The following is a 72,089-nucleotide window of genomic DNA, read 5'->3' as shown; positions in this document are numbered from 1 at the left end:
AGCTTTGCAGACCAGGCTAATCAGGCTTATAGTGTGATAGTTCCTGGGGTCCGTTGTGGCTCCACCTTTGTGGAGCGGGATAACTGTTGCTGTGCACCACTCTATGGGTACGTAGGCTGTAGAGAGGCTGAGTTTGAACAGTATGTTTAGGTGAGGGGTTAGTTCATTTTGGAGCTCATGTAAGACACAGCCTGGGACACCATCCGGTCCCATTGAAGCTGTGTTTTTGGCTTTGGATAGGGCTGTTTTAACCTGTGTGTCAGTGATTGTCGGGGCTCTACATTCTTCTGGTATGGTTATGGGCCCTAAATGACCTAGAAGTATATTTCAGCTTGGTGCTGTGAGAACCATACAGTGTACTTTCCAAACATGAAAGCTATGAAACTCTAAAGACTAGACTATATGAGGAAATAATTTCTGATTCCAGCTCTGGGATTTTAGGCAAGCAGCCCGACTGTCACACACACATACATAGCTATAGGGTCTGAGGTAATCGGTCTAGCTGTCAGACTGACACACACACACATACATACAGCTCAAGGATCTGAGGTAATCATCCTAGCTGTCACACATACACACACCCCTATAGGATCTGAGGTAATCAGCCCAACTGTCATACAGACACATGGCTCAGGGATCTGAGGTAATAGGCCCAACTGTCACCTACACTTAGCTGTGGGGTCTGAGGTATTCAGCCCATTTGTCTCACACACACAGCTTTGGTGTCTGAGATAAACAGTCCAGTTGTCTCACATACACGACTGAGATCTGAGCTAATCAGCCCAAGTGTCAAACACACAGCTCAGGGATCTGAGTAATCAGCCTAGCTCACACACACACACACACACACACACACACACACACACACACACACACACACACACACACACACACACACACACACACACACCATGGAATTTCAAAAAAAAAATGACAAGATTGCTGCCAACTTTCTTTGCCCCACCAAGTCACCAGGTCTCTCTGTGGGAGCTGTGAGCCTCTCTCCTCTCTTGCTGTGCAGATGACCAGCTTCTGTGTCATTTCCATCAGCTTTTCTAAAAATTAAAAGGAAGCACTGTACCATCTTCCTTATAGATTTACAGTGTCTCTGTCATTGGAAGGATTGAAACAAGCAGGTGGGAATGGTTTTCCTAGAATATTCTCTAATTGTTTTACTGCCAGGGTTGGAAGATTTTTTTTTCTAGCTATAGTTCTGGCAAGTGCAGTACCTTATTGCACCCAGTAGGCTCAAGCTGCAAAAGGCCAGCCCTGCACACAGTTGACTAAAACACAGAGTGCACTGCAATGTTGACTAAACCAAGAGTGTACTGATTGTAGTGTATATTTTTGGAGATTGTCAGTTCATTTTTATATAAAGTGTTTTTTTTTCTGTGACAAGTGCTCTGGAGTGCTGTGTTATTGTTGAACAACAGACCTATTTGTAAAGCCTATGGTGGTAATCATTAATATTCATAATTTCACAGCACAGTGCTAAATGTCAAAAATGTTGTAGCACAATGTGGCTCAGTGCTGCTAAAGTATGTAGCAGAACTGGCATTGCACCTGTAAACCAAGAAAAAGGCTGCATGGCAACTTGGGGCAGGCACATTTGCTCTATTGACCAGCATCAGAACAGTTTCAGCAGAAACATTTGCAAGACCAACATAACAAAAAACATTGAGGTGCCATGCCTGATGCTATGCACACTCACTTGCATAATGATATACCTCATAGAAGTAATTCTTGCACTGTAGGCATATCAGAGAGGGTCAGCACAACAAATTATCAACTAAGTTCATTACATAAGTAGGGAGGAAAGAGAAGAGATAGTAAAGGTAGAAGTAGGGGAACAGCAAGCTGAGGAACACAAACAAGGGGGGCATTGTTTGGGACAGGTGCCCATTTATATATTTTAAGAAGAACAGATAAAGTAACAGAGAACTTGTGTGAGAAGGAAAGAGAGGTAGAAAGGAATGCACTAAGGTGAGGCAAACATAAAACACTAAGGGGCAGCATGGGAACAAATGGGGGCAACAGCTGAAGCACTTAGACATACAAAAGGAAAACAGCTGGTGGTAGGGAGGTTTGAGTTGTGTCTTCAAACGGGTTATGAGGAATGAAAACCAAAGGCAGCACTAGTAATCAAGTACAAAAAATAAAAAAGAAACTCCACCATGAACTGTCATCACAAGTCTCGTAGTATAGGACTAAGCACTTCCGTTCCACATACCAGAACTTCATCACAGTAATTGTTTCCCAGTAAACCTTTTCCAATTTATTTGAGATCACACCAATGAAAATACCAAGGTCATAAATTAATAATGAGCTCACACAACTGGCAAAAACTAAAAGGTGAATCCATTTCATAACAAAAAATAGTCAAAATGAATTAAAGTTAATGTAAAAATGAAATGCATCAGTTAACAAATACATGTCATCTCACATAATGCTATGAGGAAAGACATACGGGAAGAGAACACCAGGATAGGGGATAGGTTACAGATGGTCTTTCTGACTGTCAAGTGAGGAGGTCACCCAGGTATCACTCACCTTCAAGGATATCATGGGCAGGTTTCGCCTATGGTGGCATGATGGCTGGGGCACACCAGTCATGCAGTGCTGTCAGCCAGACCTGGAGGTTTTCCATGAGCCAATTGAGGCCATTCAAACTACCAGCATACTTCCGACTTGACTAGCCACCACACCTGGTGTCACGTAACCAAGGGCGACCCATCCATGCCACTCTCCTGACAGGTAGCCACAGAATCCATCAGTGAACTCTGCAGGTTGCATTCAGGAATGATGCCTACATCCTCCTCCTGAGAGGCGGACCTTGTGACAGGTGTTGACCCAGAACCAGGTGCATCAACTTGCACAGGCCCAGATGCTCAATACTGCCATCCAGATACAGGCCTGCCTGTTAAATCCTCTCCTCTGCTGTCATAAAAGAAAGTGGAAAGAAGTTACTGTTCTGTGATACTGCTCATAGAAAGCAAGGAAACAAAGGGAGAATAACCAAAAGGAAAAATAAGTTATAGTTACTGAAAAATGTCAGCACACTCTTCTTAATCTCTGCCTCCCACTGGCAGAAGTGGGGATGATAACTCTGCAGATCGTACTAGTGACTCCTGTATGAGGCCAGTGGTGTTACCACCTGGCGAACTGGTGCCAAGCATCATGCTTATGCAGTGGGTCATAATGGCCAGCAAGTGGTCCTGATAGTTCCTGTGCAGCAGACAGAAAAAGAATCTTACTTTCCTAGCCACACCAGACAAGAGACCTGTTAGAAGTGCCTGCGAAGGCTCTATCCACTGTACAGTTCATGAAAAACAAACCGGTCGTCCCAGTCATGTGGCCACACATTCTGGATATTGCCTTATGTAAGTCATTGGGCAGCAGTGGTGAACTAGTGAAAGTACCATTTGCAAAAAGTTATAGGGCTATGGGCTTTGCCGTCTCAATGCACTGTCATATTCACAAACCCCATTAGTCTGGTGACTGGCAGGGATGAGCATGTTAGCACTTCCTGGGAGCAGTACACAGAGCATTATGGCAGTGATTCAGGGATGATTGCTCTAAGCTACTTCTGCATTATAACTGACTCACTATGAGGCACATTTAAATGTGATATAAGTTCTGTCCCCATACTGTTGAAGACAACATTGAGATCTACAGACCCTGGAAAATGCAGACCCATAAGTTTCACTACTCCTATATGCAAAGCCATGAAAAGAATTATCATGGAAATGATCAATAATTGTATAGTAAACCTCCAGACACTGGACCCAACCCAGTTTGCTTTTATCGAATGCAGATCATGCCTACTCAAACTGGTAGATGTCTGAGAAAGTCACCAAAGCAATGAATGAGGGCAAAATGGTTCACACTGCCTACCTTGTCCTGGCCAAGGCATTTGACACAATACCCAATGTGGGCATTGTTGACAAATTCAAGTGGTTATGTACAAACCCATATGTCAACCGGTGGATAGCCACTTGGACCCAGGAAGTTAGAAATGGAAGTCCACCTCTACAAAGAGGCCACTCACAAATGGAGTCCATCGGAGATCAGTCCCTGGACCACTTCTTTTTGGCAATTACTTTTATGAAGTCAAGGCCAATGTCAGTGGTCTCTGGCTGACTAAATTTGCAGATGATTGCAAATTAGGAGCTGTCATTTAATCCCACACCAATACAAATGTCCTCCAGGAAGGGCTTATACAGCAACTGGTGTCAGAGCCATGGACTAAAACTAAATGCCAAGAAATGCATAATAATATCCTTTGGGAAGTCATCCATCCCTGGTAACTGTCATATTGACACACCACTTAGAGATGACCCAGTAGTCAGGGACTTAAGGACACACAGTAATCTAGCCTTTGACCATCAAGTGTCTACAGTAGTGAGAAAATCATTCTGTGTTGCGGAACTTGTAAACAAAGGTATGGCATCTAGGTCAAAGGAAGTCATTGTTTCACTGTATTCGGCATTCATCAGACCTGTTATTGAGTACACTGACCTCCCTTGATATGTACCTAACCAGGCATATCCAACAATTGGAACATCCACAGAGGTTCCTCACTAAAAATAATATAGGGGGCCCCCCTGAATCTTGCATTTTGTTTTAAAATTAAAAGGCAGCACTGTACCATCTTCCTTATAGATTTACAGTGTCTCTGTCATTGGAAGGATTGAAACAAGCAGGTGGGAATGGTTTTCCTAGAATATTCTCTAATTGTTTTACTGCCAGGGTTGGAAGATTTTTTTTTCTAGCTATAGTTCTGGCAAGTGCAGTACCTTATTGCACCCAGTAGGCTCAAGCTGCAAAAGGCCAGCCCTGCACACAGTTGACTAAAACACAGAGTGCACTGCAATGTTGACTAAACCAAGAGTGTACTGATTGTAGTGTATATTTTTGGAGATTGTCAGTTCATTTTTATATAGAGTGTTTTTTTTTTTCTGTGACAAGTGCTCCGGAGTGCTGTATTATTGTTGAACAACAGACCTATTTGTAAAGCCTATGGTGGTAATCATTAATATTCATAATTTCACAGCACAGTGCTAAATGTCAAAAATGTTGTAGCACAATGTGGCTCAGTGCTGCTAAAGTATGTAGCAGAACTGGCATTGCACCTGTAAACCAAGAAAAAGGCTGCATGGCAACTTAGGGGCAGGCACATTTGCTCTATTGACCAGCATCAGAACAGTTTCAGCAGAAACATTTGCAAGACCAACCTAACAAAAAACATTGAGGTGCCATGCCTGAAGCTATGCACACCCACTTGCATAATGATATACCTCATAAAAGTAATTCTTGCACTGTAGGCATATCAGAAAGGGTCAGCACAACAAATTATCAACTAAGTTCATTACATAAGTAGGGAGGAAAGAGAAGAGATAGTAAAGGTAGAAGTAGGGGAACAGCAAGCTGAGGAACACAAACAAGGGGGGCATTGTTTGGGACAGGTGCCCATTTTATATATTTTAAGAAGAACAGATAAAGTAACAGAGAACTTGTGTGAGAAGGAAAGAGAGGTAGAAAGGAATGCACTAAGGTGAGGCAAACATAAAACACTAAGGGGCAGCATGGGAACAAATGTTGGGGGCAACAGCTGAAGCACTTAGACATACAAAAGGAAAACAGCTGGTGGTAGGGAGGTTTGAGTTGTGTCTTCAAACGGGTTATGAGGAATGAAAACCAAAGGCAGCACTAGTAATCAAGTACAAAAAAATAAAAAAGAAACTCCACCATGAACTGTCATCACAAGTCTCGTAGTGTAGGACTAAGCACTTCCGTTCCACATACCAGAACTTCATCACAGTAATTGTTTTCATCACAAGTCTCGTAGTGTAGGACTAAGCACTCCGTCCACATACCAGAACTTCATCACAGTAATTGTTTTCATCACAAGTCTCGTAGTGTAGGACTAAGCACTTCCGTTCCACATACCAGAACTTCATCACAGTAATTGTTTTCATCACAAGTCTCGTAGTGTAGGACTAAGCACTTCCGTTCCACATACCAGAACTTCATCACAGTAATTGTTTCCCAGTAAACCTTTTCCAATTTATTTGAGATCACACCAATGAAAATACCAAGGTCATAAACTAATAATGAGCTCACACAACTGGCAAAAACTAAAAGGTGAATCCATTTCTTAACAAAAAATAGTCAAAATGAATTAAATTAATGTAAAAATGAAATACATCAGTTAACAAATACATGTCATCTCACATAATGCTATGACCTCCCTTGATATGTACCTAACCAGGCATATCCAACAATTGGAACATCCACAGAGGTTCCTCACTAAAATAATATAGGGCATAAGTAAAATGCCCTTTTCAGACTGGTGCAAAGCCCTATGTCTATTCTGTCTCCTGCAGGCTGTTGAGGGGACATCTGTGCCTGGCATACAGAGCATTGTCAGACCCTACATTGATGGACCTCCTGCATATCCACAAAACAAACAGCACCAGAATTACTATAAAAGCAATAAGGTTATGGAAATTTATTTTACACAAAATTAGTTAAAAATGTTTAAAATACTATATAAAGTTCCAAAATATATATGTTCCTAAAAATATGCATGTCTAAGCATGTAAAATCACATTATTTAATTTATCTATTATAAGCCTTTAATGTAAGTAAACAAGAAATAAACACCATCTCATTCAGTCCTGGTATTGGTAAGCCTGTAAAAAAAATTGCCACCAAATCTCCCTTTTCTCTAATAATAGATCCCAGAGTCCCCCTGTTGGACAGTGTGTCATTTGTTCCACAAATAAAAAATGTAGAAGTGTGCCCTGGGTTAGTTTCAATGTGTTTGTATAAAGCATTTCTACTTCTTTTGTTTCTAATATCATATAAATACTCATAAATGGATGCAGTGATTCAGGGATGATTGCTCTAAGCTACTTCTGCATTATAACTGACTCACTATGAGGCACATTTAAATGTGATATAAGTTCTGTCCCCATACTGTTGAAGACAACATTGAGATCTACAGACCCTGGAAAATGCAGACCCATAAGTTTCACTACTCCTATATGCAAAGCCATGAAAAGAATTATCATGGAAATGATCAATAATTGTATAGTAAACCTCCAGACACTGGACCCAACCCAGTTTGCTTTTATCGAATGCAGATCATGCCTACTCAAACTGGTAGATGTCTGAGAAAGTCACCAAAGCAATGAATGAGGGCAAAATGGTTCACACTGCCTACCTTGTCCTGGCCAAGGCATTTGACACAATACCCAATGTGGGCATTGTTGACAAATTCAAGTGGTTATGTACAAACCCATATGTCAACCGGTGGATAGCCACTTGGACCCAGGAAGTTAGAAATGGGAAGTCCACCTCTACAAAGAGGCCACTCACAAATGGAGTCCATCGGAGATCAGTCCCTGGACCACTTCTTTTTGGCAATTACTTTTATGAAGTCAAGGCCAATGTCAGTGGTCTCTGGCTGACTAAATTTGCAGATGATTGCAAATTAGGAGCTGTCATTTAATCCCACACCAATACAAATGTCCTCCAGGAAGGGCTTATACAGCAACTGGTGTCAGAGCCATGGACTAAAACTAAATGCCAAGAAATGCATAATAATATCCTTTGGGAAGTCATCCATCCCTGGTAACTGTCATATTGACACACCACTTAGAGATGACCCAGTAGTCAGGGACTTAAGGACACACAGTAATCTAGCCTTTGACCATCAAGTGTCTACAGTAGTGAGAAAATCATTCTGTGTTGCGGAACTTGTAAACAAAGGTATGGCATCTAGGTCAAAGGAAGTCATTGTTTCACTGTATTCGGCATTCATCAGACCTGTTATTGAGTACACTGACCTCCCTTGATATGTACCTAACCAGGCATATCCAACAATTGGAACATCCACAGAGGTTCCTCACTAAAATAATATAGGGCATAAGTAAAATGCCCTTTTCAGACTGGTGCAAAGCCCTGTGTCTATTCTGTCTCCTGCAGGCTGTTGAGGGGAGATCTGTGCCTGGCATACAGAGCATTGTCAGACCCTACATTGATGGACCTCCTGCATATCCACAAAACAAACAGCACCAGAATTACTATAAAAGCAATAAGGTTATGGAAATTTATTTTACACAAAATGAGTTAAAAATGTTTAAAATAGTATATAAAGTTCCAAAATATATATGTTCCTAAAAATATGCATGTAAGCATGTAAAATCACATTATTTAATGTATCTAGTATAAGCCTTTAATTTAAGTAAACAGGAAATAGACACCATCTCATTCAGTCCTGGTACTTGGTAAGCATGCAAAAAAGTTGCCACCAAAGCTCCCTTTTCTCTAATAATAGATCCCAGAGTCCCCCTGTTGGACAATGTGTCATTTGTTCCACAAATAAAAAATGTAAAAGTGTGTCCTGGGTTAATTTCAACATGTTTAGATAAAGCATTTGCACCTCTTTTGTTTCTAATATCATATAAATGCTCAAAAATTCATTCCCTTAATTTCCTCTCCGTTTTCCTCACATAAAATGCAGAGCATAATTTACTAACAGCTATATAGATTACACCCGAGGTATTCCAATTATATTTTCCCCTAGTAATGCTTTTCTGTTGGATATTTATTGTGTTTCCTATAAGCATATGTTCACAATATTTGCAACAACCATAACTAGACATCATAGGAGAAATGTTAAAATGATATGGACATTCTCTTGCAAGTTCTTAAAGTTCATCCCCTTCTTATATACTACTCTTGGTCATTTGCATAGTATGTTTGAAATGTTAGCATTTATCAACAATAAGAGACCGTTTTTGTTTAATGCGTCTTCAACTAACTTGCTGTTAGAATAAGAAGTAACAAAAGTAGTGGTAAAATCAACATCCATATGATTATTCATGTTATATGCCACATGCTCTATCCATAAAGGATTTTACCTAATTGTTTTAGATGATCCCCAATATTTAGAATAATTTCCATTTCATTTGTGTGGTCAATTATATTTCCTTTCTGTTTTAACAAAGGTATATGTATTCCATTTAATCTCTTGACCACTACCTCGTCCATTATATCCTGGATGAAATAAGTGGGGTAACCCCTTTTTTTAAACATATCAGAAGTTGTTACATTCTGATGTAAAATCTTCAAAGGAAGAAACCATGCAGGCTGCTCTTACCATTTGCCCCTTAACCACTGCCTTCATCTGGTGGAAGGAATGGCAACTGGTAAAGTATAAAAAGGAGTTAGTGCAGTTTGTCTTGCAATATCAGCTCATCATGTGTATGGTCCTTTCTAATATGAACATCCAAATATGAAACATCTTCTGAAATAACAGTGCTGGAAAAAGATAAAAAGTTGGTAGTAGTACTGGTATATTCAGTAAATGGAATTTGTTATAGTCCTCCTTCAAAAAATGTATGTATCATCTAACAATCTTCTACATAATGTCCATGAATGAAAAAATGGACTATTAAAGAATTTTCTTCCCACTTTATCATAACTATATTGGCAAATAAAGGTCACCATGCTGCCCCCATAGCTACTCGGCTTGTCTCTGTAAAGTACTAGCCCTCAAAATAAATCAAGTTAAGCAAAAGTAACTCCATAAAATTAGCATATATGTTAATTTTATTTTGATAAAGATTCATTTTTTCATTGAAGAAATCAGTAAACCACTCCAGACCTACATCGTGTGGTATTACTGTAAATAAATTCTAATATTCTATCAGTTTATTCAATGTTGTTGTGTTTAAATAAAAATCTCAGGAACCCTTATGTAGATAAACTATCTGTGAAAGACTTGCAGGCAGATTAAAAAAAAAAACCTACACGGTCTGTTACAACTATGTGTGCGCAGTGGTGCACTGTTTTGTATGTATTAAGTGGCCCTATATTGTGTAGAGCCACACAACTATGGTAAACACTGTGGCATGCTAACTACAGCATAAGCAGCTGAATTGTTTGCTAATGAACCAATCCAAGGTGGAGGAGTTATTCAACAAGCTATAAAACAACCTTGTAGACTTGGTGCTGGTTTTCCCTGCAAATTCCAAAACCTATTAGGATACAGCCACAGAAAGGGGTCTACACAGAAAGAATGTTATGGACTTCTGCTGCTTTCATTCATATGTATGTACAACAGGCTGAAGTATATCTGTGTGTTGAAGTATATGCTGCTTGCTGCTGCTGCTAGTAGACTACGGCCAAGAAGAGTTTTCAGACCTGTTTTAACTTATCACAATATGCACGAGGTGGAAATTGTAGACCACTACAGGGCAGATAGACACATTCCAAAGGAGCTCTGCAACTTCTGTCATCCTCAACTCAGACCAAAGGCAAACCGAGGGGAACCCATACCAGTGGAGACAGAAGTATGTGCAACACTTTGAAATGTTCTGGTAGCTAAAATTCTGAGACCAATAGGGATATGCTGGGGGTGTCACAAGCATCAGCATCCGGGATCCTCCATCAATACCTGAATGCTGTGCTCCAACATGCCAGTGATCAGACACATTTTCCTTGTATTCCTGAGGATAGGGCCACAAATATGCAGGAGTTCTACTTTGTAACACACTACCCTGAAGTACTGGGTGTCACAGATTGTGCACATAAAGAAATTAGGGCACCACCTTGGGAACAGGGAAGGGCCTACATAAATAGAAAGGGCTTCCACTCTATTAACTACCAAGTCATATGTAATGCCAAGGGAATCCTCTTGAATGTGAATCTTGAATGTGTAGGCTGGCAACCCAGGCAGTTACCATGACTCACATATCTGGCACACCTCCCAACTGCATTAGATGTTCATTAGGGGTGATATCCCACAGTATCATTTACTGGAGGATGGAGGTTATGTACTGGAACTGTGGCTGATGACATCCATCAGAAATGCTTGCACACACCTGTTGAAGATAGCCATAATGAGATACATGCTCAAACCAGAAATATCATAGTGTGTGTGTTTGGGCTGCAGAAGTCATGGTTCCAGTCCCTAGATACATCTGGGAGCCCTGCAGTACAATCCACGTACATGTACTGAAACATTCACCATCTGTACCATGCTGCAAAACATCATGCTGACAAAGCAGCTTCAGCATGATCAACAAGGGGAAGGGTCAAACATCCCACACCACAGCCACATGCAGGTGAGGAGTTAGAGGGGGATCCAGCAGCTGCTGTTGGTGTAGGCAGATGTAGACATGCTCAATATAATATGCCCTTGCATTGGCTAAGAGGCAACACAAGCACACCCACTCTCCACCTAAGGGGCTAAAAACGTCATCCTGTTCACATACATATAGTAACACTGATGGCAGGCAATGCTCACAACTTTTACCTACCCATGTAATGGCGTGTACTGCTAGCATCAGACAGAGTCAGCCCTGAACTAAAACTGTTGCAACTGCTGTTGAATCTGAAGTGTATTGTGTAATAATATCTAAGAATCCTTGCATGTTGTTACTTGGTAATGTAAGCAAGTAAAAGATGGGTGATTTGTACAGAAATGACTAACGTGACAGCAGAGACTTGTTATGAATACATGTGTCCTTTATCAAGTACTAGGCCTCAGGCATCAAAGATTCACACATTTATACATCTTAAAACTAATGATAGTCACTGAATGTCCTCAGTTTGACATCATACTTTTGTACTGAAAAATCATTAGAGAGAGAGGTTGGAAAGTAATGAAACACATTTCAGTTTCAGACTTCACAACAGTTAGAAGATTATTAAAAATACTGATGCAAAAAAGGTTTGATTCTATTAACTAACTTTCTAAGACCAAAATATGTCAAAAATTCAATTAGCAAAACAACATCACAAATGCAGATATACTAAGCACTAAGTCAGCTATGCACCATGAGCATCCGACACAAATGTTATGTATCCCTGAATCCAAAATATAGAATACAAGTATTTGGCACAGTTATCATTTGTACAGGGTGTTGTGGGTGGGTGGGGGCAGGAAGCTTAATCTGATGCAAAAGGTCAGTGAGTGAGTGCAAGAAAGAAAACCATGCAGGCATTCATATAAAGAAAATCATACCCAACCATGAGAACTGGCTCTGCTAGGAGTTGCACTGGCATGTCCACACCCATGGTCAGATGCACTGCTACTACCTGAATGTGACTGATGTCTGCTGGATAAGCCCCCCTCACAAGGACACCCAGGATAATGACCCCATGGCCTGCCTCATCTGGGTGTGGACACCTCAATCACTCAAGCAATGGAAGTAGTGCCACTATGGGAGAATCATCGGGCATGGACACATCTGCCAACCGTTGACCTACACCCACAAGCATGCTGTCCCCCTCCCAGCAGACATTCCATCACAGACACTGCTTGTTCCAATGTGTCATTCATCTGATCCATTGAATTGGCAAAATAGTGGAGGCAATCATGCATGTTAGCCTATGCCACATCTACAACCCTAAGCATTTCTTGGGAGGACCTATAGCAACATGCCTGTACCACCTAGACAGCCCTAAACATATGTCGCGTGACACAGGAAGATGCACCTGGATCAGGTGGAAGATAGACAACAGGCCTCCACCAAGCACCCTTAACAACCCTCCTGCATGATACCTCAACCACACTTTGGCTATGGTTAGAGTCAACAGGCAGTGAAGCAATAGTAACCACACTTCCCTAAGCATGTGCCACGATGGCTGAATGTCAACCTCAGTATCAGATTCAAATTCTGCACCCCATGACTGTGCCTCTGTTTGGCCACCATCATCATCAGAGTCTGCAGATACTCTGACATTAGTGGTAAGAGCCCTACACTTCCACTGTCAGGATCACCTGTGATAATAAGCAACAAGCACAGAAAAGAAATCAGTAGCTACCCTACTATAGTCTAATGTATGCTAACAAACTAACAGTGGTGCCACTGTTACAGACAATAAGCAGTATACTCAACAGTCCTGACACCCACATCAGGCATATGGGTAATATAAATAGTTCTTTGAACTGCTCATCACTACTGACAAAATATGACTTACCATGTGCAGATGATGCTATGCTTCCCATGGATGACGGTCCAGGAAGAAGTTAGGCAAAAGGTAAGACCACTACCATCACAATTAACAGTAACACGGGGGGGGTAAAACTTTTTGTCCTTTATATGTCGATTAATGATACTTTTAACAAGAACTTGGATGACAAGTCCACATTAAGCCCATGTATAATCAAACAGAATGTGTTGTTAACTGTATCAATCTACAACTTTCCCCCAGAAACAAATTTAATGTTAAACAGAACTTAAGTACCATTGTCAATATTTTATTATAGAAGAAGTGTTTAACAACTGAGATAGATAAGCCTACCTGGAAGATCATCTTGGGATATACTTGTTCTCCCTGAAACAGTAGCACCAATGTCAATAACATGCTGTTGTACACTTTACAGTGAGCTGCCTAGAGCCCTGACAGTGGATGGGAACTCTTCATTTGCTGTTAGTGATGGCTGTGTGCCAGGTGCCGCCCCCAGTACCCATCTGTTCATGGGCCACTGCAGTTACTCTTCTCTGTGCAGTTGAAATCATGTCAGTGGCCCTATGATGCACCTGATCATATGTCCTGTGGCTACCTACTGCATTCACATTAGCAACTACCTGCTGCTAAATTTGCATTCTGCCTGACATATTTCTAGATCCACTCTCAGGCAGAAAAGAACCATGTTGCCTAAAAGCTTCCATAATGTCCTCGCTCTCAAGGTCACTGAAGGGGAGGGGGTTCGGGGATTGGGACTCCTCAGTGCCATAGTTCTAGGTGATATAAAGCACAGCAGAAGGATAATACACATAAGTATCACATAACTAAAAGTCCTGTTTTGATAAAACACATAAAGGTAGCATTTTGCCATTACCCACTGGAGAACATAAAACAGTCAAGATATTCAAACATTAAAAAAAAAGGAATTGTGTGGTTGTAACTTATTACAATCACACACAAAGCAAGACTGACTCCAAAACAAGGAGAGTAACAATAGCAAAAATCTTGATTATGTCAAAACAGAAATGCAACTTTGCTCCCCCACTCCCAAAAGAACAGGCAAATGACACATTTTGCTAGCAAACCATCAGTGAAGTGCTATCAAATAAACTGAAATGTACACAGATTTAACACAACATTCCATTTTATGCTATTGCCAGTTATGTCTACCTGGGGCCAGCACACCCCTATAGGTGTGCATGGTTCATCCTAGAAGGTTAAAACCCCTGCATTACTGACAATATAGGATATTTACATTTTACAGAAATAACAATAGAAGAGTGTACAGAGAAAAACAGTTGTAACATAAGCACTTGTGATGACAAATAATAAGGCTGTGCATTTGAGAAAGTGAAATGCTCTGACAAACATGCCCATGCCATCAATACACTTCTAAGAAATGCATACAGATAAAAAAGTACCATTCACTAATCTATATATAATATATATATATATATATATATATATATATATATATATATATATATATAAAATCTACAAACAGATTTTTCTTAATGACATTTCAGCATATGCAGTATATAGCTAAAAAATGCAAGCATACCTTATCAAGCTCAGTAGTCTTCTGTGCAGATATATTCCAAAGCAATATCCTCTTCTGTGATGTCCACATAAACAAGTCTCCTCACCTTCAGGTTCCTTAGCTACATGGTTCCCTTTTTATGAAGTAGATTCAGAGCTATGAGCATGGTGAATATGCAAATATGGTGTGAACTCATTAGAAAGGCTGAATCCCACTTACTTGGCTCCATGTATCAGATGTAAATATACTACAGGCACTCCCTCATTGTTTATGATAATGGATTCCAACTGTGAATGATCACTAGTAGGGAGAAGGAAAACACATCAATTCAGACTGCCATACCTCTAGTGGGTGTCCCAGCCAGGTCAGACTTATAATGTGTAGAAGTAATTGTATCAAGATTTTAAATGTAAGCAGCACACATTTCATAGTTTCTTTTCAGTAATTTCCAACCTCCCCTTCATTTGTTCATGGCTGTATATTATTACCATTTAGTATCCTCATACATTTTAAGGACAATGATACAGAATGCCTTACAAACTGGATATCTCACATTACTGGTCAGACAAGACAAGAATGAGCAACAAACACAGAGATAAGACAGAGCTGCATTTTTGCAAGCAACAGTCATAAAAGGTTGTGTGATCACTCAGTGCACTACATCTGAAATTAATACATGTACAAACAACTGTCATATGCTTTTAGTACCATGAATAATGATGCAGTTGGTTGTATGCACAATATCAGTTCTCTTCTGCAAAGTTGTTTGTGTGGCAAAGAGGGGTAAGACACCCTTACTGTGTTTTTAAGGCTCATTAGAGTGAGAGTTCAAATCCAGTGTAAAACTATTTCAACACCCTTACTGTGTTTTTATGGCTCGTTAGAGTGAAGGTTCAGTTCCAGTGTAAAAATATTTCACGCATACTAACATATTTTGTAGTGTTTATTTGGTGCAGTAGTACCGTTGTTGCCTCACAGCAAGAGGTTCTCCCATTTGATTCTCGGCTAGAGCGCCTGCTGTGTGGAGTCTGCATGTCCTCCCCGTGGTTGAGTGGCGTTCAAAAGACATGCATAGAATGTGCGTGCCTTTGTTGAAGGTTGGGTGTCGAGCTGGCACCTCAGCACCCATAAAAAAATCTACTGCCAATCATTAGCAGACCGGAGTTTTGCTGTGGCGACCCCTAAAAGGGAAAAGCCAAAAGAAGAAGAAGATTTTAGAGTTTTTTTCTTCATTTTAACTCATTTTCCCATTTTATTTACTTTTAAAAATACCAGTGCTTGTGTGGCGTGTGTTAACGTAAAGAAGGGAAATGGAGAAATGCAATGAATGTCAGGTTTAGCTGTGCTTATCTCATTTATGCAAGGCTTAGCAGTGCTCAGACCTGTACTAGTGGCCCACACAGGAAGTAGACAGAACATCTGCAAATAGGGCATAAACAATGTAAAGATCAAAAATGATGCATTCTTGCAGTTTTTGCTTTCCATCATTCAACACCGATAAGCAACATTATGTGGCACTAGCAAGCTTCCCCAACACCTACAGACAGGATGCAGGCAGTCAATAATTTTAAATTGATACATTCTGTTAATTCTTTTGGGCACTGCGCAAACACACTAAGTGGCATTGCTTGACGGTTAACACACACAACTTAAGAATGAATAGGGAATTACGCAACTGTCATTTAACTATACCTGTGGCAGTAGAAGTAAGTGTAAGGCTGTAATACAGATGGAAAAAAAAACCTCCTCCTACTCCTTGAAGGCTGAATAGCCGAGGTGCTAAGTAATAAATATTCTGTATATTGTCTGGGTTGTTATTGTCCATGACTGTATGTGCTTCTTCTACTGTTGTCCATGGTCCTGTAACTGTGTCCCACTTTTTAGAGACCTCTGCTGACATTACACTCTTATTCAGGCATATCAGTTTGCACAGCTTCACAATATGCACCCAACCCCAGTTGTATATTACATCCCTGGTAGATGCCCTCTCCATTGTTCATGTCAGGATGCTTATCTCGCAAAGGCATATCTTCTCCATTATGTCACCTTGTCCGAGAGTCACATAATATACATTTTTACTGGGAAGTCTGTACTGTACCATATTGATATGTTATTAGTGTTTTTGCTACAACTGTCTTTAATTGACATGCCCTTATCTGCTGTACATTACAATGTTTCACCTGTCCTATTTCCTTGTGTTCATTCCTACAATTCATCTATGTGTCCCTATGCAATATAAACACTTCCCAACTGTTTATTTTAAATGGCAGTACATGTACCCTTACAGATCATTTACCCAGCTTTTGTACAGAATGGCTTGAATGGGTTTTCACACTACTATGCACTGTATACACTGTCCTGTACTGTGTTTGGAACATATACATTACCATATGATAAACCCTGGTAATCAATGTGGCATTCTGCTCAATCCCACTAACCTAGATTGCAGTAAGGGTAACAAGTTCGCTAACCTTGTTACCCTTCATGGTTTACTGGCCACCAACACTTTTGCCTGCCATAAACACATGCACATTTGTTTGCATTTAAATGTGGTGTGCAGCATGAATATTTAAGTAGTGCTGGTGCTCACCCTGCAAACACAAACTCGCTACATGACGTTTATTGAATCCTGCTGTTATGTAAGTAGTTATATTGATCAGAGGTTAATTGACCCTGCATAAGCATATTATATATAGACATGTCGATCTTGTGGGGTGCTATTTGAACTTCACTAAGTGAAGTTTCTTCATAAGCTTCATCAAAGAACAAGTTAAACATTTTTTGAATATAATCAGTTTTTTCATAATGACCACCCTTTATCTGGTTTTATAATTCTTATGTTAGTACTAGACCTTATATTGTCAATTAATGCGTTTTGTTCTCTAGTGACATTGAAATCTCTCCCAGATAGCTGATTGAAAATGTATGTCTAAGACATAGTTCACAAACCTGTTTAAATCCATGTAATGCCGAATGTAATGGAGGGTTGAAGGTACTGGACTTCTTTCAACTATTAAGCCCCCTGGCTGTTACAGTAACATTTTCTTTGTCATTAAAAAATAGTTTGCAATTCAGTTTCTTGATAAATAATTTAAAATTGCTGAAAATATTGAGTATGTTCAGGCTTTTAGTCTGAACAAAGGTGAAGCCTTTGCTGAAAAAATCAGCATGTGCAGTAATAACATCATAACTGCTATAATTATACACAAAAAAGTAACGTAATTAGGAACTGTATTAAACAGTGTATTGCCCAATCCATTAAATTCTCAAAGGCTGCTCACCATCTCTTGTTGGTCCAGTGTTTGTTTTTCCGAAGTCAAGAGGAGTTGTAGGGTGACATAGTAATGTTCTCCCAATGCTGATCCACAGTCTGTGGAAAATGAAAATTGTTCTTCCTGGTTTTCAAACGTTCTGAATGTTGAAGCAGAGGAAATTCTAGAGAGTCCGCTTCTTTGTATTGAATAATGCCACCATTGTTCATATGTTCATAGGTAGGTACTAGGCCATCTGCCTTAGGGCATTTATAAGCCTAGCCAGAATGTGTTGGCTTTCGCCTCCCTTTTAGACTAGATTCCTGACCCTCTGTCCAGCAGGGCCATAGAAGTGATCCTAGGTGCAAATTTACGATTTCCCTTCCACTCATCAAGATTTCTCTTGAAAAGGGTCAGCGAGGGGCTCTGCCTAACATGGACTGGGATTCTATTCCAGAGCGCGGGAAGCCTTTGGGATATGAATCTATCCCTCCAGCATGTCCTATTTATTGTTGTGCTAAGGTTTAAATCCCTGGAGCGTGTAGCTCTAATGGATCTGGTTTTCTTGAGGTGGACCATGTCCAACAATTCCGGGTTAGACATGGCCTTGTACGTCAGGCAGAGATCGCCTCTGAGTAGGCAGTAAGCAACTGAGTAGAGCTGAAGTTTCTTTAGTCAAGCTGCATAGGGCATCTGTTTGAGGCCCACAATCCTCTTGGTGAAGTATATTTGAGGTCTCTCCAGCTGTTGCAGGTGTCTGGTAAGGTACATCCCAAATGGGGCATTGTACTCAATTATGGGCCTGATGAGCGATGAGTAGAGGGGCACAATGACTTCTCTTAATCTAGATGTGAACCCTTTTGTGATTAGGTGGGCTATATAGAAGGTTTTTCTAACCACTTTGGCAATGTGATTGTCAAAGGAGAGGTTACTATCTACTTGGGTCCCCAGATCCCTAATTACTTCTTCCGTAATTAGTGGATTACCTCCTATATGGTAGTTTGTGAGCACTTTATTTTTCCCAAAGGGGATGACTATGCATTTTTTTGCATTTAGCTTGAGGCCATGGTTCTGAAACCAGGTATTCATCTCTGTAAGGCCCTTCTGGAGGATACCTGTGTCAGCCGGAGAATCGATTATGGCTCCCAGTTTGCAATCATCTGTGAACTTGGTCAGCCACAGTCCTCCCATGTTTGCCTGTACCTCAGAGAAGTATATACCGAACAAGAGGGGTCCCAGGACCAATCCCTGTGGGACGCCACTTGTAACTGGTTTAGAGTCGGACATGGCACCCGCGACTCTGACCATGTGAGTTCTATCCCTGAGCCAGTTTGCAACCCATCTTGTGACATATGGGTTGATATTTAAGCTGGTAAGCTTATTTATGATGCCAGAGTGGGGTATTGTGTCGAAGGCCTTTGCGAGGTCTAGGTAGGCTGTGCGGACTACCTTTCCCTCATCTAAGGCTTTGGTAACTGTTTCGAAGAATTCAACTAGGTTTAAGAGGCAAGATCTGCCCTTAACAAAGCCGAATTGGGTGGGGACCAGTGTTTGGAGGTACCCAATGTCTTTGTTTATGAGATCCATGATGAATCGCTCCATAGCCTTGCAGACCAGGCTAGTCAGGCTTATAGGGCGATAGTTCCTGGCATCTGTTGTAGTACCACCTTTGTGGAGTGGGATCACTGTTGCTGTACGCCATTTTTTGGGTACATAACCTGTGGTAAGGCTGAGTTGGAACAGTGAATTTATGTGGGGGTTTAGTTCGTTTTGGAGCTCATGTAAGATGCAGCCTGTGATAACATCCGGTCCCATTGATGCTGTGTTTTTTCCTTTGGAGAGGGCTGCTTTCACCTGTGTGTCTGTGATGTCTGGGGGACTGCATTCTTCTGGAATAGACACAGGCCTTTTTGGGGAGGAAGGAGGGGGGTAAAGTTTGCACTGAACCTGTCCACCAGGATGTTGGCAATGTCAGTGGGTTCAGTGTATTTTGTGCCATTTTGCACCAGCTCAGAGCAGATCTGAGAGCTGCCACCCAGATTCTTGATGTAGCTAAAGAACGCCTTGTAATTATCTTTAGAGTCTTTGGCGATTTTTCTTTCGAAGCTAGCCTTTGATGATTTTATGAGGGATCGAAGTTTCTTGCTAGTACTGATCAAGTATGTCTTCCCTTTTTGGGAATTTGTTCTTGTCATGTAATAGTTTCCTCCTTCTGTTATATAGCTTATTTATGGCTGGGGTCCACCAGACTGGTCTCCTGTTTTTGGAGGAGTGAGTCTTGGTTTTACTTTGGATGGCACGATCCATGCATTCCTGTAGGTGCACATAGAGTGCATTTGTAAAGGAATGATTCTGCGGTTTGGGTAGCATTTTCCATTAGCCCAGGGGCTTTGAAACTTTCCACCTTGGTCTTGAGAAGTGTGAAGTTTGCTTTTGAGAAATTTTTCACAGTGGTTTCATTGGCTGGGGGTGGGGTCGGGATGTGGATGTCCATTGTTATAAGTTTATGGTCTGATCTTACCAACGAGGGATTTACCTCTGGTGTGGAACATTGAGCCCCCATGTTGGTGATGACCAAGTCCAATATGTTGTCCCCTTTTGTGGGAGTGGTGACCAGTTGTTCCATGGCATTTGAGTTTATAAACTCCCGGAACCATTGGACAAAAGAGTTGGGACTTGAGTAGTTTTCCCAGTCAATGTTTGGGTAGTTGAAATCCCCCAATATCATGGTGTTTGGTGAGACCTTCATATTCCCCAATGTTCTCAGGAATGCCGAGTGGGGGGTTCTGAGACAAGGTGGGTGATCTGTAGCAGGCTATGAACTGAAAAGCAGTTTTACCTACTGTTAGTTGCACATGGATGGTCTCCGCTGCCTCGTGTAGTGCCACTAACCTGGAGGTGTGGGTATTCTTGATGAAAATGGATACTCCCCCACCTTTAGTATTCCGGTCTGAGTTCTGGGGCCGAAAAGAATGGTATGAGTTGAGTCCTGGTAGTGCTGGGGTGCTCTCTGGAGCCTTGAACCAGGTTTCTGTTACTGCACAGATATCGATTTTCTCCATACTGTTGTTAATGACTAGTTCATTCTGGACCACATTATATCCATTTTTATGTACTTGTGATATGGGTGAACTTAGAGAAGCTTTATTGTTAGAATAGTCGACTCTATCCCACTCAAACTATTTTATTTTTTTATTCTTGATACTTTTGCATTCATTATCTGCCCTATTGAATACCTCCAAATATTGAGACTGGTATGTATTAAATAAGTCCTTGGTAATGGACTTATCCAGAGCCGCAATTTCAATCATTGATTGTTCTATAATGCTTACCAAATACCTCAACTGAATGATATGGTTTCCATTTCCTGTTTACTTAAGTTAAAGGCTTATAATAGATAAATAAACAATGTGATTTTACATGCTTAGATATGCATATTTTAGGAACATATTTATTATTTATTTATTTATTGATTGACATTTGTTAACCGGGTTTGCCCAGCTGAGCTTGTGGCCCATTTTCAGTGGAGACCCGAGGAGAAAAGCTCCAGTAGTACCTTTTTAAACTAGTACAATTTTAAACAATATTGATATAATAGCAGTCATAGCAAAAATATTCACATATGTTGGGTTACATGCATAAAGTTGCATTAAAAAGAAGCTTAGTAACATAATTTTACATTGATATAGTTCATTAGGTCAACAATAATTTTTTTTTGTTTGTATAAAATTATGCAAATGCATAGTAGACACATTGGAGAGAGAGGTGTAATGAGGTACTAAGTATGGACCTTTTGAGGGTACATAAAGGAAGGAAGACTAGGTGGGGTCATGGCAAGGGCAGGTTATGGAATTGAGAAAATAAGTTTTTAGTTAATTTTTAAAGTGTGAGGTATGGGAGATTGAACATAAGTCAAGGGGAAGTTTGTTTCAAGCATGGGCAAGGGAGTGTTTATAGAGTAGTTTGCCTACTGACCTTTTTGGGTGGTAGACATCAAGTAATTGTTGGTTAGAAGTACGGAGGGTCTGGGATGGGATGTAGATGGAGACTAAGGAAGATAGAGATGGACAGAAGGAGGTTTTATAAAGAATAGAGTGTAGCATATGAAATTGATAAGATAGCAGAAACTGGGGAAGTTCAAGCCATTGAAGAGAGTTTAAAGAAATACAGTGGTGTGAATTGTATGAGGAGTTAGTAATGAATCTGGCTATTTTATGGTAAGTCTGTTGGAGTTTGTTTAGGGTGGAAGCCTGGATATTGGAAAGAACTGGGGCGGTGTATAAGAGGGAGGGGAGAAGGAGTGCCTGGCCCAGGGTAAGTCTAGATTCAGGGGTTAGGAATTTTTTGTTCCGATATAGCAGACCTAGTTTCTGGTTTGTTTCTTTTTTTATGCACTGGAGTATGTGTAGCTTGAACTTTAGTTCGTCATCGATAATGACCCCTAGGAGTTTTGTGTGGGTGTCAGGTTGTATAGTTGCATTGTTAGAAGATGTAATAAAAAAAGGAGGTTTTGTGATGAGAAAGAGAATGGGGAAGGAAAAGTAGGAGTTTGGTCTTTTTGGGATGTAGGATCAGTAGATTGTGAGAGCGCCATTGTTCAGTGGATAGTAGGACTTGTTGGGTCAGGGAGTGTAGTTCAGGAATGTTATTTGAGATGGATGTAAGTGTAGAGTCGTCGGCATACTGAATAAGGGAGGATTTTTTGCATGATGTGTAAAGATCATTGATGAAGATGTTAAAGAAAAGGGGTCTCAAGATGGAGCCTTGGGGAACACCAGTGGAGATGGGAAGGAAAGGTCAGGAGGATGAGAGCCATTTGACAGATTGTTCCCTGCCAGATAGGTAACTATTAAACCAGGCAAGTAAGGAGGGGGATAGGTGGAGATTTGCGAGTTTGGATAGTAGTAGAGGATGAGGGACCATATTGAAGGCTTTGGAGAGATCTAGGAAGAGAATGGAAATGAGTTTATTGTTGTCTAGGGCCTCTGCAATGATATGAGTGAAGGAGAGGAGGGCAGTGGTGGTGCTGTGGTGAGGACGAAATCCATGTTGGGTAGAGGTAAGTAAGTGGTGCGTGAGGAGGTGATTGAGAAACTGCGAGTGAATACATTTTTCTAATATCTTGGAGAGGGGGGCAGAATGGCAATGGGTCGATAGTTTGAGGGGTCAGTGGAGTTTCCACCTTTATGAAGAGGGATAATAAAGAATGATTTCCAAAGGGTGGGGACAGTAGATTCCAGAATAGATGGATTAATTAGTATAGATATAGGATAGGCAATTGAGTCAGCAGCAAGTTTGAGGAATGTAGGAGATAGATTGTCAGTGTAAGGAGAGCAAGGTTTTAGCTTGAGTAGTAGAGATTTGATGTAAGTAATGGGAACTGGCTCAAGTGAAAGCAAAGTTGTGTTAGTGGGACTTGGAGGGGTGGGTGTCGAAGTAGAGTTTGGCTTAGAGGTTACCAGATTTTGGATGGAAGAGATAGGAGGATAGCTGTTTCCTGAGAGGAAGAGTTAGGGTATGGGGAGGGATTAAAGGGCTTTCTAGGATAGAGGATGATGTTGAAAGTTGACCAAAATTTTTCGAGGATTGGATTTGTTGTTAAGCTGAGCAGAGCTATAGTATAACTTTTTGTCATTAGTTGTATGTTTTTACAAGGTTCCTCACTTGCCTGTATTTTTGAAGAAGAGGTGGTTGTTTAGTTTTAATCCAGGTTTTCTAAGCACTATCTCTTCATTTCATAAGGGACCTAGTCTCCTTGGAGAGCCAGGGAGCATGATTTGATTTTATTCTGATCTTCCTAGATGGAGCTAAGGAGTTTAGAGTACTCATGAAGATGCTATTGAAAGTGCTTACAGCATCGTTTAGGGGGAGGTGTTTTAGGATGGACCAATCTATGTTGTGGAGAATGGAGTTAAATTGGGATGAATTGAAAGTCGATAGTTTTCGACAGTCTGTGATAAGGTGGGGTTTAGGAATATGGGAGTAGTATCTTAAGATGGTGGTAGGGAGATGACCACTGAGGGAGTCAGGTAAGGTGGTGGGATTGTGGTATTGGTGGGGGGAATTAGTAAAGATCCAGTCTATGATGGAGCTGGAGGTGGAATTGTTATGGAAGTGAGTGGGAGATTTTATAAGTTGGTGGAAGCCTTGTAGGTGAATACTGAGTTGGGGGGAGTCAGTTGTGAGTTTGGACCAGTCAATGTTGATATCACCAAGCATAAATGTCTCATATGGTATGTTGTGGGAGAACCAGGATTGGATGTTTTCAAGAATGGGCAGATTGTTACCAAGGGGAAGGTAGATAGAGGCAATTGCAATTTTTTTTGTTGGGATTCAGATGGCAGTTAAAGATGATGATTGGATTTCAACTGGGAGGAAGTCAGGAATTGGGGAAGGGTAAGGTGAGAGGTTAAGGTTGTTTGAGTAGAGGATAGCCACGCCACCCCTTTTTTTACAGGTCTATCAGATTGGAAGATGATATAACCCGATGGGAGTATTTCACTATTTAAGATTTGTGGCTTGAGCCAGGTTTCAGATAGGGAGAGGATGTGAGGGGTATTGAGAGCTATCCATGAGTGCAGCTCAGTAGCTTTATTTGCTAGACTCAGAATATTCAATGAGTAAATAGTTATGTATTTGGATGGAGATGATTGTTGTGACTGAGGTTGGTGACTGTTAGAGGAGTAAGATGGGGGCAGTGTAGAGGTAGTTTTGGGGAGAGTGAGGGTGGGGAGAGAGGAAGAGGAGCCAGAGTTGGGATGGATATCTCCAGAACAAAGTAGGTTTTTAGTGAGGAGAGAGAGTGTAGTAGATGCTAGATGGAGTTTGCATTGTTTTGACTTAACTTTGTGGGAAGGTTTAAAAACCTGTATTATGGATGGTTTATATAGACTTGAGGTAGAAGTAGTAAAGCGATTAGAGGAAATAGTAAAAGATGAAGTAGTTGGATGTATGTTGTATGAGAGAGAAGTTGGTGAACATAGGAGTGGGTCAGAGAGATTGCAGTGGTAAGAGGTGGGGATAGAGAGAATAAGGAGTAGTGTAGAAGATATTAGAAAATAATACATGTTGGAATAAAATATGGTCAGACAGAGTAGGTAGAGACAGTGGTATAGAGCAAGTGGTGTTGACAAGAGTGACAGATTAGTAAGGTGGTTGTAGCAATAGGCAGGAAGTGAAATTGTAGTGGCTAGTGGGGCAGGAAGGGGAGGGACAGTTAGGTATAAAGGTAATTGTAATGGGGTGGGTGGGAATGGGGGTATGTAGGGGAGCGAAGTGAGCCCAAGCGTAGCGAGGGCAAACGGAGCGGGGCTAGCACCCTAGTCAAGATGAAGTCAGAGAAACAATCAGAAAATGATAGTGAAAAACTAGCTTGAGAGACAAGGATATAAAGTTTCTAAAGGTATAGTCACCAGAAATAAATAAATAAGAAATAACGTATGAGAAGTATGCTTACAAAAGGACACCGGCCTCAAGCTACACAAGTAGATTTACTTGAAGCAAACCCAGTGCTGTATGGTTAAAATAAGCTACAATAGAGAGGCCCTTTGGAGGGGGGGAGAGGTCCTACTAGCAGCTAAAAGCAGGGCAAAAAATAAAAAAAAATAATATGTAAGAGTCTGAAGACAGTAAAATAGGGCAGATGCACTAACAAAGGCAGTTATGAGTGAGGCTAGAAATTAATTCAGGGAAGGGTAAAGTACAGAACTGGATAATATACACAGAAACCGTATGAGGATAGTGGGTAACCAAAGAGAGAGGATATGAGCTGCTGGCGTCTGTTTTTTGTGGTGACTAGCAAAAAAAACCCACTGTAAATTCCTGTTGTGCTTATAACTTCTAGCATTAATTAAAATATTAGCTTATGGGACACATACTTCAGTGGTATTATTTTAAGCTTTAATTTTATATATATATATATATATATATATATATATATATATATATTTTGGTAATTTCTATACTATTTTAAACATTTTAACTTATTTTGTGTAAAATCAATTTCTTATAATTTAAATGTACATGTGACCAATAGATGCTTATTTAAAGGCTTTTTTGCTTCTGTGTGAGGTATTCTGAAGAAGTCCCATGATACTGAGGGATGAAAGTGCTCAGTAAATTTTACATAATTGTAATAGCAGTTTGTAATTCATAACCTAGTTGTTTTCATATTTGTCTGTTCAAGTGTTTCTTGTTTAGCACCAGAACTACCCATTCAGAAGACTTAAACCTTGCCTGTGATATAAATAGGACATGCTACAGAGCAAGTTATGTATCCCAGAGACTACTCTGTCTCTGGAACAGGCTCCCCATCCATGTGAAGCAGAGTTTCTCCATAAACCAATTTGTGTTTAACTTGAACAATTGGATGGGGAACAGGAAACCCATCCCTTGGCATCTATGTCTCTAATGGACACAGACAACCAATATGTGGTTCATCTCCCAGGTCCCTGCTTGTAAATGTTTCATCTCCCAGTCCTCTGCTTACACTTATCAAGGGTACTAGAACTTATCCAAGATTTTGGATGCATAGCTAGGCTTAAAACGGTCCTTGTGGTCATTAGCCTAGTAACCTACTATGAACCTATGTGATCAAATCAGTAGTAGAAATTCATTGAAAAGAAATTTGTACAGTGATATATAGACATAGTAAAAGTAAGGAAGATGCCTGATACTGTACCTGTGCATTGCACTGAGCAGCCATGGTACATGGCAGCTTCAGGGATAGATAGGAAACATCAAATAGAGTGAGGTAATATAGCACAATGACAGGTTAATGACCAGCTAGGCGGTCTACATGACAGAGAATATAACACAAGGGTATGATAGGTTGATGCCTATCTGGAGGGAGGGGCTTACTTTGACAGACAGTACAGCACAGGGGCTTGAGAGGTTAATATCCCATGGGGGAACCACAATGTGAATTATGTATGCATACTTTAAGGAATGATACAGCAAGACACAGCTACACGTAGAGTCAGTGGTGAGAGGCAAAGGATGTACAATGCAGTACTGGCCATCAGTACAGTGGAGAGTGGCAATGATATCATGCCTATTGCTGAGGTCAGTATGAACAGGTTGGTAATGGTCACAGCACAGCATCACATGGATATTTGGCCACCAAATGGAGGAAAGGAGGCACTGCTAGGACTGCTGAAATACAGGGTTCAACAGAAGATCGTCATAGGTATGTGTGTACACAGATGCACACAAACTGACTCACATATGTTACTTAAAGATGTACATGCCATTGTCCCAAGAGAATGGGAATGGCTGGAAAAGTTCACTCACCCTGGAGATGGAGGTGTTACTACAGGCCCTAAACACATATGGCATATGCATTCCAGAAAGAGGTGAAACTAACAAGAATTTCTGGCATCAGGTGTAGCAAGTAGTAGTACAGGACATCAGTCTTCTGAATTTCCATAACAGAACATTAGTACAAGTGTGTCACAGTGTCACTGGTATGACACTGCATTCCCAAACCAAGGTACAAGACATTATGAGGGACAGCTTGATCAAAAGCACTTCACAGAAGTGGATGACTTCCTGGTAACAGTAGCTGAAGCATATGAGTAAACCGACATGTTGGCTGGTGGCTTAGATGTGTGAGATGGGCTGGTGACAACTGCCTGACTGTTCCTAGGTGATGCACCATGTACGTAATGGCATGTGTATTTCAAGTTGTACCCTGACCAGCATATGAGAAGGGTTTCTTCAGCAGTACACCCATACAGATTTTTTTTATCCAGGTACATCAGAGCTGCAATTGTGACAGCCCTGTACCACAAGATATCTGCCCATATGTTATTCACATAACTGGCCTATATAAGTATGAGTACTACATGTACCTTGGGTTGAAGAGAATGAAATGTATGTTCTAGCACTACCACAACTATATTATATGCTTTCATGGGTTCTACCAGTAGACTGTTCAGCACAGACAGACAGCATATGCCTGATGTCAGTAGGTCACCTCTGGCTGGCAATAATGGCAAAATGCACATGGCACAATCATATGGTATTAGCAGAAAAGCTAGCATGCGCATTTCCCTGTATATGAGGTCATGGTGGAGGGGCAGGCCAAACCTTCCCATCATCTGTGCTTAGCACTTAATGTCCTGTTAGTGGGAGCCTCCACCTGGCTGCACCAGAGCCAGCATCGTGGATGGCATCCATTCACTGCACTGCCTCTGATGTGTGAGTATCCACTATAGGAGAGATGGGTGTTGGACACTGCCACCCTGGCTCCAGGTGTTTTCCTGACCAGTGTACCTCACTTGGCATCAGTTAATAGATGTTGAGATCAGTGATCCAGTCACAGATAACCACTGCTGCAACAATGATGGAGATGGTGAGAGGTTTGCATGGTCATTGTGAGGAGGCACAGCACCTGCATTGGCTCTGTGATTACCTACCACACATGAAAAGTAACATAGGATATAGGGACTTGGAGCAAACACAACTGACCAGGTCATTGATAGAAATGTGTCAAATGCCATCTGTCATACCTCTGCACATCATACTGGTGATGTGCATGCAAAGGGCCTGATGTGTGGTTGATGGTCCCAGGCAGAGCTTACATAAATGGCAAACATGATTCTGAAGAGTGCATCTCCTTTCTCCCTGGCCATGGTATCCAACACAACTGAGCAAGGCCAGTTTGAGACATGGCTGATGGCAGTCCTCTGACTCCACATCTGGGATGCTTTTGCTACCCAAGAAAATTATTTTCCTGTGCCACTGTTGAGCAGAGCCACAGAAGTAATCCCCGGGGTGAATTTCCTATTTCCCATCCAATCATCAAGATTTTTCTTGAAGAGTACTAATGAGGAGCTTGGTTTGATATAGATAGGTTTATTCCAGAGTATGGGACATCTCTGGGACAGGAATCTATCCCTCTGGCATGTTCTATTTATTGTGGTGACAAGGTTTAGGTCCCTAGAGCATGTAGCTCGGAGGGATTGGGACTTCTTTAAGTGGAGCATGTCCAACAGCTCTGGGTTTGACATAGCTTTGTATGTTAGGCAGAGATCACCACTGAGTAGGCGATATGCGACGGAGTAAAGCTGGATTTTTTTGAGACGGTCTGCGTAGGGCATCTGTTTGAGGCCAGTAATTCTCTTTGTGAGGTATTTCTGCAGCCTTTCCAGTTGTTGTAGATGTCTTGTGAGGTACATACCAAAAGGAGCGTTGTACTCTATAATCGGTCTAATGAGTGATGAGTAGAGGGGAACAATGGCCTCTTTTTTTCTGGATGAGAAACCTTTTGTAATGAGGTCTGCCACATAGAAGGATTTCCTGACTACTGTGGTGAAGTGATTATCAAAGGAGAGACTACTGTCCACCTGTGTCCCAAGGTCTCTTATCACACTTTTGGTGTTAAGTATGCTACCGTCTATGCTGTAGTTCATGGGTACAGAGTTTTTACCAAAGGGAATGACAATGCATTTTTTGGCATTGAGTTTGAGGCCATGGCTTTGACACCAGGCATCTGTCTCAGTGAGGCCCTTTTGTAGGATGTCCACATCATTAGGAGTTTCGATTATGGCTCCTAGTTTGCAGTCATCTGCGAACTTCATTAGCCAAAGACCTTCTGTGTTAGCCTGTACTTCAGAGAAGTAGATACCAAACAGGAGAGGACCCAGGACTGAACCCTGTGGTACTCCACTTGTCACTGGTCTGAAGTCAGATTCGGAGTCTGTGGGTTCTGTCAGTGAGCCAGTTGGCAACCCATCTTATGACATAGGCATTTATACCTAGTTTAGTGAGTTTATCTATAACTCCAGAGTGGGGGATGGTGTTGAAAGCCTTGGCAAGATCTACATAGGCTGTGTGAACCACCTTACCCTCATCTACGGCTTTGGTGACTGCTTCAAAGAAGTCAATCAGGTTTAGGGGACATGATCTGCCTTTTAGAAACCCAAACTGGGTGGGGTCCAGAGTTTGGAGATTACCAATGTCTTTGTTTATAAGTTCCATGATGTTACGTTCCATGGCAGACCAGGCTCGTCAGGCTAATGGGGCAGTAGTTCCCAGGGTCTGTGATGGCTCCCCCCTTGTGGAGTGGGATAACCGTCACTGTGCACCATTCAGCGGGCACAAAGCCTAAGGTGAGGCTATGACTGAACATGGTACTTTGGTGGTGTGCCAGTTTGTGCTGTAGTTCATGTAGAAGGCAGCCTGGGATGTTGTCTGGTCCAATGGATGCTGTATTCTTGGCTTTGGAGAGGATGGTTTTTACCTGTGCAGCCATGATTACAGGAACTTTGCATTCTTCCAGTATAGAAATGGGCTCTTTAGGGGATGAAAGGGGGGTAAAGTTAGCACTGAACCTATCTGCCAGGATGTTGGCAATATCAGTTGAGTCTGTATATTTAGTGCCATTATGCTGTAACTCAGAGCAGATCTGAGTGTTACCATTGAGATTCTTGACATAGCTATAGAATGCTTTGTGGCTGTTTTTGTAACTAGCTTTGGAGGATTTTATCAGGGATTGCAGCTTCTTACTGAGGCTGACCAGGGAGCTCCTCCACTCATGGGCTATTACTCTCTTTTGCAACAGTTTCTTCCTTCTATTGTACAGTTTGTTTGACAGGGGACCACCAGATTGGCTTCCTTTTTTTGGAGGATAGTATCTTGGTTCTGTTTGGGATAGCACGATCCATGCACTCGTGTAAGTGCTTATAAAGTGCAATTGTGTAGGATTCAGTAGTTATAACTGTATTGTCCATCTGCATGGGTGTCATGAAGTTCACCACTTCTGTCTTAAGAAGCATGAAGTTGGCTTTGGAGAAATTTTTTATCGCGGTTTCCTTAATGGGGGGTGGGGGCAGGATGTGAATATCTAGGGTAATCAGCTTTTGGTCGGATCAGACCAATGTGGCATTGACTTCAGGTGTGGAACACCGGTCACTCATGTTGGTAATGACTAGATCTAGGATATTGTTGCCCCTGGTGGGGGTGTGGCTAAGTTGATCCAGGGCATTGGAGTTTATGAATTCCAGAAAGCGTTGAGTGAAGGAGTTGGTACTTTAGTTTTCCTAGTTAATGGTGGGGTAGTTGAAATTGCCCATTATTAGGATGTTTGGTTGAACCCTAATATTTTCCAGTACATCAAGAAAATAGGAGTGGGAATCCTGGGGCATGGTGGGGGATCTGTAGCAAGCTACAATTTGGATTGCAGTTTTGGCCAGAGTTAGTTGTACTTGGATAACCTCGGCTGCATTATGCTGAGCAACTAGCCTGGAGGTGTGGATATCCTTAATGAATATGGAGACATCTTCGCCTTTGGTATTCCAGTCCAGGTTACATGGCCGAAAAGTGTGGTATGAGTTATAGCCTGGTAGTGCAGGGGTGCTCTCTGGAGCCTTGAACCAGGTCTCAGTCACTGTACAGATGTCGATGTTCTCCATTTTAAGGAGTGCCTTGAGTGAGTGCATTTTGAGATTTAGACTTCTAGCGTTGAGTAGCATCACCCTCAGTTTTTGCTTGCCTGTTCTTGTTACGATGCCAGATAAATTCAAGCAATGGAAGGATGCCCTCAGGAGTCCAAACATACTTTAGATATATTCCATTTCAGTGAATGTGTGGCGGTGTAAACCATTTCATGCATAGTCTGGGGGAGTTTCATATGGGGACCATCATTCACAGTTTCAAGGCATATCTAACATCATCTGCAATACACAAGGTGGACAACAGTAGATCCCATTATAAGTGGCCTGCTATCTTCTTAAATGGGAATCATATTACATGTCCTATGTGCCTGGCAATATGTGTTTCTACAAACTAGATCACGTTGTGGGATGTTATCTCCCATGAAATCCTGACAGAGGCCAAACACACTATAATGTGGGAGTCATGGGTACTGCCTGGGTGGTAAAATGACATATTGTAAACAATATACCTTGTATAATACATAAAATCTGGTAGTTCATGAAGCAGAGGTTCTTCCAGTTGATATACTGGATGCCATGTAGAGCAGATGAGGCCTTGATGGCAATATAGCTGCAATCAGTGTCCCCCACTATTTCACAGGAAGCAGACTATTGTAGAATGCCTATATATAGTGTTGGTCCTCACCATGGAAACCATATATGTCCCTTCCACATGTTGCAGTATATAGGAAATGGTACAGGATCTGTGAGACTGATGCCTTTGACACTTCTAACATGTCCCCTGTTATATGTTGAAAACTTTCGCAGTGAGTATGTTTAATGTTACATGTAACTTTCATGGCCAGTGGTTAGGCAGTTTGTATATCCCATTTGATTTCATGTGTGGATGGCACATGCTCTTAATTCCTGTATGGTGTCACTGTCCACCAGCAGCTGGCGACATTGTAATGGTCATGTGGAGGTGATGGTATGTTAGCCACTGGCAGACCCATTTGCATTGCAGAGGGTGATAAGAGTGCATGATCATGAGCACCAACTACAAGAGCAGCCACTAAGATTTGCTGTAAAAACCAAGGCTGCTGCTGCTCCTCATAACATAGTAGCACAAGCAAAGCTCCTGTACACTGTGAAATACTGAAGTTCAGAATAGATTAGCTTTGCATCTCAGTGCTGGATATGAGCATTTCTGAATCGCTTCTCCAGGTCTGAGTTCATCATTTGCTTACAGGGTGACTCTCTTTAACATGAAGGCACTCATTTTCATGCCATTATGCCATCATTTACATACCACAAATACCGTGATTGTGGCACATGTCTTTGAATCCCCTCACGCATGTCCTCTCTCATAATGCTACTCTTAATTAAGTTTATAGACTAAATGTTTCTGAATCCTCCCATAATTTTTTACTTATTTTATAACTGATGTTTCTCGGTTGTGGGTCTTCAGAGCAATACGGTTAGATGAGGTATGGCTTAATAGCTACAGATGTTTTCAGCCTTCTGTGATGCCATCACAAAGCACAGGTAGTTTGTTAGCTGCATGCAAAGAGAGTTAATATAACACTGTGCCATGTTTGTATGTTTGTTAACATACAAACATACATTTAACATGTATGTTGCATTGTGATTTACTTGTGCTATGTTTGGTTTAATCAGTAGGATGAAGGCATGAGAAAATTAAGGTGTAGCAGACATCCAAGCATGGTATAGTACTAGCTTGCCATAAATTATGGATTGCTTTATTACAAAAAAGAAAATATATATATATATATATTATATATATATATATATATATATATATATATATATATATATATATATATATATATATATAGAGTTCCCCTTTATAATCTCAAAATACTGAAATCTCGAATTTCAGTATCTCAAAACTATAAAGTCGAATGGCCCACAATCATGAAACACACAATCATGGAAAATAAAATCCCGAACATACACAAACCATACACCACACAACACGCACACCATTCAAACCACAACACACAAATTACACAGTTCTACACATCTACATAGGAAGACTTGCCCCCCTGCACCCCCCATGTGGGGGACTGCACCCCCAAACACCCCTACTTATTTATACCAACTCAGAGATCGCACTAACAGTAAAGAAATGAATTACTCACACGCACCCATTCCACACTCCCTCGCGCGCGCGCACACACACACACACACACAAACACATCCAACACTCACACTCATACTTTCACCTCCCTACCCTAACTCACACGCACAACTTATAAAAACACTCACTCACACTCACTTACCTTCACGTCCGTAAAACATCCCGGCCAAACACTTCCCATCCCGTTGCTGCACTGCATAAGCACGGATTTGAGATATTCCAATTCACGCTTATGCACTTTCGACATTTTTGGTTTTCGCCTTTATGGTCCCGAGATACTAAAATTCGAGATTTCAGTATTTCGGGATTGTGAAGGGGAACTATATATATAGGAGATACATATATATATATATATATATATATATATATATATATATATATATATATATATATATATATATAATTCCTACTGATCCCCGATGGCACTTTCTGCCAAAGCAGAAATCAACGAACATACTTAACCAAAAGTGCTGTTCACCAAAGCAGTCCTTTCGGATAAGTATGCTCATTGTGCCGGTCGCACTACGGTGCAGATAAGGGAAAATTCCCATTACCTCGCTGTAGTGCGAACTCGGAGTAAGGATATTAAAGTAGGGTGTGTGTGTGTGTGTGTGGAGCACAGCCCCCCACATGGGGGGTGAATGGGAGGCTTGCCCCCCTGCATAAAAGATTTATTGTTTTTTTTTTTTTTTTTTTTTTTTGTAACACACTTTAACAAAAGCACTTTTTCAGTGAAAGCGCTTTCGTTAAAGTGTGTTCGGTTTTATATATATATATATATATATATATATATATATATATATATAGGTTTATACTTGGCTAACAACTGCCAAGATGTTTACAAACCTAACCATGCAACCCAGTTTTGTCCGCAAGTTCCTTCTGCAGATATATGGTTGGGTATGTTAGTAAAGAGGTTGCGAAGGGTTATGTTGGGGAGGGATATGTAAGTTGAGTATTAATTTAACATATGTTAGTGAATAGCATTAATTAATTTTAGTTAGGAACGTACAGTATAATAAGTGGTTGAAAATACACAATACATATATATATATGAGCATATGCTTGGAATATCTTCCGGTTTTTGTATTGCCGGGATGATTGCTAGGAATCTTAACGGGCTCGTTATAGTATATTTCATGATTTTTATTATTGGTCTGTAGATATTTGGCACTTGGGAATGAAGTGTTGTTGTTTGTATGTTTTGCTTGTGCTGCACTATAAATTGACTGGGCAGGTCAAATATATCTATACTAACGAATGGAATATTCCTAACTTTTTCTTAGTTTTAATATAGTTTAGTTTATGAGTTTAGGATATTCATATCTAGCTGATGTAATCTCTAACTAAATATTTTATATATGAAAGATAAATATGCCAGATTGCAATTCTTAATGCTGTACTAGCATACGTGGATCGACTTTAGCAGGTCTAGCCATTGACCGGCAATGAGATATAACGAGAAATATCTCTTACTGGATCTAAGAGTGACGAAACAGAGCAAACAGTAACTTCCTGGGCTGCTTTAGGAATTTTAAATTGTGTCGTTTTCATAAGTGTGTTCCTAGACATCGTCTAGGTTTTGTCCATTTATGCTTTGTAGCACATTATGTAACGGAAATTATATGTCCTAATATGGGCATTGGTATCATGAATACAATGTGGTTTTAGATATCGTTTTTAGGTTTTTGTTATTAATGATTTGTAGCACATTATATTACTGGAAGCTACATATTTTAATACTTCAATGTGAATATTAGGAGCGTTTTGCATTTATCTTGAAAAACTATAAAATGGCTGTTGCTTTAATTGTATGGATTATTGACTAATTAATTGCTTAATTGATACTGACTTTTGTATATAAGCAGTAAGCTTTTCTTGTGTAATTTGTAACCTGATGAAGCGCACTTGTGTGCGTGAAAGCGCTCGTTCTTTATTAAAATAAAATAGTTCTATACGTTGTTCGTGGTGGTTCCTAGCAGTTTTTCTTGTCTTGAGTATTAATTTACTTAATGTCTCAACCTTTGTCCATCAGAGACACAGGGGCCAGACCAGGGGTGAATTTGCAGTTTCCCATCCAATGATCAAGGTTTTTTTTTTTTTAAATGGGGATATACTCCACTTCACATAGATGGGGATCTTATTCCATAGTGCGAGGATCCTTTGAGACACATATCTGTCATCCCAACATGTTCTATTTATGATGCAGGCAAAGTTCAGGTCCTTGGATTTATTGTTTCTGGTGCTGTTTGTTTTGAGTAAGTGCAAAAGATCCATCAGGGCTAGAGCGGAGAATATCTTATACGCAAGACATGGATCACTTCTCAGTAAACGTTAGGAGACTGAGTACAGAGATAGGACCTTAAGGTGATCTGTGTAGCACAGGGTATTCATACCCTGGATTCTCCTGGTGAGGAACCTTTGAGGACATTCCTGGGTTAAAGTGGGACAATAACTTCCTCAGACTTGGATGCCGTACCCTTGCTTCCTGGTGGAAGTCTCACAGATCCTGACTTTGTGGTCCCGATCTGTGAGCCAGACAACAATGCAGTGAGTTAAGGAAGGATTTATGCCCAGTGCTGTGAGTTTGTTAGCAATACCTGAGTTTGGTATTGTATTAAATGACTTGGCCAGGTCAAGATAGGCAGTATGCACTATTTTCTCTTCGTCTATAACCCTCAAAAAGAGGTCTACCAGGTTGAGGAGGTAATACATTCCCTTAGCAAAGCCAGAGTGGGATGAGTCTAGTGTCTGTAGGTTGCCAATGTGCTTATTTTTCATTTCCATGATAATTTATTCCAAAGCTTTGCATATCTGACTTGTCAGACTGAGGGGAATGTAGTTCCCAGGGGCAGTTGATAGTACACGCTTATGAAGAGGGATGACCATTGTGTGGCCCTCTGTTCACTTGGCACATAACCTGTTTTGAGGCTGTAATTGAAGACTGTTTCAAGTGGTCTTGCTAGGTCATGTTTTAGGCTGTTTAGGAGGTAACTGGGGATATTGTCAGGGCCCACTGAAGTAATGTTTTTGGCCTTAGCAAGCACTTGCAGGACCTGCTCCCTGTTAGTTGGGAGAGGGGGATATGCCAGAATAGAATTCATAGGGAGTAGTGTGGGTAGTGGAGGTGAAGTTGAATCTAAATGTATCAGCCAATAGATTCACTGCATCACCCTGATCAGTGAAGGTTGTGCCATTTACCATCGATTCTACACACTGCTGAGTGTTCCCTTTTAAGGTTCCTGAAAAAGCCGAAGAAGGCCCTGTGACTGTCTTTAGCCTGTGAAGCTATCCCGACTTTGTAACTGGCCTTGTTAAAATTTATTAGAGCTTTTACTTTCTTGTTTAGTTGAATCAGAGAGCTGCTGTCTCTGAGCTGCCCTTTCTGATTTTCACCATTACTTTTCTATTTTGTTATATATCCTATTAAGGTAAGGATTCCACCAGTGGGACTTGTTTTTGGTATTAGATCTTGACTAGCTTCTGACAGGTACAGCAACCTAAATGCAGACATTTGTATTTTTGTACAGGGTTTCTGTAAATTCTGCATATGAATCTCTGTTTTTTGGGGTTTAATGGAACTGTTGCTTAACTGAAAGTAGTTTGCTTTAGAATAGTTCATAACTCTTAGGGCATCGTTTGAGTTTTCCAGGTTTATTTTCATTTTGAGAGAGAAAGCTTTGTGGTCTGATCTCACCAATGAGGATATGAGATGGAGGGGGAGGGGATTGCAACACTCTCCCATGTTGGTGAATATTAGGTCCAATATATTTGATCCTCAGGTTAGAGTGTGCACTATCTGGAATACTTTGATAAAGAGCAGGAAGCATTGTCCCTGTGAGTTAGAGGCAGTGCACATTTCCCAGTCTATAGAGGGGTTGTTGAAGTCTGCAATGAATAGGGTATTTGGTTGGATGGTGAGCACCTCTAGTAGGTGCAGGTAAGAGCTGTGAGCTTCATTGGTCTTAGAAGGTGACCTGTAGCTGGCCAGGACATGGTAAGAAATCTTGTCTATGGAGACTTGGACATGGATGCGCTCAAGGGAATCATGCTGTTTAACCAACCTGGAGTTGCTTTTGTTTGTAATGTAGATCAAGACACCTCCACCTTTAGCTCCTGTCTGTGCTGCTGTTGGTCTTAATGTGTCGAAGGCACTGTAGCCTTACACTGCTGGAGTGCTTTGTGTGGTAACAGCTCAGATGTCTGTATTCTCTAGAATGAGAAGAGACTGTAGGGTGTGGAGTTTTTGTTTAGGTTCTGAGCATTGGGCAGTAACACCTTAAGGTTGCTTTGAGTTTTCTTTTTTTTGCTATGTTGGTAGTTTGGTTATTTTGACATTGCCTATAAAAGGCTCTAAGGGGAGGATAAAGTTTTTTCCAATATCTAAAAGCTCAGAGTTACAGTTGCTGACCATCCTTGACAAAGCACTGTGGTCTGTTAACCATGTCCTTCCATGCTGATAGATATTGGATTCCCCTGGTGTAGCAAAAGAAACTAAACCAGCTGTTAAAGTCGACCATTTTTTGTTCATACTGTGATATCATCATTGGTGAGGGTAGAAAGGTGCTCAGTAGAAGGCACATATCTGTATGTGACACACGAGAGATCCATAATGTTTCATTTCATATAGTCCAGTGAGGTATGTTATAGGTCATTTACACCCACATGTACTATGAAGGAATCATAATGGGACCTGTGGTGCAGTGACCTGAGTGGGTACATGATCTTGCAGATCCTTGCTGCAGATATATACTCTCTCACTACATTGCTGACCCACTACATTGGCATAAACTACATCAACCACAAATGATTTTTACCTCATTAAAAAAAAATGCTAATTGTGTTTACCAACTCCAAAATCACAAAATGACGTTTAAAGACATGCAGGTAGGAGCGTGCGTGAATGGGTGTGCCTTCTTTGAAGGCTGGGCATCAGGCTGGCACCTCGGCACTGTAAAAATCCTCTGCCAATCATTAGTGGACTGGAGTTCCGCTGTGGCCACCCCTAACCGGGAAAAGCCGAAAGACAGTGGGGAAGGGGAAAAAATCCTACTTCCCACTTTATACAGATTTTACAAAGCAAATACCAGCTTCCTGCAATGAAGCAGCATAAACACAGTAAACACACGCACACATATACATTGTATGCACATGCACACATTTTATATATACATACATATATACAGAGATATATGCATATATAAATATATATGTGTGTGTGTGTGTGTATACACGCGCACACAAACACACATTCATTGACAAATCTGCAAGTACATCACTGCACCACATTGCAAAAAGCCAAATGCCTTCTCATTCTACACAGACTTACCCTACTTCTAGAGTACCCCATCTTTGTTAATTAATTTAACTTCCACCCTACAGCTTACACTATGACTTTCTACTTCAAACATGCAGATGGCTCAAACTGATTTGTTGTTCTTCTTTTGGCTTTTCCCAGTTAGGGGTTGCTACAGCGGAACTCCAGTCCGCTAATGATTGGCAGTAGATTTATTACGGGTGCTGAGGTGCCAGCTCGATGCCTAACCTTCAGCGAAGGCACGTCCATTCTACGCATGTCTTTCGAATGCCACTCAACCACGGGGAGGACATGGAGACTCCATACAGAAGGCACTCTAGCCAAGAATCGAACGGGAGAACCTCTTGCTGTGAGGCAACAACACTACCACTGCACCACCACGGCTTTTTATGGCTCAAACTGATTTAAATTGTATGAAACATACCTTCTCAGTTCTTGCTGCTAAAGTCTGGAATGTGGAGAACCAATTCAGAGCATATTGCAACTTTATCTTATCTGAAAGAATTCTGCCTTGAATTAAAAATAAACCTCTCTCCCAGCAAGCACAGTGCAGATGCTTCAAAAGCAAGGCAGTCACATAGGTAAGAAATGACTGCACTTTCATTGTCTCAGTGTAGTACCTCTTAGTACTTTCAAGATGATTCCACTCACATCATTGCTGCCAAGCTTAATATTTTCTTTGATTTCATCTGTTTACACTGTCATTTAAGTTCTTATAGTATATTTCTAAATTCTACACATATAGGGAGGGGTTCACTTCTAAATCATGATCAATCATCTCTGCATTATGTGTTGTTTGTTCTGTGTCTTGTCTTAGTTTTGATATATGAAACCTGTACAGGTATAACAGCAAGACATAAGCAGTGTACTGTCCTCTGAGCTCCATATCACAGAACTTTTGTCAGATTTTACTTGGAGCAAACTAAAAGATTGACCAAAAAGTGTATGTAAAAGGCTTGTAGGAGACACGATATACCAATATGTATGAATTTTTACATATGATTTCTCTTTTCTTTAGTAGTAGAGTAGATGCTGCTACTGCAGAATTACTTAAATATGTGCTTAGTGAAGTGTTTGTTTATTCATCACCTTTCTTTGTGATACTGGAATTTTTAATTAGTGCACAACTTGAATGTGTGTATGGATGGTTGAAAGTGGCCCATATTTTTAATGCAACTCAGAAAACTGAGTTACATTACTTTTACGTTACTGTCACTTAGTGAAAAAATACAAATAGAAAATATTTCTGTGTGTTCCTTTCCTAAGTTGTATTAATTATATAATATGTGGCTGCTAATCTTACACGAATGAATATCCTTAAAGTACTGATGCTAGGGAAGAATTGGAGCAACAGTGTTAGTGAGCTTTATTGCATTTATGGAATGGACTAATGTTTAAGCTCTTTTTTGTTACTTACCCCATGAGTATGTAGTTCTTGATGAACTCAATTGTGCGATAAGTCAAGGCTAGCAAAAACTTTTGTAAATGGTTATATTCCTACTAGAGAGTTTAATAGAACTTTACAATGGCAATGCATATTTCAAGTTGTTTTATATGGTGAGATAGAATATTTCAGTAGCTGGATAGATATTTTTATAATTTAGTATTTAAGGTATTAAACATTAAAATTATACAAGTAACTGTGACAAAAGCCAAAATGATGGTGTGCTGGTGAATAAAATTAATTGCACTAACTAGTACCATACTTAAATGTATTTCTTTGTAAAAATGGAATTAAGAAAAAGTTGCTGTAATTAATAATCCACAAGTTTTATCATCACTTATTCCCTAAAGTGCTACAATTCCTTGTCTCCATGACTAAAGACTGACTTCAGTCATTAAAAGTAATATGGCTGTTGCAAAATAATGACATTTCTTCTGTTGCCAGTGACATCAGAACCACATCGCCCATAATCATCAGCATTAACCAATTATACCCCCTGGGTGGTAGGCCCGCTAACAATGAAGTGGAAAAATTGTGTAATTAAAAGTAGGTAAAAATGTAGCAGACAATTCGCTCAGTTCCATTATAATTATCTGTATGTGAAATGATCATTAAATGCACTTAATTTTTTTAAAATGATATCAGAGTCTGTGATTCACACTTGCAGTTACGGGACTTTGACTTTCTATTTTGCTGTTATATTATAATAATCCATCTGTGAAATGTGCATTAAATGTACTTAATTCTTTAAACTGAAAATCATATTTCCCAAGTTACACATGTACAGTTATGGAGCTTTGAATTTCTATTAAAACATTAAGTTCATTTTAATGTTGATTTATTCCAGACTAGGAAAAGTTTAACATTTCTGTCTACTTTTCAGTTATGTGATAGCATTCTTCTAGGCTCATTGTAAATAGGGCTGCAGCCAAGTGAGGAACTGGATGGTAGTGTTGACTGTGGGATTTGCTGCCCTTAACCACAACAGCACCTAAACATATGCCTTTTGTCCTTAGTTCATTACTCTTCTGGCTATCCTGTATTATCTCACTGCTGTCTGCACTCCCATTGCTAACATGTGCATTAAAATTGACAGCTTTCTGTTTGTTTGACGTCTCACAGAACTGAATATAACATTTCAAATGAACATTGACAGTTTCATCACGGACTCCTGTGAGCTTGATGCCAGTGAGAATGTGGTCTAGTTTTTGTAGCTCTGCTAGTATCTCCTATTGCTATTGGCTGCTTTTATCGCTTGCATTCCTTCTACAAAGCTAGTTGTGATGAAGGAAGATTGGTTGCTTACTAAGCCCAGGTTTCTGATAAAATTAGAGCTGCTCTCGGGACCACTTGAAGTGCACTACTCACCCAAAAGACAGACAACACTACTGCAGTACCCTAGAGGCCATATAGTAGTGCTTCCAGGAGTTTCATTAGCTGTAAGCTGAGGCTTAGACGGAGACAATAATTTGGAAGCAGTGCTAGCTGGCAAACATCTGTCAGGTTTTGATTCAGCCAGGGTATCAAAGTTAAAAGTCCTGAGACTTTTTACATTGTAGTTGAGGATGAGTATACAAGTTTTGTTGGCTGATTAGGGATTGTAATAAGATTCTTTGCCTAAGCATGAAGAGCTCAGTTAAGATGAATATCTCTATGAATATCTTATTATTTATATCTGTTTAGTCATTCATAGAGGCTTGCACTTTTGTTTGAGATGATGATCACATCAGCTAAGCTATTAATGTTTGCTTCATTGAAGTGTGGCTCTTACAAGTTTGGCATTTTTTCTTTAGAGTGGTAATGAATAAGATTTAGAGAAAGCATACCTTTTAAAACAATGATATCTTCCTCGGTTACTGAATAGAATTTGACCTAAGTTATGATGTAAAGGTACAAAAATGAAATACATCCTGTTCTGAGCATGAAAAGTGTCATGTTTTCTTTTTCTTTCCTGCAAGATCCAGTTTTGGTCAGCTGGAATATAATATTGTCTCAGTTGTTTCTCTCTCAAATGGAAATACAAAATCCTGTAAAACATTTACAATGAAATAAGAAACTTCATCATCCTTTTCCAAAACAAGAACATCACCGACAATCAGCAAACTAAACAGCTATCTCCCACTAAACAAAAAAGATCTCTTACTAAGACTTCACTTACATACCATAAAACTCCCTCCTATAACCTAAGAGGGGTGGTGCAGTGGTATAGCAGTTAGAATTGTTCCTTACAGCAAGAAGTTCTCCAGTTTGAGTCTCAGCTGGGGTGCCTTCTGTGTGAAGTCTGCATGTCCTACCTGCATTCACTTGGGTTTCTGCTGGGTGCTCTGGTTTCCTCCCACATTCCAAAGACATGTAGTAGGTGGATTGGGCACTCTAAATTGGCCCTAGGTGTGTGTGTGTGTGTGTGTGTGTGTGTGTGTGTGTGTGTGTGTGTGTGTGTGTGTGTGTGTGTGTGTGTGTGTGTGTGTGCATTCGAATGTGTGTGTTTTACCCTCTGAGGAGGGTTGGGCCTTGAACTAGCAACCTGAGCCCATAAAACCCGCAATTGCTGCAGAAACAATGAACACTGAAAGGTGCTCATTGCCCGATGTACCACATGGTGCATAAATGGGAAAGAGAGAAAACCTAAGAGGGCAAACTCACTCAGGAACAATTCTACACCCCCCCCCATAACTAAACTACAGTGCACCAATCACAGGATTTAAGTTCTTGAACCCATGTTTTGGGAATCCTTACCGCCTCATCTCAAAGACTTTGACCTCTTATATTAAGTTTCAGTCCCAGCTAAAAGAACATATTCCTTAAGCTTAGAGAATGGCAAACTGTACATCAACACACTGATTGGAGAACCAGTGGTATTAATGTACAAGTAATGCCCTCTGACAAGCAGGTCTGCTGCTTCATGGCAGCATATCATGCTGCCATGGAGCTCGGACTGCAAAAACTACTAACAGACGCCATTCATTTTATGCTCGCTAAGCAGCGGTTCTGCTGTTTAGCATAAAATGTAAAACAAAAAAAAAAGAGAGACTGTGTGTGTGAAACAGAATAGACTGTTTAGGTGTGTATAGGAGAGAGAATGGGCTCTATGTAAAATTATTTGACTTGCTTATTTTTTAAGGACTATATTAGGTTTTTTATATGTTTGATTTAAAATGCTTCCTCCAACACCATTAACATATACTACAGCAAGTTTAAAACATTAGGCAGAGGAACTATTTTACATTAAAAATATATATGTATAAAAAATAATATAGTAAGTAAAAAAAAAAAAAAAGCACATAAAACACAACAGTTTTACAGACAGCCCATTCTCTAAGTGCAGTAATGCGCTCCGGGGTGTGTGTTGATGTGTGATTAATGCCCTTCCAGGGGTGTAGACACACACCGACTGCAGTGTCGGGCCTCATAACACCCCTGGGCAGGTGTTACTTACACACTAACACACACATCGTCAGGCATTATTGCTTGCTTAAAGAAAGTACTCCCCCTTAGGCCACACCCCATAAATACCTTGGACCAGACTTCTTTTCACTTAATTTACTACTATAGCTCGTAGCGGATAAACTACTTCAGTTTGATCTTTTGCTTAAAAAACACCCTGTGTACTATCTACATATTCTATAATGATGTTGTACCTTATTCTAAACTGTCTTGAAGGAAATTCTAAGCATATAGAAAGACATTTTAACAAATTATCATTTCTGATAAGACTCTTATATGTTTCATAAAGCATGTTGTGATATTTATGCACAAATGTACGACTGTAGTTTTTGTCAGACTATATATATATGTGAGATGTACATAAATCTAATAAAACATCCAAGTGCTTTTATTCATGGATGAAGTAGCTGGTCTGTAGAATGTGAACTGTACATTTGTAATTAAAGCAGTGTCTAGTACATGTGCTTGCTTATTTTTTCATTCATTGTATTAAAATATATTGGGTTCATAGGTACTTACTAGGCTATTGATCTTATTGATCTGCTGAGGATCCTTAGAAGTCTAGCCCTGCATTCCCATGAAGTTTTTAACGATTGTAATTTAAGTATGAATAACTCAAAGCCAGTTAAGCCATTTGCATGTTATCCCTAATCATAAAGGACAAGGGTGCTAAACCAGAGATGAATTTGACTTCACATCCATTTGTCCAGACTACATTTGTATAGGGTAAGGGAAGTACCTTGAGTTATATGAACAGGAAGACAATTCCAAAGACTGGTATTCGCTGTGATACCTATCTGTCCATTCAATATGATATATTTATGCTGCAGAAGAGATTATGATCTAAGTGGGTGTTTATTCCACCATTAGTCATACACATGTGCAGTAGATCCCAGAGGAAAGAGGCAGTTGAGGCTCTGTATGTGAGGCAGAGATTACCCTTCAGTAGCCTGTATGATACTGAAAAGAGAGTCAAGGCTTTGCAATGGTCACTGTAGTTTTTATGATTTAAGCCCTTAATTTCCTTGGTGAGAAAGCATTTTGGTCATTCATGTTAAGTGTTTGCACAAGGTACATACTGAAGGGGGCCTTATACTCCATGATGTGTAAATAAGTGCCAAATGCAGTGGAATCATCAAATACCTGTACATAGATGCCATACCCTTACTAATAAGTTGCACAATGAAAAAGTACTTTCTTACAATAGTGGATATGTGGTAATTAGAAGACTGTTGTCCACATAGGTTCTCAAATCAGTAACTACAGAATCCATTTTCAGGCGTGTCTGTTACGAAAGTTACAGGGGATGTCATGCTTGCCAAAGGGGACTATTGTACATGTTTTTGCATTTAATTTTAGCTCATGGTTATAACTGATATTTATTTGAGGAAGGTAATCTTGGTGAATCTTGGTGCCCTCTGCAGAATTTACAATGATATTGTTTGCAGTTATCCGCAAGTATGGTCAGCCAGATATACTTTAGATTAGCTTTGACCTTTGAGAAATAAATGCAGAAGAGGAGTGGCCCAAGATGTGACCCTGTTGTACACCATTACTGACTGGTATTTGAGAGGAGATAGAGCTGCCTGTGTTTCATTTGTGAGCCAATTTGCTATCCAACAAGTTGACATTTAGCTGGGACATTTTATCAATAGTACCTGAGAGTGTAATGGTGTCAAATGCCTTTGTGAGGTATAGATATGTGGTGTGTACTAATTTTCCCTCAGCCATTGCTTTAGTAACTTCCTTAAAAAAGTTGAGCAGGCTAAGCAGTCAGGCTGTACATTTGACAAAATCTAACAGGATTGTGTCAAATGTTTGTATGTTTCCTATGTCCTCATTTGTTAATTTCATAATGACCCTCTCTATAGCCTTACAGATGAGGCTGGTCAGACTGACATGTCTATAATTTCTTGGGTCCATTGATGCCCCACCTTTATGCAGGGCCATTATTGCTGTCCTCAATTTCTCCAGCACAAAGCCGGATTGGAGTCTGATATTGAAAAGGTCCTGTATTGGGTTTGATAGGTCCTGTTTCAGGTCAGTAGGTAGCCTGGTATGTTATCCCATCCTAATGAAGCGGTATCCTTGATCTTAGAAAGTGCTTTGAAGACATGTTCTTGTGATATTTGATGGGGGATATAGATGCAGTATGTGATCTTGCAATATAGGTGGGGGGTAAATTTAGAACTAAATGTATCTGCTAATAGACTGGTTATGTCTGCTGGGTCTGAGCATACAATATTATTTACTATTAGTTCTGTGAACTACTGGAGATTGTTTCTGAGATTTCTAACATAGTTAATAAATCAGGCTTTATGGTGGTCTTTTGCCTGGGTGGCAATTTTTACTTCATATCTAGTTTTGGTTGATTTGATCAGGGACTGAAGTTTCTTGTTACATTTATTGCGTGCAGTTTTTTTTTCTTTTATTGTAGAGCCTTTATACATTTGGGGTGCACCATAGACGTTTACTTCTACATTTGTCATAGTATTTGCTTCAGAAGGAGAAAAATGCATCTATTCCCTTGTGCATAGAATTTGGTGGTTAAGGATTCTGCACAAGCAGTTGGGTCATCAGGTTAGAGGATGCTGTTAAATTTACCTATGTCTTCTCTGAATACAAGGTATTATGATGAGTGTGACAGATTTATGGAACAATTTGATGAGAGGAAGTTAAAACTGGTGGGGAGCAGATTTGTCCCATATTAGTTAGGACCATGTCCAAGAATTTGTCTCCCCTAGTAGGGGTGTGGACAAAGTGTTCTAGACAGTTTGCATTTATGAATTTCAGAAATCTCTGGGCATACATATTAGGGGGATTGGTGCCTAAGGCCCTTTCAGTATTTATCTTGTACAAACACTTAGCACAACATGAATGACCAGTTGATGGACGAATAGTGGACGTCTCATGATAGTTGTGTCTGGCCTGTTCATAGGGATGCCATGCTAGTCAGGTAGGGTGTATGGTCCATAGAGGGGGTCCAATGTTTAGCTATGATTTTGTAAGGGGTTTTGTTAATGGTAAGTTGGATGTGGTGGAGCTACAGATCACTATCTTTCCTAATGAGCCTAGAGGTGATATTTTGTTTTACAAATAAATGGATACTGCTACCTATAGTGCCTTCATCTACTGCAGTGGGCTTGAACACATGGTATGTGTTGAAACCCTGCACTGATGGGGTGCTGACAGTGGTCTTGAACCATGTGTCTATGACAATGTATATATCAGTGCATTCCAGGGTTAGCAGCGCCTGAAGGGAGTGAAGTTTTTGTCGAGTCCCCTAGCATTGAGCAACAATACCTTTATGTTCAGGTTTTGCTTTAAGTAAGGTTTGCAACTGTGTTCCTCTGGAAAGTCCAGCAGCTACTGTATATAAACAATGTAAAATGCACAGCTGGTATGTAGAAATGCATGAAAGAAAATATCAGTATTTTGCGGTCATGTGACTTTAAATTTAGGAGAATGGCAACTACATTAAACAAGCAATTTCTTGTTCTGAATCTGTAATTGACTTCATCTTTTTCTTCCTGTGTGGCGATTGTTATCCAGAAGGAAAAAAAAAACAGTAAATAATACAGGACAAATCTGTTTTTTTCTATACATTATCTAATGGAAAGTTTCCAGAAAGTACCATGGACTGTGGATTACTGAGGGGTGAATAGTTTAAAAGAATATTGTCAATGGTATGCTTCCCATTGTGGAACCATTATAGGAAATCACTCTAGAGGTCACATGGAATGACCCTCTCTTCAGACACTGTTGAAATGATAGCCATCGGTTTACTGCATACAGTAAGAGTTACCAAGGACTTTGTTGAGAATGGACTGGCTTGCACTCAGAACCAATGAATTTATTTCAGCATTAGTGTGTTTGTCTGCTAGGTGCTGAAAATACATACACACACACACACACACATATATATATATATATATGTTCTGCTTCAGTTAAATACTTGACGTCTTTTTCTTGTATCGTGCCCTTTTTTATTTGGAAATTTCCCTTGTCATTATTCTTCATGGAGATATTTCTTACCTATTCCATTCTATCTTTTCTCTAATTGTTTGCACAGTTTATTTAAATACGCCTCCTTATCCCTTCTTGCTGTTCTCTTAAACTGCATTCAATTTGCGATATTTTCCAGATTATCATTTCCTTTTGTCCTCCTTTCCTTGGCAAATTTAAAGTCTTTACAGACAGACATTTTATCCTTAATGTTCTAATTCCAATATTTTTGTTGCTAACCCTTGGACAATATCATGAATATGTTTCTTTTTACAAACACTTTTATTGATTTATCACTTGTGACACAGGCAAGTTTACATTCATATAAAAGTAATTGAACTATATTAAAATAAACATTATACTTCACATATATTGTTATATATCGTGTAACCTAAGCAATGTTACATAAATTATTTATTTCCTCCTTTTTTTAAACATGAAACATCTTTATTTAACCTTCAATTACTACATAGGCAATGATAAATGTATATAAATGGGGAAAAAAGCATCAACACAATCCTAGTTACAAGCATTTTACATCACAAACCGTACTGACACACTCCCAGTTGCAAACATTATACACCACTTATAATCTACCAAATCTTTCCCACTCGCACATTACATAGCTCATTTAAGTTCTGCCACTTTATTTAATATGTTTCAGTCATTCTTAGATACTCTGTCCACTGGGTCAGACCTCTTACCATTTCATTTGGAATACTGTTAAGCTTGTATGTAGTCGGCTTGGAGACTTGTCTTATTTAATTTAAATCTACAGTTTTCAATAAGAAGCAGATGTCCTGAGCACAGTCAGATCATGGTCAAATGGAGGCCAAGGCAGGGTAATGGACCAGGACCCCCACCCCTGTGCACAGTCATTGCAGTGTGCCCATTACTTGGCTCTCTCATTGCAGTGTGCCCATTACTTGGCTCTCTCATTGCAGTGTGCCCATTACTTGGCTCTCTCATTGCAGTGTGCCCATTACATGGCTCTCTCATTGCAGTGTGCCCATTACTTGGCTCTCTCATTGCAGTGTGCCCATTACTTGGCTCTCTCATTGCAGTGTGCCCATTACTTGGCTCTCTCATTGCAGTGTGCCCATTACTTGGCTCTCTCATTGCAGTGTGCCCATTACTTGGCTCTCTCATTGCAGTGTGCCCATTACTTGGCTCTCTCATTGCAGTGTGCCCATTACTTGGCTGTCTCATTGCAGTGTGCCCGTTACTTGGCTCTCTCATTGCAGTGTGCCCATTACTTGGCTCTTTCCCCTCAGTTACTATAAACACTGCTCCAATCTCAGTGCGAATACTATTTTCTTTTACAGTGATTAAATATTTGGATTTAATGTAAAACTTTTACTTCAAATTTTATAGCACAAACGCTCAGTCATATACTAAACAAAACAGTCTCGTATTGCAAACAGACTTAGCAGGAGAGACACTACATTTCTCTGCCCATGCGACTCCCATTCATTGACAATGCATTGAAGCTCTCATTCCTTAAAGGAGAACCATGCCCAAGAACTGAAAAAATGTTTATCAGCGTATCTTAAACTTTTTGCATTATGAATTTCTCTGTAGCAAATTAGCTATTATTTTCTAATGTGTTATACCCCAAAATGGTCTGAAAGGGGGCTACCATGAGTAGCATGATTTTGTTTTACAGTCTGTGCCTTCACCTCCCTGATGTCATTTTAGAGGGGCTGAGAGAAATCCCTAGGGCGCGAGGTTCATTCACCGTGGTGTTTTGTCAGCCTGTGGCTGCCTACCTTTGACTGCCAACATGAACCCAGAATTTTAATTTCTTTGCTTCCTTTGATTTTCATTAGTGGCCATCTCTGATGCACCATTTTAAGGAATGTTTGAATTAGAATGTATTTGAGTTAACACTCCTTTTCAGAGTAACAACCTGTCCCCCTCCTAGTATCTCTAAGGAGCAGGTCTTAGACATCCTCTCCAGGGCCAAAAATACAGCGTCTCTAGAACCGGAACATCCCAGGCTGTGTTCTACATGGATTAAAACAGCAATTAGCAACACCACTGGGTGCTCTTTTCAATCACAGCCTAAGCACTGGTTTCATCCCAGCGGAATGGAAAACGGCTACTGATGGAATTTATACGGTCAAAATAAGGGACTCCACATCCTCCAGTCACCCGTAACCAGTGGTGCTTCACAGGGACTGGTTCTGGGACCCCTACTGTTTGGAATCTACTTCTCTGAAGTACAGGCAAAAGCTAAAGGTCTCTGACAAAGTATGCTGATGACTGTAAACTAGGGGTGGTAACTGACTCCCATAAAGATGTCAACATCCTGCAATATGGACTTGCAGACTAATGACTGCTGCCAATGTCATAGTCTTAAACTTAATGCAAAAAAGTGCATTATCATCACCTTCAGCAAGGGCAGTTTTCCTGCTAACTGTCACATCAATGGCAATATCCTAAGCATGCATTCAGTGATGAGAGATCTGGGCACACAGATTGACAACCTTACCTTTGATCACCATGTCTCCACAGTGGTAAGAAAGGCATTTTATACTGCTCATCTCATAAGTAAGGGCATTGCCTCCAGAAAAAGGAGGTCCCAACCCCCCTGTACTCTTCCCTCATCAGGCCGGTAATAGAGTACAATGCTCCCTTTGGTATGTACCTTTCCAGACATCTGCAGCAATTGGAGAGACCACAAAGGTTCCTTACTAAGAAAATTTAGAGTCTTCAGCATTTGTCATATGCGGATAGACTGAAATCAATGTCTCTTTACTCTGCATCATAAAGACTGCTCAGAGGCGAGCTGTGCCTTGCATATAGGGTGATCCTTGACCCTGCTTTAATGGAAATGCTGCACATATACAAGTCAAATGGCACACAGGTCACTCGCTCAAAGGATTTTAACCTGGTATGTGACATCAACAGAACTTGGGGGAGGGACACATTTGTCTCAGAGGTTACCTCACCTTTGGAACAAAATTCCAGTTCATGTTAAACCATGCCCCTCACTGACCCTTTTTAAGCATAATTTGGACGATTAGATGAGAATCTGGCAATTCACCCTGGGAGTTGCACCTCTGTCCCTCTTGGACAGGGGCAATAGGTACTGATTTTAGTGTCTGCTTGAAACAGACACACTAAGGAACTAGGGTTGAACTTGACTAGGCTTGTAAGGGCCCTAGGACTGTTAGCTTAGTAACCTCCTATGAGCAACAATAAGGCCATGTTCATGTGAGAAATCAGACACCTGTGTTTAATAAGTGTTACTTGGGATTAGATGGTTTATGCTGCAGTTACAGTTTTTAATACTGAAGCAAGAATTAGAGTCTTTGTTAATCTTCCTTCCCCAATTCACTGACTTGTCTCAACAAAACACTGTATGCAGTGCAAAAAAGAAATGCTGTAACAAAACACTAGAAGGGACGTGCAGTTTTACAGAAAAGAAATTGTAAGAAAAATGCCAAATCAAATGCTTTTAAAAAATAAAAAATGTAAGATGAAAATATGTTTTCCTTTTGTGGTACTTACAATTTGAATAAAGGGAAAAAAACAATTTGTAAAAAGAAAAAAAAAATATACAAGTATAACTTGTTTTGTCATTTTTGCAACTAAAATCTCTGCCTGAAAACTTTTCTTTTGTTCAGACTTGAGGCTAAACTATTTATCTGAGATGTGATGATGCTTGACAAGATGTAACTGATGAGGCACATTTGAATGCCATTGTTAGAGTTTGTAGTTGGAATAAGTGATCTAACCTAATTACTTTGCCATTCATAGTAGCCTTTGTAGTGTAATAGATAGAGACAAATGCAGGGAAGAAAGGCAAACAGAAATAAGTTCAAATGTAAAATAAATAGAATTATTATTAAATGATTTTTTCTGCATGTGGTGTGTTTAGTGTTGGATTACAGGGAAGGAAATCACTTTTTGGGAAGAAAAACTTGACATTTGGGTAGAGTTTCCTTTAAAAATGCATTTGGCTAATGCTGGATTAAGGTACCTTAATCCTGGGCAATGGGATCTCTGCACCCATTTTTAGGACTATGCATAAATATCACATTCACCTTTCTGATTGTAATAAATTATATTCCTTGTTTAATGCAGGAACATTTGTTAGAGTGAGTTTTAAATTTGTAGTTTTGAAAATTGTTTCCAGTAAGCTGTGAAAAAGTTGCATGAACCAACAAAATGACATGACAAAACTAACCATTTCAGAGCATTTCAACCATAAAAGACCTCTCAGACTGTGTCATTACAATCTAACAGTATACGTCAATATGCACAATCTCTGTAGAAGTTAGTCATGTGAATAATTGAACATTAAAGATACCTGTTGCTAATGCAGATGTTGCTGCAGGCAAACAACTTTGCATTTCACTGCTTCATTTAAAATGCCAGTTCCTGTTTCCCTTGAAGAATAAATTACCTATGTTAAATTTATAAAACAGTGTACTGATGATATTGCTATAACATTTCCAAACTAGATCAACTATGCAATAGGAAATGGCTGGTAAACAAAACAATGTGATGTTCTTCCTCTGGGCCAGTGATCAAGAAGCCTCAGTCCTCACCACTGACACCACTGGGGAAGGTTCACAGAGAAAAAAGTAGCCACACACAGTATTTTCAGATGCAACTCTCTGCAGCAAGTATGGTTTCCCTTAAGAGCACACAGGGAATGCACACTCCAAGCCTGGGCATTCTCTTTAGGCCCCAAATAAGAATCCTCACAGACACGGCTATAGAGTTGAGTCCATAGCCCGATGTTCCAAGCCAAGTCCTCCACCATCCTCTCTGTGAAATCAGTGCTTTCAGTGTCCCTGTTCAAAGTAGCTGACACACGCGGTCTCTTTGAGATTTGATTTTCACACACACACACACATACCTTTGAACGGCTGGCACAGCTTAAGCACTTTGCCACCTCCACCCAGACTATAAGGTAGATACAATGCCAGAACACCTAAAGCCAGCTATTCTAAGGCTCTTACAATGGTACCCAATTACACGTATTAAAAATTAATACTTGTACAAATGGTAGTGGTAACCAAGCAGCAAAACTTTTAGGAATGTGGAGCCACATTGACATAAATAAATGCAAGTACTCTCAAAAATTAAATATTTTCTAAAGGACCAGCCACAATGAAGGGTACAGATATTTTTAATAATAAATGATAAAAAAAAAAAAAATGAAATTATTGAACATCTATTTACAATAAACACCAGAGTTTCAATTCACGAGAAATATAAAAAACAACACAGATGGAAAGACTCGGACAAAAAAAAAACAAGATTTAGCTAATCTCACTATATCTTCTAACTGACTGAAGAATTGCTGTTCCAATAGTTTGTTACTAAAGCAAAGCAAGTTGAGTTAGATGAGTGTCTTTTGTCAGTCTTTTAACAAAGTGCATCTATCACATCTTACACTAGTATTCAAATATAATTTTGTTGCTGGCAACAGAATGACACCACATCTGGTCACCTGACTCTGTGGTTCCCGCACTACCCCCTCACTAGCAACCAAGCCAGGAACTGGTACAGAGATGTCACAATACACACATGCAGAACTTTGCTAAGGCTTTATACAACATCTGGAAGCTATAAAATGATTCCACCACTTCTACCCTTCCTGCAGAAGGGCCTTTCACAGACATTGTGTTTCTGGCTGCATTCAGACCTGTGAGATAAAATCTTTATGGCCTAAACCAAGTCATCTAGTTTCAGGCTACTTTTCTTAAGGTTAACTGTACTGAGCTTAACCGCTTCCCTTCTAGTATCTTCTGTTAAATTATATACATTTAATCGGTTACAACAATGCAGTCTGACATACATGTATATTTCTTTTCTGTTCAGCAGGACCTGCTGTTGATACATTTTTAACACAAGCAACTTTACAAATACATTTTTTAGCACAAGCATCAGTACAAATAAGCTTGATATTCAAATAACATATAATTCTTTACAAAACTCCAACTAGCTATGCTGGCATATGTTACACATGCGCTTCCCTACTCCCCCCTAGCACAGCTGGTACTACCTCACACCATCACAAACAGGTTCACAATTATTAAACCTGCAATCCTAGCCCAAATTCTCAATTGCTACAAAACACTGTCTGCTTAAGTGAGTTACTCAATGTCACATAAAAGGTAAAAGAAGGTGGAAAGATTCAAATCTTGCAGCTTTGTCACAAGATGCAGCTCAGTAGTAATTTGGAGCTTTAGTCCTCTGCACTTCTAGAGTAACAGTTTTAACAAAATGCTGAAATCTTTTACAATCCAATCTTGTAGAAAAGACTGTATCAAGGTAATATACAATAATGACATATAATGGATGCTGAAGATCAAGCAGGTCTAATCATCACTCCAAATAATGCAGACTATATAACCTGACAAATGTCAACTCCTCTGCAGTTGCTGGAGGCTGTAAAGATGGTACTGAGTGGCACTGGTAGAGTATGACAGAAGAATGCCAAAGAAGCTGAAAATTAAGGGGTACAAACCAGTGGCACTGAAATCTGGGCAGTGAAGGCCGAGCATTTGAGGAAGCTAGAGAGGATGGAGATGAAGTGCCTCAGTCGGGAGGTAGGATTGCACTATGGGACAGATTAAGAAATGTGGGCATCAGAGCAAAAGTCCAAGTAGCTCCAATTACAGAGAAGGCTAAAGAAAACAATCTAGTGAAGATGATTTGGGACTGACAGGAAGAAAGGAGGAAACAAGGGGGTCCAGGAAAGGGATGGATTGTGCGACAGAAAAACTGAGACATTCAAGCATGACTGTAATTGAGAGAGAGAGAGCAACGATTGATAAGACACCCTGAACCCATGTAGAAAATGGGGAAAAAGGGGGGGGGTTGATGATGATGATGTTACTTTGGTATATAGAAACTGGGCACCTGTCTTAAAAAATGACTACACATTTCCCACTCTCATCCTGTTCATTCCATAGTGGTTCCCCATACAGTATGTGGTCAAAAATAGGTATGCATACTGTGAGCCTTTTCATGATGATAGCTTTTTTCCCTGGTTTGCCACTTCTCTACATATGTGAATGCACTGAGCTGCCTTGCACACAATCAATGTGTGAACCACTTGCATACTTGTCATGTCCCTCAGTCACCACTAGGAGTTACATTCCTCACTGAGGACCTTGTTCAGGCATTGAATGCAATTCTTAATGGCATCCTGTTTATATAAAGCTTTTATCCTTTGTTAGTGGCCTTAGAAGAACCACATGAATTCCAAAAGATAAATAGCAGTTAACTCTGCACAGTCATAGATGCCATGTTTCAAAATCTCACAGATAGCGTCACAGTGAAGCACTGTTGCTGGACCAGTGATGCACAGATGAGATTGTGAAATGTTATTCTTCTAGTAACTCTTCAAAGACTAGGGAACCCACATTGCATTATGAGTGCTGTGGAATTCTCTGGTAGTATACTTGAGCAACTGGCTTTCAACAATACATCACCCTTCACTTTCAAATAATGCAAGTGAAAACATCATTTAGCAATTTAACATTTCTTTCACAAAAATAGATCCATGGAACAGGTCTCTAAACTTTTCAAAAGAAAACCAAATTATGTTTCTTCTTTTCTAAGGTGCAAGTCATAACCTATAAGGCATAATGTCCAAAATACTGAAAGTTGTAAGAGAAGACATATTTTAAGATTAACCATAGCATGTTATGATAAGGAGTGAAGAACAGCTCTTCACTTCTGTGAATGATCTAATAAGATGCATAGCAATCAGTTTAGACAATGTCTGAATTCAAGTTAATCAGAAAATACTCATCAAATGAATTCCACATGATTATGACATGCTTTTGTAGTGGGTCAAGAGTTTGCAGTTTTCATCAAGGTTGTAGAACACTTAGAGTTGGTATATTTAACTTAAGGTAACATGGGAGTACAAGAGTGTGTACAAAGATATTGGGCACTAGTGTGTACTAGTCATGATTTGGTAAAACTCTGAAATGATCAATTTGTGCAGATTAACTGGGATTCTTAGTTTAATGGTCTAGGCTTCAAAGACTTGGCATTAACCAGGTTTGTCAAATTATTTGCTCTTATTAGCTTCCATTAGATGTTCTTTTAATAGTTTCTTGTTTTTTTAGCACTAGTATTTTGTTGGGGAGATTTTTGCATATTGCTGGAGCTATTTAAATGAATGCTTTTTTTTCAGTAATAGTTATAGTTAATACAGCTCTTTGCAAAGAAGTAATTCTGGAATTCACAATAACTTGCTGTTATTTGCAGTTTGCAGTCGAGAAAATAGCTCCAATGCCTTTTTATAGAAGGTAAAACTATTATACTCGAGTTTCTCTTGTCTGTTTTGGGCCACATTCTTTTTTGTGTTTCAAATACCCTTTGAAAGTATTTGCCACACTTTATTCTGTCAAACAACTGTATGCATCAGTAAACATTATATAAGCTGAGATTTCAATTACCTTGTATTGAATTGCATGCTGAAATGTAATAGAATTTACCACAAAATATTAACCTTTTTTATCTGTTAAGACGAATTGGTGTGTAGAAATCAACTGTAGACCTAATCTCATGGTGGAATCCAAGGTGCTTGTAGCCTAACTTAAACTGTAGCTTACTAAACACAGTTATTAATTTATTTAGGACTTCTTCTGTTGATAACAGTAAGTTGATAAAATGGCATCTAGGAATGAAGCACACTTGTAGAATAGTGATCTGTACATGAGTTTAGGACTGCCATTCCTCCAATAACTTTCCAAGGACTCAGAAACTCTTGCAACAACCTGACAGATCTGGATTATTCTGTGAACACATACTTAAGTAAATGGCTTACAATACTACACACTGTGGCATGCATTATGTTAGTTTACCACACTGTTGTGTATGTGATGATCTGAGCCTTTGCCTTGTACTTCACACCAGCAAAGAGCTACAGCAGTTCATCATTGTTGTCAATGTCAGTGGCTCAGCAGGTAGCACACTTGCCTTTGGTGCTGGAAGATTAGAAGGCTGTGGGTTTTAGTCCCCCTACCAGCTTCTAGCCAGTACTGGTACTGCATTGCAGCGTAAGGGGAGTACCGGCCTGAATGGTCCCATCTACTTGAATTGGTGGTAGCTCTAAAAGATTCCATGGCACTTACTTAAAGAGAGTAAGGGGTGCATAATTTATACATCTTAATACTCTACACATTTTTTACATTGTTTACATTTTCACATTCACATAAATTACACTTTTTTTCATTGATAAAAGTTAGTTTTCATAATGGCAACATCACATTAACAACATTTCATTATTTCTTTTACATTCTATCCTTCTTTCTGTACCCCTTTCTTTACTTTCATAACCATCTTTTTATTTCAGTTAGCATCTCTTCATCATCTCTATTTTTATCACACTATAATCTATCACATTTTCTTTTCCACAATACCCATATTGCTGCAAACAATATTTTCTCATTTTTCAATTTAATATGTTTCTTTCTCACACTTTTAATACAGTATCATATCCATATTTATATTTCTCAATCCTTCCCATTTATACTCATTTTAAACTTTCCTCAAGGCATTTATTTTTTGCATTCCAAAAGAATAATTGCTGTTTTGTCCTCATTGCATTCATTGCAATTCCTTCCTTCATTCCTGTTTCTTCTCTCATCCTGTAGTGCATGTTAGTATTATTGCATTCATCACAGTACAAGAAAGACACATGCTCAAGGGACATCCATATTTAACTCTACTAGTAATTTTTATTTTTCTTCCCATCCACCGATTTACCATCACTTTCACGCTGGATGGTGGTAAGATGTGATATCTCTCTCTCCAACATATCTTATTTATTTTGCAAGTACATTTTAGGTCTTTTAATCTAGTAGTTCTGATTATGTTTGTTTAGCAAATGTGTGAAATTCATCAAAACAGGGTCCAAGAATGCTTTTTATGCCAGGCAGAGATCACCTCTTAGATGTCTGTATGATACTGAGTAAAGACAGAGGATTTTGAGGTGATCAGCTTAGTACATTGTGTTTATTCCCTGGATTCTTTAGTAAGGAACCTGTGTGCATATTTTAGTTGCTACATGAGTCTGTTCAGGTACATACCAAAAGAGGCATTATACTCTATGATATGTCTGATGAGGGCAGAATAGAGTGGTATGATCACCTCTCTGGATGTAGATACCATGCCCTTGCTTATAAAATGTGCAGCATAAAAGGATTTTCTTATTACTTTGGACACATGTTAATTGAAGCCTAGGCTACTGTCTGCATGATTTCCCAGATCCCTGATTAGTGAATTAAGTTTTAAGGGTGTTTTATTGATGACATAGTTACCTGGGGTGGCAAACTTCTCAAAATGTACTATAATTCATTGCTTGGTATTGAGTTTTAAGCCATAGCTCTGGGAGCATGCATTTATCTGTATTAGGCCATCCTGAAGGGTGTTCTCATCTCTGGGGGATTCAATGACTGTTCCCAGTTTGCACTCATCTGTGAGCTTAGCCAGAAGCCTTTGATATTGACTTTGACATTCAAGAAGTAAATGCCAACCAGGAGTGAGCCCAGCACCAAGCCCTGGGGGACTCTACTGGTAACTTACCTCTTTGTGGAGGTAACCTCACTGATTCTAACCTCCTGGGTCATATCAATAAGACAGCTAGCTATCCAGCATGTTGTAAAGTGGTTTATTCCTAGTTCTGTAAGTTTGTTGACAATGCCCAAGTGAGGTATTGAATTAAATAATTTAGCCAGATCTAAATAGGCAATATTCACCATTTTCCCCTTCATACATTGCCTTTCATGTTGTGGAAAAATAATGGAGGCTATATAGGTAATATTGGAAAAGTTATTGTCAGAACTGGATAGGTTGGGACTTTAAACCATATATCAGCATCCATATGTTGAAAATAGAGCTATTACCACCTGTAACATGATGTTCTGTAACAATATAATAGCAGCTGTGAATGAAAAATTGTGCTGTGATGTAATTTATGTAGATTTAACTTCAGCATTTGATATGATCATGCACAAAACACTTATTACTAAATTAATACAAATAGTTATTGATGTACGCTTGATAAGATGGATAGCTGCATGGCTTACTGATAGGACATAGCAAGTATACAGCAACTGGACCAATTACTTAGTTACAGTCAAGGTGTCCCACAGGGCTCTGTGCTAGTTCCTTACTTGTTTAGATTGTATCTTTCAGACCTAATTTTTTCATCTGAGGTGTTCTACAGTCTATATGCAGGCGATCTAAAATTGAGTGAAATGATTACATGTGTTGCAGATAAGGCACGTCTGCAAAATAACTTGACAAAACTGACCATTTGGGCATAGGAGAATAATATGCTGATAAATACGTCAAAAATAAGTATATGAGATTTGGGAGATATAAATTGAAAGATAAATATTTACTACAGCACGCATTGATTGAAACTGTAGACCTGGGTATATGGGTAGATTCAGCTATGAGTTTTTCTAATCATATCAACTAATTGGTTAATGATAGTTATAAAACTATAGGTTGTAAAAAAAGATTTATAAAGTCTACTGATGATGATTGATTGTTGGTTACATTAGACCCAAACTTGAGTATGGAATAACAATATGGAAACCCTATAAGAAAACAAGTATGAGTAAACTGGAAAGAGTACAGTAGAAATATAACAAGGGCACCCATGGATGTGAACATTTAAGTTATTATGAAAGACTAAAATATCTGAACTTTTACAGCATCTCTTACAGATATTTAAGAGATTTTATTCAGATATATGGGCATTTAGAGACAACCATCTCTGGGAATGTTTAGAGTTATCAAAAAGTTGTAGAGAATCATCAGACAATCTATGTAAAAGATTCTGTAGGAATGAGAAGTGTACTAATTGATTCTCTGACAGAATGCATAAAACAGACTACCAAATTACATTAAAGCAAGAACTAGTTTAGATATTTTTAAGAACAGCCTGTACACTTATTGGAACATGTATTTTGGTATATTGGCAAGCTAGAAGAGCATTAATGCCCGTGTGTGAAATATTTGTATGTATGTTAGTGACGTTTTCAAAGAAGTCCAGCAGATTCAGTAAACATGACCTTCCTTTGACAAAGCCACATTGAGATGGCTACAGTGTCTGGAGGTCTCCTATGTCCTTGATGATAATTTCCATGATAATTATTTCTATCCCTTTGCAAACAAGTCTAGCCAGAATAATGGGTCTGCAATTTCCAGGATATTTCCTTATGAAGGGGCATGACTGTTGCAGTCCTCAATTCAAATGGCACAAAGGCTGTTTTAAGACTGTAGTTAAATAATGACTCCAGGGGTCCTGATAAGTTACATTTTAGACTATTCACGAGGCATCCTGGGATGTTATCAGGGCCCATTGAGACCATGTTCTTGGCTTTAGTGAGTGCAGCCAGTACATGGCCCCTAGTTATAGCTGGACGGGTTAAGTTTGAGGGTATGTTTGGGGGGATGGTTTGGGGTGAAGTTGGAACTGAATTTGTCCACTAACAGGTTCTCTGTATTGCTAGGCTCAGTGAAATGTAAACCTTTAACTACCAGTTCATTGCTGTATGCTGCCTTTGAGTTTTCTGACATAGCTGTAGAAGGCCTTATGGTTATCTTTCACCTGGGAGGCTATCTGAACCTCAAAATTTACTTTGATTCAGCTAACTAGCCAACTAGTTACCTTGAAGAGAGAATTTTAATTTTTATGGGAATTATCCTTCCTGACTTTTTTCCATAGTTTTTTTTCCTTTTATTGTATATCCTGTTAAATTTGGATTACACCAGGGTGGTTCATTTATTGGGCGAGTCCTGAGTTTACTTCTGGTAGGTACAGCAGCCTCTGTGCAGCCATTGACATGGCTGTACAGAGATTCTGAGAGCAATTCAGCATAGGCTGCTGTGTCTCTGGGTTTAGAGGGGCATTGAATTATGTCAAAATATCACTTAATAAAAGGTAATTTGCCTTGGAATAGTTCCTCTTATTGGTAGTAATGGGATTATGGAGTTGATTTGAATTATGAAGGAGGCAACATTATGGTCATACCATATCAGGGAGGATGAGACATGGGGGGGTGCAGTGTTCTCCCATATTTGTAAGCATGAGTTCCAGTATATTGGAGCCTGTTGTGAGTGTGTTCACTATTTGGTCAAGAGTGTTTGCATTTATGAAGTACAGGAATCTCTGTGCCTGGAGATTTCAGGCCAGGAAGAATTTCCAGTCTATAGAGTGGAAATTAAAGTCTCTCATGAGTAGGGTGTTAGTTGGGATGGTAAGTGTCTCCAGTAGATTCAAATATGAGCTCTGAGCTTCTTGGGACATGGAGGGTGACCTATAGCTGGCTAGGATATGGTATGGAATTTTGTCTATGGCGACCTGCATATGCAGAGCTCCAGCACATCATCTTGTTTGACCACACTAGAGGTATGCTTATTACTTATGTATATTGAGACACCTCCAGCTTTAGGCCTCATCTGTGCAGCTACTGGTCTAAATGTGTGGAAGGCGCTGAAACTGTGCACCGCTGGGTTACTGTCTGCTTCTTTAATGTCTCAGTAACTGCACAGAGTGTGAGGAAGGCTTGAAGAGAGTGTAGTTTATTTACACTCCTGGCATTGAGCAGTAACACCATGAATTTCAGTTCAGCAGATTTTGTTGTCATTGGGTTTGCCAGTTTGGCATTGCCTAAAAAAAGACAGTGTGTGTGTGGGGGGGGTGGATTAAGTTTTTGCCAGTATTTGAAAGCCTAGAGGGAAAAGTTGTGGAGCAGACCATCCTTGGAAAAGGGAAGTAGTCTGTTAATCATGCCCTCAGAAGCTGACAAATGTTGGGTCCCCTTAGACTGACACCAGAAAGACAGCCAGATGTTATGTGATCCTATCTCGCCTACATTCTGTACTGATGGGTTCGGAGCCGATCCTCGGCTCCAACTCGGCACGCTATACTATAGAGCGAAGTCTCTAATTGGCTGAGCTATCCTGCATCCCAGGATGCACCACTACTACTTCCCCAGATCTCGTTTGCCGCTTGATAGCAATAGACGTGGTCTCGACTTGGCTGGGCTAAGTACTATTTACTGACTAATTTTCTGTCAGAAAATTTCTAATTTTTCACCCAAAAGCTGTTTTAACAGCTACTTGTCGTTTCTAGTGGTTTTTTGTGGAAAGTTTGTGTGAATTTTGTTAGCGCTAGGTTCCCGCTTTATTTAGTAGGGGTATCCTCGCGCTCTACTTCAAACTGTGTTATACCCTTGTGTTGCTTAATATTTGTCTAGTTATTATTTTTTCTAATGTCAAGGTTCCATTTTAGTTAGAGGGGCCTTGCCCTCGCGCTCTGCCAGAGCTGTGTTATAGTTTCTGCCTGTGGGCCTATCCTGTTTAAATTAGAGGGATTTGGTACCTCTGTGGTAGTTTTTGTCAAGTCTGTTTTTGGTAGTGTGTCTTTGTAGAGATGTCGAAGGAGCATAGGCCATCGGGTTTTAAAAAATGTACCAAGTGTGGGTACAAGATGTCAATCACGGATGACCACTCTCTATGTGTTTATTGCCTAGGTCCTAAACACCTTCAAGAGTCGGGTAGTGTATGCCATGCCTTTTCTTCTCGTGTCCTCCAAGAGAGGAAAAACAAATTGATATTGAAGGGGCTCATCACCCCTTCTTTTGAGGAGGATTTATCTTCTTCCCCCTCCCCTTCCAGGAAGAAGAAGTCTTCGGCTCTGACCAGTCCGTCGGAGCCGACAGCAAAGAAATCAAGGCAGGCTTCTCCGTCAGCTCCACGGACTTCGGAGCCGAGGTCGGAACGGTCTGCCTCGATGCCTCCAGCCTCGACTCCTCTGTCTTTGGAGCCGAGCGCTCGAGCATCGAGAGGCGGGTCACCTTCTCTGGCTCCATTGGTTTCGGAGATGAGAAAGGTCGCTCGCTCAGACTCTTCTACCTCGGCGCCGAAGTCCTCGTCGGCTCTGAGGGAAATTGCTGTGCTGGTGGAATCTCCCTCGGCGCCGATACTGCTTGAGACTATTCGGAGCTGGTCCCCCAGTCTTTCAGAACCGGCGAAGAAGTCAACTCGGGCCCGATCGGTCTCTTCTCGGTCTTCAAGGATGTCCGATTCAGATATAGACAGGGTGCTTCAAAGGCTGTTTCAGTCTCCAGTCTTCCAAAAGTTAGTCTCGGCTCCAGCCCAGTCGGCTCCGGAGCCAATTGTTCACCCTGTTGTCTTGGTTCCTCCTCCAACAGCCTCGGCACCGTTGGAGTCGGTGCTGGTGGAGCCGGTGGAGGTTTCCGGGTCGGCTCCGACCCTTACTCCAACCCTGACCTTTGGGTCGGAGTTCGGTACACGGACCTCCTCGGTCGGCCCCGGGGGTGACGCTTCGGGTCCGATGGTTTCGGTTCCGAGCCTCCCTCTCAGTGTGTCGGCTGCGGGAGTGCCATCTACTGTTGTGGCCTCGGGGGTCGGACCTTCCCAGGACTCGGGGGGTCCAGCCTTCAGGGCCATGAGGAGTGCTTTGGCCAAATCTTCCTTGGCTACCTCCACCATCTCTCCGGCACCTTCCCTTGGCATGGAGACTAGTTCCTTTGTTGTTCCCCTGTCTCAAGACAGCGGAGCCCTGGGGCCTGAGGTCACCCCCATTGGGGATTCCTCCCTTCCTGGGGGTCCTTCCGAGGCTTCTTCGGAAGAACCTCCCAGGAAGAGACAGTGCAAGAGGAAGCACGTTGACTCGCTTGATGAGTCTCTCACCTCGGACACCGACCTCGATGATGCGGAGGGGTCCCCCAAGTCGTCCTCGGATGATGTCTCCTTCGTGGACATCTTGGAAATCCTCAAGCAACGAGGCGACTGGCAGTCCAAACCCCCTTCCGCTGAGGAGTCGGTATTCCTCAAGGCCTTCAAAGCTCAGCCTTCCGCCTCCTGGGTGTCACCACCCTTCGATGAGCTCCTGGATTTGATCTCTCGAAGGGTGTGGGAGCACCCGGATTCTGTGGAACCGGTGCCAGCTTGCCTGAATAAATTTCTGTCAGCCCCCCCTGAAAAGGATTTCTTATCTAATGGTGTGGCCGTAGATGCCCTGGTGGTGGCATCTGCTACCCAGCAAGATGTGGCAGAGGCTTCGACATCCGTCCATCCTCCTAATAAAGAGTCCAGGAGTATGGATCGGTACGGGAAGCGCACCCTTACTTCAGCAGCCTTTACTTTAAGGTCTCTGAATTATCTGACGTACTTCACCAGACTTCAGAGGGATCTGGTCAAGGAACTTTCAGATACCCTCTCTGGTAACCTACCTGAGCAGTTGGCCCAGACGGTTAGCTCTCAGTTGGCTACTCTATCATCTATATCGAACTCGTCCATGAGGCTCATTTCATATGCGGCCAAAGGGGAGAGTAGAGCAGCGGGTACAGGTGTTGCTCTATGGAGACAAGCCTGGCTCCGCCTGTGTCATTTTGCGGAGGCCTTCAAGTCTTCCTTTGCCGACGCTCCCTTTGATGGGTCCTCCTTGTTTGGACCCAAGGTAAAGGACACCTTGATCCGCTGTGAACAAGAGGGTAAGACTTTGACTGCCGTAGGGGCATGGTTTTCCACTCCCTTCCGGCCTTATCCCAAGGCTAGAAGAGGGGGGAAAATGTGGTTCCGCAAATCTCAGAAGACTTACCCCTCACAGCAGGATGATCCCCCTTCTAGAGGCAGAGGAGAGGGAAATTTTCCAGGAAGATGCCGTCCCAGAGGCGGCAGAGGCCCCCGCAACACTGGAGACCGCGAGTCCATTCGTGGCTCCTCAACCTTCCAGCATCCCTCAAGGATTGCCCGACTGCGCCGCTCCGGAGCCAGTCGGGGGTCGTTTTTCGAGGCACCTAAAGGCCTGGGAGAATATCACTCAGGACCGATGGGTGCCCCGGATCATTGCCGGAGGTTACAACATCCCCTTTTCTCAGCCCCCCCACCATCCCGGAAAATCCCGGACCCACCACCCAGTCAACGGGATCTCGCAGCCATCGAAATTTCAAAGCTGCTTCAAAAAGGAGTCATCCAACCGGTCCCCAAAGACCAGACCGGATTAGGGACTTACTCAAGATTCTTTTTGGTGCCAAAAAAGACCAGGGACATGAGGCCCATCTTGGATCTCTGCAAACTCAACCATTCTGTCAAGAAGTCCAAGTTCCGGATGGTCACCTTACAATCCATTCTCCCGGACGCCTATTATCATATCCTGATAGATCAGGCATCCAGGAGACACTTGTGCTTCAGCCTGGGAGACAGTCATTTCCAGTTCCGTGCACTGCCCTTTGGTCTCACCACAGCCCCCAGGGTGTTCACCAAATGTTTGGCGGTGGTGACTGCTCACCTGAGAAGTCTAGGATTCCAGGTGTTTCCATACCTAGACGACTGGCTCCTAACTGTGCCACTTCCAGGCGTCTACTCTTACAGAACCTAGCAGCCACTATATCTCTAGGCAACTCCCTAGGAATCACCTTCAATTGGGAAAAGTCTGTGTTGCTGCCATCTCAGCGCATACGGTTTATCGGAGTAGAGATAGACTCAAAGCAAATGTGGGTCTATCTTCCTACAGAGAGGATAGAAATATTACAATCTCAAGTCCGAGCGTTGCTCCTCAAATGCCGAGCCCCAGCCAGGATGGTCCTACAACTGTTGGGTTCCATGTTGGCTACCGTTCTCCTAGTTCCCTTAGCAAGATTGCATATGAGGATTCTCCAGTGGCTCCTGTCAGTCCAGTGGTCTTATCAGGATCTCCCTCTCAGTCACCTCATTATGATCATGGAGACGTGCAAACAGGACCACCGTTGGTGGCTTCTTTCCTCCAACCTGGATCAGGGGCGACCCTTCGTTCCCCCTCCTCCAGTGGCCACTTTGACTACGGACACCTCCCAGACGGGGTGGGGGGGACATTACCTGGGCAGGTCAGTCCAAGGCAAGTGGCACTCCGACGAGAGTTCCCTCCATATCTACATACTGGAAATGAGGGCGGTGCTTCTATCGCTACAAGCACTACACAGTTACCTCCCCCAGGGCATGATTGCCATTCAGTCCGACAACATGTCAGTAGTCTGGTACCTGAACAAGCAGGGAGGGACCAGGTCCTACCCCCTTTGCAGAGAGGCCATGAAAGTATGGGATTGGGTGATTGCAACCAACCGTTTCTTGGTAGTGACACACATTCCGGGGAGATCCAATGTAATAGCCGACAGACTGAGCAGAACTATTCTCTCCCCGCATGAGTGGTCTCTGAACGACAGAGTGGCAACTCAGATTTTCAGAAGATGGGGAAATCCTTGTTGCGTCCTCTTTGCAACTCCTTTCAACACAAAATGTCAACAGTTCTTCTCTCTCACCCCAGTTCCGGGGGAGTTTCCCAAGGACGCCCTAGTCCAAGCTTGGCCCACCGGCCTTCTGTACGCCTTTCCACCGGTTCCCCTTCTTCCCAGGGTGATCCAGAAGGCGATTCACTTGCAGAGCAAGATGATTTTAGTTGCCCCATACTGGCCTCGTCAAGTCTGGCTACCCTTTCTTCGGAAATATGCACTGAACGGTCCATGGTTCCTGGACCAGATTCCAGACCTCTTGATCCACCAGTTGGGACAGCTTCATCAGTCCCTTCACTCGTTGAGGTTAACAGCTTGGCTCCTCCACTTCCGACCATAGTCAGGAACCATGTTTTGGATTCGGAAGTCATACATATCTTGTCCTCGGCCCACAAGACTTCGACTAAAAAAATGTATAACAACAAATGGAAGAGATTCGCTATTTGGGCCCAACTCCGGGGATTAGATCCCATTACTGCCCCGGTGTCAGAAGTTTTGAACTTTTTAGCTTCTTTATTCAATCAAGGTTCTTTGGTCTCTACCATCAAGGTTCAATTGGCAGCTATTTCTAATTTTCATGAAAGTATAGACCCACCTTTGATGAGCAATAAGTTGTGTAAAGCCTTCATGAAAGGTGCTGGGCTGCTACGACCTCTGATTTCTCATCCCGCTCCACCGTGGGATCTTAATTTCGTATTAGGTGCTTTGACCTCTTCCCCCTTCGAACCGGCAGCAACTTGTGACTTGAAATTTCTTTCTTGGAAGACTGCTTTTTTGGTGGCAATTACATCAGCCAGAAGAGTTTCAGAACTTCAAGCCCTATGTGTCAAACCACCGTACCTGGTTTTTCACAAGGATAGAGTATCCCTCAGGCCTAATCCATCCTTTGTTCCCAAAGTTTGTTCTAGTTTTTGTCTTCAACAGTCATTGGAACTCCCAGTTTTCTTCCCAAACTACTCAGACAGAGCGGAATACATCTTCCACTCATTGGATATTCACAGGTAATTGCATTTCTATTTAGATAGGATGCACCAAACACGGAAAACAGATCAGTTGTTTGTGTCCTTTTTGGACAATAAATTGGGCAAAGCCATCACGAAGGTCACTATTGCCAAGTGGATCAGAGACTGTATCAGTCATACTTACCTTCTTTCTAATAGAGAGCTTACAACCACTGTGAAAGCTCATTCTACAAGGGCTATGGCTACTTCGACAGCCTATCATTCCAAGCTTGCCATTGGTGACATTTGTGCTGCGGCTACCTGGTCTTCTCCTCACACCTTCATTTCTCATTACAAATTGGATGTGGCATCTCGGGGGCAAGCTTCCTTCGGTTCCACAGTTCTCAGGAGTGTTTTCCAGTGAGCCACCCAGGAATCAGGTGCTAGGGACGCTGTCCCATCAGTACAGAATGTAGGCGAGATAGGATGACATAACATCTTTTAGTTATGTACTTACCATAACTTTAGATGTTTGGGATCCATCTCACCTACATTCATAATAACCCACCCTCCTTCCCCCTGCCTTGGAGATCAGAAGAGACCGGACGGTTCAGTTTAGCCGTTTCATCTTGAAACAACTGGCAATGTTATATCAACTGTCTGTGTGTGTGTGCATGTGTGCGGACAAACAAGATCTGGGGAAGTACTAGTGGTGCATCCTGGGATGCAGGATAGCTCAGCCAATTAGAGACTTCGCTCTATAGTATAGCGTGCCGAGTCGGAGCCAAGGATCGGCTCCGAACCCATCAGTACAGAATGTAGGCGAGATGGATCCCAAACATCTAAAGTTATGGTAAGTACATAACTAAAAGTTTTTGAAATCAGTAACTTTTTGCTCATATCGTGATATTGTCCTCTGTGATGGTAATATGCTGCTCAATGCTAGGCTCATACCAGCCTAAAAAAATATAGTCTGAAAGTTCCATAATGTCTGTCTCCATACAGTCCAGGGAGGTACATCTCCGGTCATGCACACTTACATGGACTATGATGGAACCATACTGGTATGTGTGGTGTAATGACTTGAGTGCAGGTTGATTTGTCAGATCCAAGCTTCAGATAAACAACCAACCGTTATCTTTTCCTTGTTCAGCCTGGTTAGAGGGGCATCAGTATATCTTACAATGGAGTCTCGTATGACAAAAGTCCTGTAAAGTGTGTTTTGCTTTCCTTAGGGACTCCACTGAGATTGACAGTGTGTGTGGTGTTAGGTGTTTTTTTTTCGGATTACCTCCTCAGAAGCTTTTACAGACTCCACACTTACCTAATTTGCTGTTACCACATCGAGGGTGACAAACATATCATAATCAGACTTCTCAGACCAGTCATATAGCTGCTTAAGAACATCTGCATTATCTTTTGCAAAACTAACTGAACTGAATAACATCACCTTTAATTTCCTTTCTAGGTATTTAGATAGAAGCTCTGTACTTCATCCTATGCCCGAGACTATAGGTCTCATGGACGCTATTAGTAAAGTGGTGTGATTGAGTAGAATATGTGAAAAAAATTATACTTTTTTTTGTAAGTTATTTCCATGTTTTGGTAGTATGATTGGTCTGTGTTTTTTTTTTAAATTTGTATGAGTTGCACAAATATTCTCTCATACTTGGTATCATATGATGAGTGAATATGTAACCAAAGTAGTTAATGTATTTAAATGAGCTGTGCTCATTATGTTTTATGCTTTGACATGAAGAAGCATATGCAAAAGCTTTTCAGCTAGTCTTGCTTTTATTAAAGTACTGTTTGTGGTTGCATGGTCCTATTTTGCTGTTTTCACATCCATACTTAATTTCTTACACAATTCAGTCACTAACAAACTCTTGATATAATTGTGTGTACTACTTATATTTAATGCTAATATTTCTGTATCATCCATTCTTTTTGTTGCATCCTTCTTATTTCCAGATTTATTTTTTCCTTTCTTCTCCTAACCATCCCCGATTGAGTGTTCATGATTTTGTTTGTTCGTCCCGTCTCCAGTTCCTCCACCTCTCATTTATAACTTTTTAATATTGCATACTTACTTCAGCTGAGACCTCTCTTTCTACAGACAGCTGTCCATCTTCTCTGCTGTTTTCTTCTTCAGTTACTCTTTGTTGTCCAGAAACATACTGGCTTGCAGAAATACTGGTGTGACCCTCTCTTCACATTTTCTTTTGTTATAATTGTGCACCAAATGTGTAAAACAAGCTTTAGGTTTTCTCCCAATATTCAGTAGTGTCCTTTCCACAGTTAGCTATTTAATGTTGTTGTGTTTGGCACATACTCTGTTTTTATATCTCTCTGTTACCCATACTTTCCACTCCCTAGACCAAATTTTTCTTTCCTTATACACTTTCTTATACATTTTTATACTTTGCACGTATTTTACTGTATCTGTCTTTTGCTCTGATTTGTGCATTTCATTTTTTTTTAATTGTATGCTTAAATCCAGAAAAAGAAAGTTTTTTCATGGTGGCTGCATGCTTTTTTTTTAATCTCTGCTTCATTCATAAAGTGTGCTGCTAACAAATAAGTTTCAAATGTCACTTCACACAAGTCTACACTACCTAAGTAAATTCATGCTCTTATGTATTTTAAATCCATCCATCCACAGACCCTTTTTTCCATTTTTGAATATGGGGTTGGGGTGTCACTTCAACAGTGACAATCATCTAGAACCAAGTTTACACTACCGAGTGGCTAGCCCTGCTACAGTAGTCCTTCTGCATTACACTCACACTCACATCTATGGTCAATATAGAGTATCTAATCTGCTTACATCTCTTTGGAATGTGGGAGGAAATCAGAGCACCCGGAGGAAACCCACATGAACACAGGGAGGACATGCAGACTCTGCACTGAGGGAACCCGAGTCAAGAATCAAACCAGGGAACCTCTTGCTGTTAGGTGACAATGCTATCTACTGCATCTTTGTGCTGCTCTTGGTCTTATGTCTTTTAAATAATTTAAATAAAAACAAGTGGCAGAATAATATTTTTCGTGATCCTATACCTGTTAATGGGTTTACTGTTTGTTTACTTTAATTCTTAACATTGTTTTCTCTGTACATTTCAGTCCTTTAGTGTTCCTTGACCATCCTGCGCTTCTATCTTCCTCCATGTTGCTTTTTCTGCCTGCCTGACTCAGTTTCATGTTATGTATTTACTTCAGTCACTGTTGCATATATCAGTCTTTTAACTTCCTTTTTCATTTTTTTGTTCTGCTTGTTTTTTTTTTCTGCATTGCCCACAACCCTCATACAGAGCTACTTTACCAGCCAGACATGCTCCCTCTTCATTTGTCCCAGTCTCCTCCTGCTGCTGTTTCAGCCTCACTACCCTTCTGTTCTCCGAACAACCTCTCAACTGTCACTCTCCACTGCATCTTGTTTCCTTCTCCTGGGCTGTTCTGTTCCCTCACTAACATTAATACTGGTGTTGCCAAGCCTCATCTTTGACTTCTGTGTCACCATTCTGTCCAGAAACAACATTTCCTTGCACTGTAGAATATTCCATGCATGAGCAGCAGCTTCATTGCCTTTCATCTCAGTGTGAACTGTAGCTCTGGCATAACCTCTATGGCATTAACTAGCAGCCCCAAAGAGTATAGGAAACTCCCGGGCCTTGACCAAATTTCCCCTAGTAGAATGTGATGTTGCTAACTTCCCCTTGTGGTATAATTTCTGGACACTCCTTTCCTCACAGTTTGTTCTGCTCACACTCTTCCTATTACTTTTATGCTGCCACACCTATTTCTTCATTTTTGTCCTGCAGCTTCTTAAATCTACCCCAGACTTGTGCATCTCTCAAATTCTCTGTTGATACTTGCTCTTCCTTATGAGTCTAACATATGAATGCTGGTTTTTGCATCTTGTTTCTCCCCTCCAGTTCTCTCCTGCATCCTCCCTTACTTCTGAATTTTTTTTTCACATAGTAGACTTTGTTATATTGTTTAGTGCTACATAGGTAACTTAGCATGAGTATTGCTTATCTACTTTGCATGCTTTTATGTGGATAACAGCTTCTTTTCACATGGGTTTTCTGCTTCTCTTGACATCTTTGTATAACACGATATAGCCTTTACCTTGTGTATTTCTTTTTTGATTGCTATTATTCTAGTTATTTATAAAAAGGAGATGTCATACAGATAATTGAAATGAGGTCTTTTGTGAGCCATATTACATAAATTAAGAGAGAAAACCATGCAGAATGTAGCTTTTACGATAGGAGGAACATCATTAATTTCATCTTAATGGAACTTATTAGCAGGTGGCTGGGACTATAGTTTTGTTAAACCAGGATTAGACTTCAGGAAATCTAGGCAGTAGTGATTGAATATTATTCACAGGTGATATCAATGCAGAGTCTTGATCTGATAAACACTCACACCTGTTGGTCTCACTCACGTGAACAGGTATAGGGTGACACTGCACTGGTTTGGCATAGAACATTATGTGCTGTATCTTCCATTCTGTGAATATTCACCACTGGTGAAGAAATGTATAGAGGAATGCAGTAAACCTGCACTGTGTGTTCTTTTCAGGAATCCTAATTGTATGATGCCTTTCAAACTATAAAAGCAAACGGGTAGTATCCCATAAACATATGCAGGGTTGAGACAAGGAGGGGTTTGCTTTTGCAACTGCTGTAGAGCTGTCTTACTTTATACGATCAGATTCTAAATGTCTTGTCTATCATCTATGGTTTGAAGGGAAAAGCTCCTAGTACCATAGCAGCACAAGAGAACTAGTTGTAAGAGTGATTTCAAAGCAGGTACTATACGTATGTGATGGCCTGAAACTGCATATTTTAAATGAGTGACGACAGTCTGGGAAAATGGTGCATTCCTTACAATCCCAAGTAAGAGCCAGGACTGAGTTCCTTAGCAGTTTTATTCCATAACCCTATGTCTAAAATATGAAATGCTGACATGCCAGTGAAAGGTGATTTCATTTTAACATATTATTTAAAATAACTTTTCCTGTTTCAGCAGGTGGCAGGACATGGCAGAAGCACTTAAGTATCCTAAGGGAGTTTGTCATATCTCGCAAAGAACACTGTTTCTGACTGTGAGGAATCGAAGAGGAAAAGGGCACAGCCCAAAGACAGAAGTTAGCACATTGGCACAGATGGAGCAATTTCTTTTCTTCAAATTAGGCAGCAAATGCATGAAAATTACTGAAGGGATATATGAATCTTTTGGCAGAAATAAAGAATTTGTGTAATGATTTGGGGAAGTCAACAAAACAGAAAGTATTCCTTATCCTGCACTTAGGGAAA

At 40.6% G+C, this 72,089-nt stretch overlaps 1 long non-coding RNA gene across 1 annotated transcript; it reads left to right on the top strand.

Moving 5' to 3' along the window:
* Positions 1 to 24,853: 24,853 nt before the first annotated feature.
* LOC122789708 lies at positions 24,854 to 25,318 on the top strand. The gene is made up of 3 exons (XR_006362866.1): positions 24,854 to 24,864; positions 24,897 to 24,901; positions 25,226 to 25,318. It is a non-coding gene; the product is annotated as an uncharacterized LOC122789708 (long non-coding RNA).
* The last annotated feature ends 46,771 nt before the right edge of the window (positions 25,319 to 72,089 follow it).

The sequence above is a fragment of the Protopterus annectens genome, chromosome 15.part0, assembly GCF_019279795.1.
Source record: "Protopterus annectens isolate FY-2018-M chromosome 15.part0, PAN1.0, whole genome shotgun sequence".
In the NCBI taxonomy this organism is placed as follows: Eukaryota; Metazoa; Chordata; order Ceratodontiformes; family Protopteridae; genus Protopterus; species Protopterus annectens.
Note: the sequence above shows the minus strand (reverse complement) of the source record. Positions and strands in the feature narration are given on the sequence as shown.